This window comes from Battus philenor, unplaced genomic scaffold, assembly GCF_028537555.1.
Source record: "Battus philenor isolate CCGP_79_NKW_IND1 unplaced genomic scaffold, ilBatPhil1.0.hap1 SCAF_19, whole genome shotgun sequence".
Lineage (NCBI taxonomy): Eukaryota > Metazoa > Arthropoda > Insecta > Lepidoptera > Papilionidae > Battus > Battus philenor.
The window spans coordinates 12,740,867-12,812,955 of NW_027181681.1; the positions used below are offsets into that span (position 1 = coordinate 12,740,867).

At 33.1% G+C, this 72,089-nt stretch overlaps 1 protein-coding gene across 1 annotated transcript; it reads right to left on the reverse strand.

Moving 5' to 3' along the window:
* Positions 1 to 8,319: 8,319 nt before the first annotated feature.
* On the reverse strand, positions 8,320 to 32,148 carry LOC137921452 (zwei Ig domain protein zig-8-like). The gene is made up of 7 exons (XM_068764217.1): positions 32,047 to 32,148; positions 26,162 to 26,343; positions 18,881 to 18,997; positions 15,845 to 15,938; positions 15,002 to 15,129; positions 9,792 to 9,960; positions 8,320 to 8,638 (listed from the first exon to the last, which is right to left on the reverse strand). The coding sequence occupies exons 1-7, from the start codon at positions 32,096 to 32,098 to the stop codon at positions 8,538 to 8,540; spliced, it is 843 nt and encodes a 280-aa protein (XP_068620318.1). The 5' UTR covers positions 32,099 to 32,148; the 3' UTR covers positions 8,320 to 8,537.
* Positions 32,149 to 72,089: the final 39,941 nt, after the last annotated feature.

The following is a 72,089-nucleotide window of genomic DNA, read 5'->3' on the forward strand; positions in this document are numbered from 1 at the left end:
TCCATAAAATATATGTGCCTCTACACGCTTACATTGTTAACTTAAAACTAAGGCTCCATAGGTTTTTAATTAAATTATCAATAACATATCGGTGTAGATTGAAAGGATATAAAAGGCTTTAGTTTACGAAGACTGCATTGGGCAACAATGAGTCCATTCTACGCGTACTTAAGACCAAGGTTTCTATTATTTATTACACCTAGAAAAGACGGATGTAACCTAATACAAGTGATGGTGGTCACTCAGAAAGCTATGCTCGGAACTTTGTTGCGAGGATCAATAGTGATGACCAAGTGTCAAATGAAGCAGCGTTGATAGGCTATCCTAGTAAACGAACCGAAGGCATTAGGTGAACGTTGATGAAAGTCGCTGTTAAAATAAGACTGATCATCATGATGATGATCAGCATCATGGCGAATGGAAGTCTATATCTTAAAGTGGTGCGTCTACCAGCTAATATATGATGAACTGATAGTGATCAGAAGGTGTATTTTGATAAAATAAACACAGATATAGACTCGGAATCCGTTGTAATTTTTGGATATTTCAAAAGAAAACACTACTGATCGACCAAAATGGCGTGAGTACAGGCAAATAAATTCTATTGTCCCTTATTCGATGTCTCGTTTTGTTTTAAACAGAAATAGCTTTCCAATCTCATTACACGGTATGGAATGTTTATACCGACATTCACATTCGGTTCGATTGTAAAACAACCCTATTCTGAAATCTTAGGATACAGTACGCTAAAGTTTAAGACATGTATCCTATTTTTGAATAAATTTAAATTAATTTTATTAATAGATTATGAACTAGATTTTTGTTTTATAAAACAATATAAAACGAGTGATTTATATGAAATTTTTTAATGTATTATTATGACAAATACATAAAAAAGTTTAGCTCAAATGATGATAAATAAATAGAGCTTAGTGCACAGATTAAAGAAGAAAGAAAGGATTACAAGTAGCAAAATGTATTATAATAATGTACATAAAATATATGACAGGATTTTGATATACGTAATTGAGTAAAACAAATAAAAAAAATGAAAAAATCAATCAAAATAAAGACATTATATAGTATTCACACTCCGCAAAGTTGGCACTAACATTACAATACTTTTTAAAATTATTGTCACGAGTTATAATTTGAACGCTGATTTGAATTTGGAACCCGTCAATGATATGGTCGCTGCTATTGCATTTGAGTTGAAATTGTAGATTATAAATAGTGAATATCTTTTTTCTCACAATTAAGAAGGAACAAATACGCGGTAGTGTGGCATCTCACCTCCGCGTATACTTATTATAGTATAGCAAAAAGAGATAGAAATATTGTAAATAATGTGACGACAGATAAGTTATAATTCCACAAATTTTAAGCAGTGTTAAATATTGCAAAATGTATGTAATGTACATATATATTTAATACAAATATATACATGTATGTGTATTTACGTAAGTGTTCCTTCTTTTGATCCAATAGAAGCCTTTAGCAGTACAGTCACCTAGTACAGTTAATTAATTAAAGTAAGAATACGGAGCGAATGACTTTACGTCAAATGACAGCGCGGGGCAATCTACTTCTAGCGCCATCTATTGGCCATCCGAAGTAAGATCATTCACACATAGGTAAATCGTTTGTCAGAGATATCTCTCTTTTGCTTAAAATCTAGATCAGAGTTCCCCAAACTTTTTTGTGTCGTAGACCCCTTGCCATGTTTTTCCGTGTTGGATAGACCCCCTACTTACCTGATATTGATTTCCTGTAAATTTCTAACCGTAGTGAAGTTAGTTAGTTAACTTTAGTTGTACAAAATAACACTGACTCACTATAATTTTTGTGATATGCTATCTGTTCATATTTTTTAAAATATTTTCTTAGCACTTTCCTTTTCAAGATTCAGGAAACTAATAAACGTATTTGTCCCACATTCGTTTTTATAGAGTGACGAATTGAACAAGTCAGTGCAAGGTAGCGAAGCTCTAAGACTGCGACTCTCTGGTTTTTACAATCTCAAAATGTATTGCAACCACAAAGCAAATACCAACATCCTACAACTTACACAATTTTACAAACATATTAGTAAGTAAATAGGTACTATCAGTGTATGTGTTGAGATCCACTATCGTGGACCCCCATTTTCATTCCATGAACCCCCAAATTTTTTTTCGCTGACGTAGACCCCTTGCAGGTTGTCATAGACCCCTAGGGGTCGATGTAGACCACTTTGGGAATCACTGATCTAGATAGACACCAATTATCGTAGAGCACAAGTTGGTAACAGGTCTTTCTGCAAATAGAGTTTTGTAGCATTCGTAGCAATAATACTACGTAACTACGATGTACGTAGACATAGAGCTACGAAGTGCTACAGTCAGCTACGCGCTTTACATTTAGACGTCACGACTCGTAAATATATTAAATATTAATGTTACATATAAATATATACTATAGAGCTGTGTATGTGTCTATTAAGCATATTTTAATTATAATTTTGGTTATTATGCTTACAATACAAAACGATTTCGGTGAATATTTTTATGTTAGACAAACAGCGTAACTATCTCGGCAAATCCAAACGCTCCGGCGATTCAAGCGACAACCTCTCGCTCATTTTCGTGCCGGGAAGTTAAAATCAAATATATCGTTAAACTGAACAATTATTTCTTAACTATAAATTAGTTACAAAACATGTATTTAACCTTAAAGTTTCACAAATAAACGAAAAACACATTTGTAATGTCGATTTATTGTATTTGTTTGGTAATCATTATTAAAATTTTGTAACACATTTATTTACAATCAGCCTGTATAAATGTGATCACTCAGAAATATATTAAGTTATTTTAACTTTACAAAATACAATACTATAACTCCTGGTATTACAAAGGCTTCGCGGATTGACAATAAACAATCTTTATATTTAATATGTTTTAATTGGAAAATTCAATAAAATGTTTTTCTTACTATATTATAATGTTTTATTTGTAAAACAGTGATTTATATACTATGAATTAGTTGACAGAAAAGTCCTATAAATTCGCCACTTCAATGTTTTTACATCTGCAATAAATATATACACGCGTCAATAGATTAAAATTTGAATAAAGAAATATCTTATATCACTTGTAAACTTATAAGCTTTGTTCATTGATTTATGTACAAAAGTTTTTCGTGCCGGAGGGGTGTTGAATATTCCAGAACTGTCAAGCTGCCAAAAGAAATGCCGTTGGATTATTTAGTACTGCGGCAATGAAAATGTTTTTCAATAGGAAAATTTCTTTATAAGAAACATTGACCATCGAGCTTTGGTAGCTTAAATGTAAGAACAGAACTTACGAATTCAGGTTGCGACGACTACGGCTACTTCTGCTCATAAAAAAGCTTCCAGAGGATGTGATCTTCTGCGTACCATAATATCACACTGCATTCACTAATCTGTCTGCCAAGAGTGGCGATTATAATATATCCTCTCATAATTTTTTTTTATCATTTACTAGTCTATTATTTTTATTATTTATTATCTATTAAAGACCAACTAATCTGTTAGAAAGCGACAGTGTGGTCGAAAACGAAGCACGGTAAGCAAAACCTCTTTTGGCAAATTTTAAAATTAAGTAGAAAATTTTACAATAGTTTTTCGGATGGTTTTTGAAAGTTTTATTGAGAAATAAGTTTTTGAACTGTTACAGTATTAAATATAACTTAAAAGTATATATATATATATATATATATATATACATACTTAATTAAACTTCGAGAAACAAACCACTCGTAGAATCAAACTTGGATGAGTAGCGTTCAGGAAGCTCCGAAACTAAATCCGAGAAATTGTCACTTATCACAGGCTACATAAGAAGGCCCAGGAAAACACAAAATTTTTAAATCGATATTTGATATTTTCATTTTTTAAACGCTTTCTTGTCCGCCTTTGACTGCCAGCTCGAAAGCGACGATGCGGTCGAAGGTGCAGCATGCACTTAGTAAGTACCTGGTCACTCTGACCCTGTAAAGAAAAATAAGAAAGCCGGTATTATTCCATACTTGGAATCGCTTAGCATGTGTCCAAGGGGACTTCACTGTGTAAAGATTGTAGTGGATCGACCTTCTGTTCTATATATAACGGGGATGGTGGTACAAGGTTGTTGAGTTCCAAAGCGCATTCTCTGAAATTAATCCTGTAAAAAATTAACAGACTCGCCGGCGGTGTAAAGCTGAGAAGATTCTTAGAAACTAACTAATTATCACCTGCAAGTCGAACAGCATGCCGTTCTACTTAAGCGCTTCTAACTTGTATTTAGCTGTACCATCCCAAAGATGGCAGCTGTATTCTACACATATGGTTATATGCCGAAACACAATTACCACCGTTAATCTACTCTACACGTGTTTCACCTCTCCACGGGGCATCACTCTTGAGAATTGGCGGGCGGTGCACTTCATTGCACGACTACTGCTGCATAGCGGAAGTAGCTATATATTAGTCCCTTTCCTGATATTCATTTCATCAATATTGTTTCAGCTTACTGCTGGTCATAGGCTTCTATCACAGATTTTCACCAGGACACTTTAGAAGTGACTTACATCAAACGTATCCCGTCGATCTTTACAAGGTCGTTTGTCCCGTGGCCAATGCTATCAAATTAAAAGACAATATAAGGAACACAGATATTCGCCAAAAAACGTGAACTACAGGTGTATAGTTACGTAGGTTCGCTGATAGCAGGTGGCTGGGACCACGAGGTACCAGAGCGAGAGGAAGACCTAATGCCAGATGGGCTGACGAGATCGTGGCTACTGTAGGTCACGCTCAAAAAAATGAAATTTGGAGGAGGCTTTTTACCCCATATAAATTTAGTACAAAATTATCAAAATTATTATTTAAAATTACTTATTTTAAGTCATTTGTATGGAATGAAATAAAGCTTCATCATTATCCTTATCGTTATTATTATTATATTATTATTTTTGTCTTCATCGTTGTGGTCGTGGCCGTCGTCGTGGTCGTGGTCGTGGTCGTGGTAGTGGTCGTGGTCGAGGATGTGGACGTGGTCGTGGTCGTCGTCGTCGTCGTCGTCGTCGTCGTTGTTGTCGTTGTTGTTGTTGGCCCTTGTAGACCGAAGTCCTGCGCTGCACTTTTATTTTTAAAAATAGATTGTGTCTTTATTGGTCGAATTAAAAAAAAACTCTATAGGGGCAGTTCGTAGTGTACATTACTGGCTGTAAAGAGTATAAGGTTTTAATGAAATTAAATTTCCGAGCGTAATATTAATTTATTTACTTAAACAACAATTTACATACTATATATTTACATGCACAAACTTACATTTCAAATCTTAAACAACTTTGATCCGTTCGACAACACACTGATCTGTTACACTTATAATAACTTAAATTACTTATTCGTACTTTTTAAGTGATAACTTTCTCAGAACTCTTCAACGTTTACTTAAATCTATGTTATAATTTCGTGATCTAAAACTAAATTTTTTATATCAAATTATAAAAAAACCATTGCTAATTGTGAACCATTTTTTATTCAATAATCATAATTAATTATAATTAATAACTAGTTCGAAAATTGTGCAAATATTGTTAATTACGGGATTTAATTTTTACACGTAATTGAAAATTAATTATTCATTAATTTTTATATATCCTTCATGACGGGAACGTTCGGTTACGCATCTCTGTCAATGATTTAAATAATAATTACCTCGTGAATGTTTATTTCAAAGCTTTACAACAAATTGTCGAAGACACAAATAAACCATAGAATATATCGATAAACTAGGCAGTATCTTATATGATAAACCAAACAAAATATAGTTATTAACATTATGTCAACATATAGGTGACAGAGAACCATTGGAGAACAAAACCACCAGAGATTACCAGATTACCGGTCTTAAACAGCTGCATCCAGCTATTTGACCTGGAATATGTCATCAGTCCAGATTGCAGATAAGGATAGAGGAAAGTCACAACGCCTTACTAGTTAGTCAAAAGAGAGGAAGTAGGATCCTTCTGGAATACTGTAAGAGAATAATCGGAACAGAAAGAATAAATAATAAGAAGTAAGTTAATAGAAGAGAGATAAATATTCTGAACAAACTGAGAGACTCCGAAATATATATTGTGATATAGAAATGTATATTAGTAAAGCTTAAATAAATAAAAATAATTTAAAATAAAAATCAAAAATAAAAAAAATGATTTTTACAGTATTCTGGAGGTAAGCCAAAGGAAGAGAGAGGCGATGTGTTAAAAGGTAACAAGGTATGGAAAGTAAGAAAAGGACCAATATTTAGCCACTTCCGCACATGCAGTGGTAGTCGTGCAACAAATGCACCGCCCGCCAGCCCGCTGATAAATGCGTATGCGCATATACACAGAGTCTGTGTTTGGCACTAATCGGTGTAACATAACTCCTGAAGTTGCCCCGTGGTGGGGTGAAACACGTGTTGAGTAATTTGGCATACGCATTTATCAGCGGGCTGGCGGGCGGTGTATTTGAGAAGCGTGGAAATAAAAAAAAATGTGAAAAATTTATTAAAAATAATGTCACTGCTTGCATATGGTAGAAAAGCGAAAAAAAAAACATATATTTACCGCAGAAATTTCAGTTTTATTAGTTAAGTAATTTAGAAAAAAATATGATTTCTAACATATTACATATATGGGTTAGAAAATAAAAATAATAGGGTGGTGATATAGAGCCAGTAGTCGCGGCGTGGGAAAGCGCACCACTAGATAGACCAACAGTCGCGAGCAGTTGAAAGATATTGGATGCAAGTAGCACTGGACCGGTGGTGTCGATGTTATGACGCCTTTACCTTGCAGACAGCTTCTATTGGCTGATATTACAATTAATTAAGAAAAGGACCAATATTTAGCCACTTCCGCACATGCAGTGGTAGTCGTGCAACAAAGTGCACCGCCCGCCAGCCCGCTGATAAATGCGTATGCGGCAAACAATGCGAATCACACAACCGCCACCGCCAAATTACTCAACACGTGTTTCACCCCTCCACGGGGCATCTTCAGGAGTACTACACCGATTAGTGGAAAACACAGAGTGAGCCGTGAGTTTGCTCACTCTGTGTTTGGCACGCGGTGTACTTTGTTGCACGACTACCACTGCATGTGCGGAAGTGGCTAAATATTGGTCCTTTTCTTACTTAGGATTGACTTCCGCAAGGTAACGTCTGATTCCATTAAACATTAGATATTACAATTGTTTTATATGTGTTATCATTGTGTTATCTCACTAAATATATAGTGCTAAATGGAGGAATATTCTTTTTATTATTATTAACAAGAGTACAGAGTATTAAGAATTATTCAATGGTGTACACGGTACTCGACGTTCACGCGCTTACAGAAAGCGGACAGTTACACGAATGATTTGAATTAAGAGAAACGTTTTCCTTTTTTAAATTATAACTATAAATCATAATAGAATGTATAACAATTTCATTGTTCACATATATACAATTTTACACGAATTAATATATTTTAAAATGTATTAATATATAATAAAACGAATGTATATATAAATGCGCTGTAAAACGAATTGAAAATAATCAAATTTTCAGGATATCTGGTTATATATAAAAGGATTAAAGTAATGAATGTTCAGCTAATTTTTTGTTAAGTAATGCATGGTCCAACTTATACGAATATGAATAGTTTCAGATATATATATATATATATATATATATATATATACACACAAAACTTTTCAAAACTTTTTCCTGATAAATGAGCAACACATTCACTCTCAAGGGTTTATATCTGTGACAAATCATCCTGTATAATTCAACGGAGATTTTAAAAACATTGTAGGTATATGATTTTAAAATTTAAAATCACTTATTGTATAATATAACAAACTTATCGTATCATTGGTACAAATCGATTATTGACTTATGTTAAGTGAAAAAGAATTTATCTAATTTCCATTTTCGAAAATAAAGGCAATTTATTTATTAAATAACTAACTAATTTCACATTTATTAACCGAATATCATCAAATTTTTAAAATTAAATAAAATTTTTAAACTAAAAAATATGAAAGAATTTTTTTTAATTATTATAATTACAACTGGTTATATATTTTCAAGATGGCAGTAGCGTATCATCATCACCATTATCATTTTTGCCATAGAACTCTAGGCTCTACTAAAGATTTCCAATGTTTGAAACTCGCATATATATATATTTATATATATATATATCGTTAGATATCTTGAAGGCCTATGTCTTGCAGTGAAATGGTGATGAAAAATATATATACGTATACCAATTGACGAACACAATGATACAAAAACTAGAATCTAAATAATCTAGACTAATAGAAATTTATAGCCATAGCGTGTGGCTTGGACCAAAACGTATTGTTTCATATTGAAAATCGAACCAAGGGTATATGATTATCTATATTTTTTTAACTATAGATGCACCTAAACGATTTTAATAATTAAATATTTCACTTTGTGCTAATTACAATGATTACAATGACATATATACTAGCAACCCATAAGAGCAACAATTACGCTAAGAAGTGCAGCGGATAGTGGATACTGAAGCCGGAGCTGTCCGCCATGTTGCATTGCCGCTGGATGTTCTCCTATGAAACCAAAACGTATTACATATTAAACTATTTTATGTATCTATTTATTTATAATTTACTTACGTTATCTACAGACATAATGGTTCATCGATGTGACGAATTCAAATTGAACCATCGCCTTATATAGCGACATAAAAAATACTTATGTGAAATAAATTAATCTAATATAAACAATACAGAATTTTGAGTGTACAAAAATTGTTAAAAATTACATACTAAATTATATTAAATACTATATATTATTAAATACTAAAAGGAAGAGCGAGAGGACGATAATAGCGGGGGCTATTAAAAAAAAATAGCTACATATGAAAACGCTCCGCTTATGCCGTTTGTACCATACGCAAAAATAGCGTGGTAGGCAAATGCAAAGGACTCCCGACTTGACGCGCTTTTTTATGCTTGCTTGTTTATAATATCCAGTTTTTTGATTAAGTTGCTTTCCTTATTAATAATATTAATTCGCTTTAGATTCTCATAATTATCTAAATTAAATTCTATCACTTCTATTAAAGTTGCAACAGTTTAATTTGGTGGAGATACACTAATCTTATTCTATAAAGGAATTTCCTACTAATCAACCTAGGATTGAGAAAAGATAATCAGGTATAGAAAGAAAAATAAACTCATAATGCCTATATTTAGTTTCTGTAAATTTAAAATACATTCAGTTTCTGAGTGTAAACATAAATAATACATCTGTAAAACATATCTCAGACCACATTTTTTTTTAATTTAAAATCTAAAATTAAAAGTATATTACTAAATAAATCTAGTTATAGCATAAACATTTTAATAGAAATGCGTGGAACTTTGTTGACACATTTACATGGTTTATATTATTATTATGATTAAAATTACATAAACATATATATATATATATATATATATATATATATATATATATATATATTATACGTGTACGTATGTTTTAAATTGCTCATGCATATACTATATAATACTCTTAGTAGCTCTTCTGTAAATACGTTTTGAACTTTTACATGTATAAAATGGTTTGCGGTCTTTTAAATTCTTTTAAATTTTGGTTACGTAAACCTTTTCGTTGTTGTAAACCGCCTTATGAGTTTTCACTATAAGTCATTAAGTTTGAAAACTAAACATTGACAACTTAAGTTAGAATATAACTTACCGCTTAGCACATGAACGAGCACGGATCTCGGGTTTGCGTTCGCCGGTGCGCATGTGTACCTTCCGGAATCCGGAACCTTCGCCTTCTGAATGAGAAGGTGGGAGATGGTCGTCTCACCCTTCTCGGTGATGACCGACACCCCACCACGCGGGGAATCATAATTTATTTCCTGTTAAATACGATATATAAAAATAAATAAAATTAAGAAAAGGACCAATATTTAGCCACTTCCGCACATGCAGTGGTAGTCGTGCAATGAAATGCACCGCCCGCCAGCCCGCTGATAAATGCACATGCGGCAAACAATGCAACTCACACAACCGCCACCACCAAATCACTCAACACGTGTTTCACCCCTCCACGGGGTATCTTCAGGAACTATGTTACACCGATCAGTGCCAAACACAGAGTCAACTTTTTTCAAAACAAAAAATTTCAGAAAAAATCTTACAATGGTAATTTTTTATAATACATCTATAGTTTAACTGTGATGAAAAAGAGTATTTTATACATAAATCTTTTACTAAATCTTCGCTATGCTAATGCGCAGTGACATATATTATCTGTCGAGCTTTATAAACAATAAAAAACTAAATATGTTTTGGGATTCTTCCTAGTGCTAGTAGCTCTTGAAATTGTAACAACAAGGTGTCCAAAGTAGAAGTGTGTATATACATCAAGCTTCGCACGTATTTATACCGACCTAAATGAAAAGATTTATTTCTGTGGAATTCCCCTTTTCGATGCGCAGCTGACGACGACGAAGTTTTCCCCCTAATATGTCATTGTACATAATAGTAGTATATTTTTGATATATATACATTCTTGCCGTTTATATATCAATCCAAAATATTATTTATTTAAATATGCTGTTACAAACACTTGAATTGTCAATCAACATAAAATGTCGGCGTTGTTGTTCCTACAGGAAGCTACCGCCGACTCGGAAGGCAGTTCAGCTAAAAGCCGGCGAGAAACTCAACAGTTTTTTTGCTCCTCGACAATAACTAGATGCCTATGTGTGCATCGAGAACTTATAAAACACTTTTTAAATACATCAATACTTCTCTTTGCGTCGTGGTAACGTTCCAAAAAAACACGACGCAAATTGAAACGCCGCATAGTGAAATAAGATTTTCTATAGCAAACCATGTAAAGATCGAAGATAGGTTCCAGGGTTACGAAAATACTAATTTTAAAAAAGAAAATTGAACAAAGTAAACATTTAAGAAACAAAAATAAAATAACTCTGCCAATAAATAAATTGGAATAATATTTACCTTTTTTTACCAGAAACAACACGTAAAAATTTATATATTATAAATTTATTGCTCTTTTTTAAAAAAGCACAACACGCTACGTAATTGAAACTGACCTCTAAAATTAGCAAAACAAAGTGAAAATAAAACTGTATTCATATTGCGTTGATTTTTAGTTAGAAAGGGAATCTTATCGTTAGGAAGGGAAGGGGTTTAGATGGCATGGCGCAATTAGAAACAAAAGTGTTGCAATTTTTCAGAAAAAAAAAAGAAAATTAAAAAAAAAATTAAAGACTCGAACCTAAAACAACGCAACCTCGAAAATCTAACGACGCACAGTAAAAATTAGTACTAATTAAGCAGCGACGCAACTTTGAAAAAAACGCAAAACGAAACGAGGCAAAGCGAGGTATTGGTGTATATATTTTGCTGTAAATCACGAAAATATATATACTTAACTAATAATAAGTCTACATGATATTCTTTTTTTATTTTTTTACAAACTGTTATTCACTTTAAGTCGTGGTCTGTGGATCTCATTGCTGAATCGTTCTCACAGCGAAACTAGCATAGCCCTCTCTATTTCTCTCTGGGTCACCTTGAGCCTTTTTATGGGGCCCAACATAAGATTGACAATGTATAGAATCCTATTAAATCTACATAGGGTTCCAAACGCATCCTGAATTGCGAAGAATCAACAGCTGTATTATAACATATTTTTCCAAGTTTTGTTTAGACATTTTTTTTTTTAATTTACTATTATTGTACATAATTCAAAGATACAACACTAGAGTTTACTAAGTAAGGAGCCCTTTACAAACATACGGCACCTCTTCCTTTCTTACAGTATTAAACGAAATTCCTTCATATGTATAGTCAACTTTATAAAATAAGGGTGTGTATCAAATTATGACGAATTTTTTTCACTTTCACGTTCATTTACGTAACTTTATTAAAACAAAACGAATGTCATACAGCCTTTTCAATTTGTGAGCATTAAAAAAATTCTTTATTGTTAATAGCGTAAATGGTAAATGTGAAATATTAATATAATATTACTAGCCGATCCCGCAAACGTTGTTTTGCAAAAAAAAATTAAAGTTTTTAATTAACAAATGTAAGATAAGGGTTGATCGTAGAGGGGTGAAAATTTAGGTTTCTATGTATTTTTGTGTTGTATCATAATAAAATAAAAAACAAAAAAATTGTCTAAAAAATTAAAAATCAAATTTAGGGGTTGACCACCCTTATCACTTAGGGATATGGAAAATAGATAGTAGCCGATTCTCAGACATATGAATACGCATGTAAAATTTGGTAAAAATCGGTCAAGCCGATTCGGAGGAGTTCAAGTTCGAACACCGTGACAAGAGAATTTTATATATTAGATTTAATACAAGGACAGTGCGCGGAGAAAATGGCCGCCGGTGCCTTAAGATACGAAAGTGATACAGGCCGCTTCCAACTAGTGTGATGTCTATGCTCAGCTGTGGATTTTCTACTGCAGAAATTATATTTTTTTTAATTCAAAATTTTTTTAAGGCTTACTAAAAACTTTCATTTAGAAGAGCTACACTGGTAGAAATCAAACCTCCATTAAGTTACCTTTTATGGATCATATATATGTCCTACATTTGCTTATTATTTGATGAAAGTATTACATAAAGCGCTTCTCTCAAATATTTTTCCCTAGACGCCATAAAATTGGAGACAGTCGTTTCAGACGAAGCGACACAAACTGTATAAAATACACGGTGATTACGATGGTTGTTAGCAAAAAGATTTCAAGCTTTTGCACCAATTTATAATCATCCTGTATTTATTATTATATCTCCACCTGAACTTCTACTGCTTAATGACAGCCTTTTTATCTGAGATACAATTTTTCAAATTTATTTACTTATTATTTCATTTATTTTACATTTTAATCAATTCTCTTATTATTACCATTTTCCCTTTCATTATACTATTTTCCTTATTTGTTTATTTCAAAATTACATAACCGACAAGTGGGCGGTATTTATTAGTATTTTTTTCTTTCTTTACTTAGTGATAACATTAAATCATTTTACAATGACTTATATTTTCTATTGGAATGCAACAAGCTAATAACTTTAAAGAATACGATGTCTGCAGAGACATATAGTAAACAATAATTAAATTTTATGAAGTAGTAATTTTTCTATGTTATTTATGTGTTGTTTATTATTTCTGAAAACATTAATGTTTGCATATATGAGTTATATATTCTTGTTTGTGTGCAGTGGCAATCCTATATAATTAATGCACAAAGTGTGAATTACATAAGACCTGGGAATCAAACCCGAGCATACTATACTCTGTGTTTGGCACTAATCGATGTAACAACTCCTGAAGATGCCCCGAGGAGGGGTGAAACACGTGTTGAGTGATTTAACGGTGGTAGTTGTGTTTCGCATTGTTTACCGCATGCGCATTTATCAGCGGTCCGGCGATGCACTTTGTTGCACGACTACCACTGCATGTGCGGAAGTGGCTAAATATTGGTCCTTTTCTTACCGCGCATACTATACCAAAGTCCGGCTTAGCTAAGCTACCACTGCTCTTCAATTATAATTATGATGATTTAATTCACATTTAATATATCAAAGTGAATTTAATAATACCTTAAAATTATGAGCAAATGTTTCATTAAAATAAATAATCGTGATATTACAAAAGGTAAAGTTTTTCAAATTTCAAGTGAAATGAGCACTTGTGTATGCAGCTTACTTTGGCAACGATTCAAATCTATGCGACACGGTCGAGAATAAGGTTAGTTTTTGCTTTTCGTAGTTCCAATAATAAATTTTCGAATTTAGATTGGTTTTACCATAAGAAGGCATACATATAGCCAAGAAAGATGGCGGTAACTTAAATATTATTATTATTATTATTTAACAGTTTATGGTACACAATAAAAACACTAAAGTAACAATACAAATATAACTGACACAACAGGCACTACTTATTTCTAACCAGAAATTTCTTCCAGTAAGCCTACGGAAGGAGATTCATAAAAAGTAAGGCAGACACAACGTGCACAATAATTAAATTGAAATATTTACAATAGATACGACTTTTGACCATAATTACATACTTAACATGAACATAAATGTATACTTACATATTATATACTTACATAAATAAGCATAATAAATAATATATATACATAATATAAGCATAAATACATATATAACATATATAACTAAAAATATTATATATACGAGACAACTAGCGATAAATAGTGCAATATAATTTAATAGAACGAAAATTTCATAGCGACCACGAGGTCATAATCCTATGCGCAGTTTGCAAGAGGCGCTCAGCCAAATGTTTGATTGTTCGAAGACATGTAATACGACGACAAAAATACACCCTGCTTTAAAACAGCAGACTGAATTTTTTTTTCAAGTAATCAGCAATAATAATTCCACGTATTTATGTGTATATCGATATATCACTAATTGAAAACTAATTTTCTATATATCTACATTATATATGTTGAAGCACAATGACATTTGATGTCATTTGTGAAAATAAAGTGACGTTTACTTTATGACATTACTTTTGCGCCACCTAATAGAAGTATGTAATGAATAAGATCTTTAAACGTGACTATAAATTAATATATTTATCTGCACTTAACTTGTAAAGTTCAGTCATAGGTTCCAAATTTAAATTTGAAGACGCAAAAGAAAAAAAAATCAGTAATTGTTAAGTGGTAATAATTGTTATTTCGAAGACCAGTGGGTAGACCCAGGTATCGCTGGATCGATCGCGTCGTCAACCAATGGCAGACGATGGCGCAAGATAGAGGAAAGTGGAAGTTTCTCGTCTTCGGAGGAAGTCTTCGGAGGCCAAGACCCACTTTGGGTCACTGAGCCAGCGGAGTAATAGTAGTAGTAATTGTTAAGTGAATTATTTTTTTACCTGATCATTGTGAGTCCACCTGATTGCAGGAGGCGGTTCCGGTGAATGCTGAACGACGCAGGTCAGGTTGATGGTGCTACCCATGTTGATGAACAGTTCTGGTCCTCCGAGTATTGTAGTCAACGGTTCTAAATGACATTTCATATATTTATATTTTAACTAATAACAATTAATGTATATGGGCAGACATACTTTCTAATATCTTATGACGAATTTCAATCGCTTTTTTTGAAAATCAGGTAGTAATACAGTTTAAAGGTTACAACCTGAGAATGGCAATATAGAGTATGGATGAAGTAGAGGTCGCACGAAGTGTAATCTTAAAAACTAGACATTGTTAGAGCGTCGTTAAAATAGACTTAATAAAGGTGAGCATAAAAATTTCGGAAAAATTTAACGTAAATATGTATAAAAAAAAACAAAGAAAATGGCACTAATTTCTGTGAAATAAAAGCCCTAATAATAAAAAAAACAACTCACAAACAATTTTGAATATGTACATATATATATGTATATACATATATATATGTGTATATATATATATGTGTGAAGAAAAAATTAATAAATTAGTTGCAACGATAAGAGGCGTACTACTTCGTGTAGCATTTGAAATATAACAAATTATATATATATAAATATATATATATATATATATATATATATATATATATATATATATATATATATATATATATATATATATATATATATATACATATATACATATATATTTAAATTTAACTAAACCTTTTGATTTTTCATCTATTTATTTGCCAAAAACCTTTCTCGACTAGATATAGTAAAAGGAAATGTGTTTAAATATAGTATAAGTAGTATATTTACCTACGACTGAGAGGTACATGCGGTGGCCGATGGGGGGGGTCGTCCCCACTTGGCACTCGTAGACACCCGAGTCGCGGCGCTGTGGGAACCTTATCTGGACAGTAAACATTTTGCGTTCGTTAATAGTCTGTGGCCTATTTAGAAATCGTTCAGGTGCCAAACGTTGAAATCGAAAATTTATCGAACGATTTAGTTCAATTGGCACTACCACTCGTAAACTTTATAACGACTTCGAAATACTCATCACGAATTTTTATTTAAATTTCGAAATAGTTTTATATGAATTTAAAAAATATATATTATATTTTTATTTGTGTTATATATAAACATTTGTTTAAAATCTACACATATTTAAACTTCACAGATAATAAATATTTGCGGTATATTTATTTTTATTCTGTGATTAGATAGCAGAATATTTTGAGTTGATTAAAAGTTTATCGCTTTTAAAACAACATACGTTTTGTTTTATTAAATCAAAGATAATATTATGTGTGCACTTAATAAAAATAAATTCGAGATAAATCGGGTGGTAAGGGTATTAGGGATGTCGTCAAGTTCATTTTTCGTTTCAGCATAGATATTTTATGTTATTTTATGTTATGTTTCTATATTAAAATATCTATGGGAGATAATATATATAGATAGATAATAGATATAATATATGGGACATAATCGCCACGCTTGGCAGGCGGGTTGGCGATCACAGTGTGGTATACGCATACATATATATATATATATATATATATATATATATATATATATATATGACCCAGGAATCGAACCCGCGACATACGATCGCAAGTTACAATCCTTACTGCTTGGCTACTATCGCTTAAGTTCAATTCAAGTTCATTGTTTAAGTTAAACCTAACGGTGATAAGAATAAGGAAGAGAACCTGACAGATATGTATTATAAGTATATTTTCTATATACATATGTATGTATGTGTGTATATATGTATGTTTTGTACGCGCTAACTAACCGTTATTTATGCATCTACTGTTTTCATACTATGACGGCATGGAAGAAATTGCCTTGTGTCATGGCCCCAGCTCCCCTTCCCCGCTGTTGGAGGCTTTTTGTACCCCTAACTTATTTATGGGTTAGGGTCTTGCGCTATTCTTCCATGCATCTTAAGATCTTTCATTCTTTTCTTGCATTCTACATATCATCTATTCATTGCATTTTCCCTTTTTTCCGATGCCTTACATCCATCACCTCGTTTTACCTCGTGTGATAAGATCTTCTATTGTGTTCTATATTTTCATTTTATCTTTATATATCTAAAATAATTTAGTATAAGTGTTTAGTACAAGTTTAAAAACGAAAATATAATTAGTTTAGAAACCTAAATACGAGTACTTTCAATATAGGTATAAAAGTTGATGAAACAACATTAAAATATCTAAAAACTCCGTATAAGTATCACAATTATGATTTTACCTAGATATAAAAAGTAAAATTAACTTTAAATAACTTAATATCGTTCATGTATAAAATTTTATTTTATATTAACTTATCATTAACTTAGTTTTTAGTTTATCTAACATAACCCGCATAACAGAGGCTTTCTATCTTAGTTATAACATACGAAAGGTTTCTGTGAAACTTTAAAAGTTCATGTACAGAAATCTAATATTCTTAAACGAAACATTATCCTATCCAATATCGATTTTGGTAAAGACATTCTCCTGTGTGACCTAGTTGAAAACACATAGGCCTTCGTCGAAGATATATATGTAGATATATACCATAATAGCCACACTTCACAGGTGAGCTAGCTATCCTGCTGTATTTATAAACAAGTACTGTATTTATAAACAAACTTTTTGTTCGTTTGTCAATCTGTTTACATGTATTGTTAGTAAGTAATATTTCATTTAAATCTTCTAGTTGTGTTTTTAATAGAGAAATAAATTAATGTATAGAAGTAATATCTTTAAATAGATGTATTTGCAGCTCATTTGTTAAATAAAACGTAGATGGTACGCCTATTTACAATCACATGTATAAAGTGATCACTGTTAAATATATTACATATAGATTTATAATTTAATTTCAATAAATCATGCTAATTACTCTGGCAGTACATCGTCTGCTCTTAGGGTGGTGAGTGATACTGTTAATAGAAACAAAACAGTATAGATAAGTAGGTACCAAATAAACTGCACATAAAATAACTAGTCAATTAATAATAGGAAAAATAGAATAAGAAGAGTGTAGTAATGTGTTAAGAAAGCACAACCCAAAGAAAACTGTGATAAAAAAATAGTCAATAATAAAATAAAGAATAAAAAAAATATACCTAGCCACCTAAGAGTAATAAGATGATGAAAGGAAGGCGATGAAAGCAAGAAGGAATGAAAGAACAAAATGAATGATATTGTGATGGAAATAAGGTAAGAATTAAAGAAATTAAGAAGAATGACAGTAAGTGAAGAATAAAGATGAAAGATCAGAAAAACTTATTTGTAAACAAAGACCCTGATCCCAACTAATTAGGGGTACGAGAGGCCTCCAATAGCGGGGGTCATAAAAAAAAGTACAGCGCCTGCAGCGATAAAAATAATATATTTTTTTAACATATTTATTTCTTTATTATCATTCGATTACTTATTATTTCTAAAACTGTTGATTTTCGTATACAGCTTGTCCTATATTTATGTAAGAAAGTAACGTATATATTCACCCATTTAAAGCTGTCAGACCTATAATCAATCATCCTGTAGATAACCGATTAGTGCAATCTTATATGACCTAGTTATGTCTGCATGTATATGTGTTAATATATTTACAATATTATTTACATTTGTATATCTGTACAGTTAATGTGATTGTGTAAATGTAAACATATCTGAAACAAAACATTTGCAACGTCTTTTTTAAAGGAAAAGAGCGGAAATGTCTTGCTTGTGTATCTTACAAAAGCGTTTCTTTGCGAAAAGAGTTGAAAAGGTGCTCCATTTAGAGAAACTTTCTATGTCGCAACGTTGGGTATGTAATCAAAGAATTGCGAGGGATATATAAAATTACCTTCAGTATCCAGTCTTCTGTGTGAGGGTTGTGGACACTGATAAACCTTTGGTCTGAAGTATAAGTCATTCTTCCAGACGTAAGCAAATGAATATCTCGATGCCGGATCCATGACACCTGTAGAAATATAAAAATATATTTTTAACAGATCCTTCAATAAATATTTAATATTAAAAATATTGACAAACACACAAAAAATATAAAAAATAAAACATACTAGAAACGCCAAAATTTCAAGTTAAGAAATCCTTAGTAAGAAAAGGACCAATATTTAGCCACTTCCGCACATGCAGTGGTAGTCGTGCAATAAAGTGCACCGCCCGCCAGCCCGCTGTTAAATGCGTATGCGGCAAACAATGCGAATCACACACCCACCACCGTTAAATCACTCAACACGTGTTACACCCCTCCACGGGGCATCTTCAGGGGTAATGTTACACCGATTAGTGTTCACTCTGTGTTTGGCACTGATTCCATTAAATATTTAAAAAATCCTTCACGGGTCTAAGTGTATATACAGGGTGTTATATAGAAGTGTATAGATATCTTGCAGATGGATAGTTAGTTTATACAAATATTTTTTAAATATGGACACCATTGGCATCATATATATTAGTTTTATAATTATAATGAATAAACTGTGTTCCTGAAAAATCCTTTTTTTATTTGTTAAATTAAAAAGCATAATAATATATCTGTTTTCACAATTCTTCATAATCAAATGAAAGAGAAAAATATAAAAATGTTTTCGAAATAATTTTGTAAGGACGCAATGAAATTTATTAAATTTAATAATACTTTTCAGTTTCTTTTGGTTAGAACACGATTGTTTTTGTTAATAGAAAAATTAAATCACTTTGTTTCTATTATGGGTTTAGTATTTTAAAAAGTAATATATTGCAATCTTATAATGTGTTTTTATTAAGTAATACAATAAACCGAATTTTTCAGTATAATTAATAAACTAAAATATATCACACCATGGTGCCCATGCTAAAAGTTTTGTGTAGACTATATCTAACTGCGTTATATTTACACTTGTGCGTAATGCTACATTTGTCACCTAAATTTATGAGTGAAATTACGCAATGATATAAAAACTTAAGTGCGACAACGACATAATAAGCATCGGTCGAATAAAATTCAGCACACTCTTCTAGATAACACCCTGTATAACAAAGTTCTATAAGATATATTAAACCTAATTTGTATTTATCTTATTTCTAAATTACAAATTATATTTTTAAATAAATCTTATAGATTTCAAGAGTTTTGATTCATTTTAATAGTTGATATAATAATTTTTACACTAACCATTGTTATATTTCATTTCTAAAGAGCAACTATCGTGTTTCTGGCCGGCACTTCTCAAAAATAGGTAATTTAAACCGTTTTCAACTTACTCTACCACATTATATATTGATATTTTTGTAGAACATTAAAAGATGTTTTGAATTTTTCTTAAAGGTACGTTCTGATTACTCTAGTAGGGGCGAATATTAAAACTAGGTAAGTCTAACTTTAACCCTTAATTAGGCGCATGGGGTCAGGGCCACTTGAAATTCAAAAAATATTGGCTTACAGTCTTCAGAGCATACTAACGCTCTTTCTAGCTTCCTCACTCCCCTCGGGGTACGCAAATTAGTCGCATCTAGAACATTAACTCTTGCACACACATCGCTGTCCTTTAGAGAGCTGACCCCATGCGCCCAGTTACGTTCCATTTTTTGGCGAAGGTAAGTTTTTACTTTTGTGATTTTTTTTGTGTTCATATTAGTATATTGTTTACTATTTATCTTTGTATGTGTGTATTTTGATACGGTATGATTTCTTTATGTATTTTCGAGTTTTTTTCTATGGTTTTTCTTTTTTTTGAATTGAAATGCCTAACGACAAACAAGTATTGCAATGGCTGGATGAAGTGCTTGATGAAGAGCAAGATATCGCTGGATCAGATTCGCAAGACGAAACTTTAAACGATGCTGTCATTGATAGTGCTCATAATTCAGAAAGCAAAATTGAGGAGTCTGAACATATCCAAGACATCCTTGTATCAACGGAAGATAATTATTTTTTATCTCGACATACTCAGAGAAATGGCCCGAAAGTGAAATGGTGTAAAGAACCACCATCGAACGCAGTAAGGACCCGAGCACAAAATATTATTTTACATTTACCTGGAGTATAAACATATCTAGCATCAACGCATTTGTCATACAAAAAGCGAATACTGGGAAGACTATGACATATACACGGATTTTCTTGAAGAAAATAGCTGCGGCACTTGTGGAAGACCACCAAAAACGTAGTATACAACTACGTGCTGTACCAGCGAAAACAAAAAAGCGACTCTGTGAAGTTTATAATGTGAACAAGGTGGTTTATCAATCGACAGCTAAGCGCGGGCGCTGTTCATCATGTCCTCGAAAGGACGACAAAAAAAGTGCCAACAAAATGTTTCAAGTGTCGTAAATTTATTTGTCAGCAACACTCAAGGATTTACTGCGTCGAATGCAGAACAGAAGATTCCGCTGATCAGGCTGAATAAACTTTATTTTTTAAGTTGATCTCGGCTATGCTAAAAAAATTAGTTTAAAGAGAGGTTTACTGTTTGTGTTTTTTTTGTAATATTTTTAATGTCATAGTAAGTATTTGTTTCTTAAAGTTAAGTATATTAAGAACTTTATTAATTACTATAGAAATCCATTAAGTTTTATTCCTTTTTGATACCCTTTTCCCATTGTTTTTTTGGGGTCATTTAAGACCCCATGCGCCTAATTGTGTGATTTTCTTAATGCGCCTAATTAAGGGTTAAGAAAGATTGCAACTCAATTGATCAATGTTCAGGAAGCTATTCATCTTCTTGTCCAATATCTCTCAGTGTCTAAATACATCGGTCTCAACAATCTATGTTAGATGTTACGGACTGCTAGCGTTGCGCTGAGCGTACGGGGAATCCCATCTCGCGTTTCGAGAGATACGTTGAAATAGCGATCTCTCCCACCAGCGCGCAGACCCCGTATCTCGTAACATAGTTCTTCTTTTTTCAGCCGATGGATGCCCAGTGGAAGGTATAGACCTCCCCGGTACTAATGGTCGTCACTTACGAACCTTTATACCCCAAAGTCCGTCAGTTGCACGAGTGATTAGATTTATAATAATAATAATAAAGCCCTTTATTCCGAAATTAGTATTTACAAAATAATCTATTGCTATACATTTTAAAACTAAATTTATTTTTAAAGTATGTCTCTAATTTCAGTGTGCCTGTTGGCATAGGCCTCCTCCAAAAACTTCCATTGACTTCTGTCGTTTGCAACCCAGATTAGATTTAGTAGATATTTTAGTGCCAGACGAGCAATTCTTTAGGCTACATCTGTGATCTTGGTTCTTCTGCGGATCATCAAACATGGCCCTTTTCATTGCTCTCTGGATCTTGAGTCTTTTTATGAGACTTGTCGTAAGGGACCACGGCTGAACCATATATCATCATCGGCAACACACATTAGTAAACGACCTTCGTCTTAAAATACTGCGGTATTTTGAACCAAAAAAATATATCCGAGCATAGGTAATTTCGATTAACTAGATTTAGTTTGTATGTAAACCATTTTTAATAGTTAGTTGTTGTATAAATTAGTGTCTCTCTGCAGTCCACTAAATGTTAAAGTGAAAGCGCCTCTGTGGAATACGGGTGGAGACGCAATATTACTACTAAGCCACTACCAGGTAAATTGCAAGATATTGTAAAGGATAAAAGGAAAGAATAAAAGAAATTGAGAAGATTGAAAGTGAGTGTAGAATAAAGATAAAACCCTGAATAAAAATTATTTGTAAATAAAGCCCCTGTCTCAAACAAAATAGGGGTACGAGAGGCTCCTAATAGCGGGGGCAAAAAAAAAGCCAATACCAGAACCAAAATCAGGGTTAAGATTTCTCTACGGGTTTAAATAAAGAATGAAGTGTTCCATAGATGAACGAAAGGAATAGCACTGCCAACTGTCAATTCAACGTGGTTTCCTCTACCACGGCTCTCTCTACAGGCTTAATATGACACAGAATAGATAGCCTTAAGTTGTAGTTGTAAAGATATGTAGTTGTAATGATGGTCTGACAAGTACAACGAAGGACATCCACCCGCAAAATGTAAATACAGTTTTTTTGTTAAGGCCATCTGTCGTTGGGTGGTCCTATCGGTACATAGAAGACATGTTTGCGAGGAATTTTTTCCAGAAACCGTCTCGTTCTATCTTCTTTGCTTCGTCAATTTAAACCAGACACCTTTCTAGCTTCCTGCCGTGATATGTTTGGACACAGTGCTGAGGAGCTACTGCAGGCTCCATAGAAGATTTAGGATCCTCCAATGGTAACGATGATCGAGGGTTTTATATGGCAGAGTATTCCTTGTCCATCTTGAAGATCCCTCCTCACTCCATAACAAAAACCAATACACTGATTTGAACCACACTTTCACGGGGCACGGGGGTTTCCCCAAGTACCTGCATAAGTTCAGATTCAGGAATTACTCTTGCATCTGTTTTCCGAGTGTGTACCAGACCAAAAAAAAAAGAACAAGAATAATGAAAATATATAAGTGTGATAAATTTGTGATAGTGAGAAAATATTATATATAATAATTAAGAATAAATAAATTGTTAAACAAATAATAAACGTAATGTGTATATAAATAAAAACAAAAAAATATTACGTAAATAAAGATCATGTTCACCCATGATATGGGTTGAACGAGAGATGCCAAAGACGTGACCAAAAAAAACGAATCTGGTCCAATTGTAAATAAATGGTGTATATAACTAAAATTATAATGATGATGCTATAACATTTATTTTAAATCAAATGAACAACATTAACTGGAAAATCTGTGTCATAAAACCAATATATGCAATGTTCATAAAGCATAAAAACTTATATAAACAAAATAAGTAAAACGTATATTAAAACGAACCAAATTTCCACGAATAATTCCTAGTGGAACATAGCAATATTTGCACATTGGAATATTGTTAATTTCGTCATATTTATGTGATGATTTTTTTATACTGGCCACTTGTGTTTGACTACCAAGTCGCCTGATGAAAAGCGACGATGTCGTCCAAGATGAAGCAAAATTAGTTGGTTTCTATTGACTCTGACTCTGAAAAAACCTGGGTTATAAATCTCTGGAAATAAGGTTGCTAATAGATCTTTTCATAGGCTGTACGGATCAGAAGCGTTGAATCTAAACGCGTGGTGGGTCGACTTATTACTCGTCTTATAGAAAAATGGAGATAGTGGGACAAGGTCGCAGCACATTTCTCAAAATGGGTCCTGTTAAAAAATATGTCGGTGCTCAAGGCTGAGAAGTTTCTTAGAAACTGACTCATTATCATTTATGTATATATATATATATATATATATATATATATATATATATATATACATACATATATATATTTATATTTACATATATAATTTGTAATACTTCAAATGCTACGCGAAGTAGTATGCCTCTTATCATTGCAACTAAATTATTAATTATTTCTTCATGTATATATATATATTTATTTTCACAATTGTTTGTTGAGTTGTTCTCTTTTTTATTATTAGAGAGTTTTTTCACAGAAATTAGCGCCATTTTCTTTGTTTTTTTTTTTTTTAAATATATATTTTTGTTTTTTAATAAATATATATATAAATTTGGTAAAATTTTAATATCCAGCTATTTTTAATTTTGGCAATAGTGTGAAACTAATGAAGATTTTTTTAATTAAAAAAATACAACATAAAGAATTCAACTCAACTTTGTAAACGAAAATTTTACATACAAAAGCAAATACTTATAAATGTAAAACTGTGTACAGTTATATATCGACATTTCAACCTTAGGAGCCAACTGCAAGGCCATTAAAGATATCTTTAGGGGACATATAATGACCACGCTTGGTAGGCGTGTTGGCGATTGCAGTGTTATATACAGAACACGCTGCCGCCTATCCTATAGAAACTTGTTCATGAAACAATCCTATATAACTAAAGCACAAAGTGTTCATTAGACATAAGACCCCTCTGAGAATCGAATCGGCGACCAGCTATCGCAAGCAGCTATATAAGAATGATAAATTTTATTTAGCTCAGAGAAAGATAAAACAAACTTATCTATATTTCTTGTAAATACAAAAGTCAAAAGTACAAATCTTCGATAGTACGTGTTTGAGATATCCAACCAAACGATAAAATACAACATTATCCCTCACATAATAAATATGATTTTGTCTTATGAATTATTAATACCATTCCAGACACCTACGATGGGTTCTCACGTTTTCATATTCAAATCGTGTTTACCTTGAACTTGTGTATAATCGTCTAAGTTTGATTTGTTTCGTATAAAGGTGAAGGTTCTATAGCTTTGGATCAATCCAACGATTCGTCTTGTATATACAAGAAACTTGGACTTAGATTATATATTGTTTTTGGGCAGCACATAACCAGTCATCATTACATGATGGGAGATATATCTTCTTTCTTCTTTCAGCCGATGGACGACCACTATAGAGCATAGGCCTCCACCAAAGACCGCCACTACGACCGGCCCAGCGATGCTTGTATCTATGTTGATCCCGCGACCAAGACTATGTCTCTGGTCTACCTATTGAGAGACCTGTATACCCACGCTGCATCTACCAGCTGGTGGCCGCCACTCGAGAACCTTTCGGCCCCAACTGCCACCGGTGGCACGAGCGATATGCCCGAGTTACTGCTACTTCAGATGAGCAATTCCTAGACCTAAGTCATATAGACGAATGAAAATAATCGACATAGTAAATTAGAATGTTGAAATGCCTACTGCAGGCCATATAGCGCACAATATGGCCGGAGTGGCAGCCACGACTTGACAAGCGCAGCGGAGAAAGTCCACCTACAAGATGGACAGATAAAGTTTTCGGAAAACGCTGGATAAAGACCACTTCAACCCCGGTTTTATTAAAAATCTATTGCAGAGGACTATATCATGCACATGGAGTTATATATTTTAATTTAATCAAAAACTATCATAATGGAGGCATAAATATAGCTTAAAAATTTCAAGAAAAGAGTGGATAGGTTTCTTCTGGGCAAGCATGTACCATTGACGATCTCGTCATCATTCAAGATTAGACGAGACAGAGGTCAAATGTTTCTTCTGATGTGCTACAATTACATCTATAAAATATCCTCACCATCAATAGCTATATTCTAAGTTAAACAGAATAATACCATTTATATATTAAAAAAGCTTACCGTCCTGTTCCCAAGGTCATGGACTCTGCAATTCAACTGCGCAGTCTTCCCCACGAGAGCGGTGACATTTCTCGAATAAGCCACATCGAAATGAGGACCTCTTTGCGCCAGACCCAACTCCAGGTCAGGGTACTCTGCTTCAGCGAGGTTTGCAACTAATCCATTTGCATTATCAGTACAGCCTGTAACAAATAAGGTTTAATTTTATTAACATTTGTCTTGCCTACTATAGTAGTGGCAGGTGCTACGCTCGAAGTTGTGGACAAATATATGTAACTGGGACCAACCGTTTCTATTCGTAACCCAAACTTCGAAAAAAAGACCATGGGTGCTTTCCGAAACAATGCTTCTCAGGGAAGAATAAATATGTATTAAATGGAATCAGGCGTTACATCGCGGAAGTCCATCCTAAGTAAGAAAAGGACCAATATTTAGCCACTTCCGCACATGCAGTGGTAGTCGTGCAATGAAATGCAACGCCCGCCAGCCCGCTGATAAATGCGCATGCGGCAAACAATGCGAATCACACAACCGCCACCACCAAATCACTCAACACGTGTTTCACCCCTCCACGGGGCATCTTCAGGAGCTATGTTACACCGATTAGTGACTCTGTGTTTGGCACTAATCACTCATAATATCAAGTCGATATCTATTACTAACAATGTAATTTGTTTTTTAATAAATAATTTAGATAATTTATATATTGTTAAAGAAATAATATATTTTTCAAGTATAATTTATACGCAAACTATACACGAACGCTTTTAAATCAAATCGAAAATTCAAATTATATAGTCTATTATCAAGATCATCAAAAATATTTCTGCTCAGATTTTCCTTTCATAATAATGTTTTAAAAATTCTATAGCCTTCGCTTAGATCTCGCGTGCCTTGTGTACCATCCAACTAAGTAGTTACGATATAAAATTTAACGATATTTTCAGGACCCCTTTTGCATTCACTGTTCTTTTTTAAAAGGCACTTAGACCATTTGAACAATAATTTAATTTTGTACTATTATACAGAATGAATGGCAATAGATGTAAACATATTAAATATAAGATGACCACATGGTAAAAACTGGCTTACGCCTACCAGAATTCCCAAAAGGGAGAGGGCGTCCAAAAGCTACGTGGTGGTCTAATATCAGAAAGGAACTGGAAACCCTTCAACTTGATGCAGAGACAACCCAGGATAGAGTGGCCTGGCGCAAATTGATAAGGAGACCCGACCCCAAATAAAGGGAAATAGGAAGGAAAAAGAAGAAGAAGAAGAAGATGTAAATATATTAAAGGGGTAAATACATATGTAAAGAGTTTATTCACCGTCAATAAACATATAGTACAGCCTATCAAAAAACATTTACATAGAAAAATAGATATTTTTCATTTGATTTACTATATATTTATTTAAATATTGTTTACAATTTGTCCCTATACACTTTATATTGCCAGAATTTAATGGCTTGTCGCATTCCAAAAGATACAAGAAATAAACGTAACATATATTAGAGCGATCACTTTATACGGGATGATTAGAAATAGATCTAAAAGCTTAATTGTTTACTTACAAATGAACTATTATATATTTAAAGTTTTTACATGTATAACCAATCAAACTTTATAGAGTAGTGCTTCCCAACGTGGGACCCTGGCTCAACAGAGGGAATTTGATTGTTAAGGGGTGATCCAAAAGTGGAATTAACACGTGTTTAATTCTATCGCTTTAATATAAAACAATATATTATGCAAGAGAGGAGTAAATGTTTTAAAAAGGCTAAGTTGCAATGCACATACAAGGTTGAAAAATACTGGTATTAATTATTCTTGTAAAATAAATAAATCATATAATAGGCTATATTGCTCGATACATCTTTGTTAAAATTGAATACTTACAAATTATAAATATATATAACCTTCATTAAAATTAGATATAGTAAAGAATAGCAAGCGACACATAGTTGATTCAACTTGCCTTCTGAAAAATGCCTACTGTTTACAGTGTATTCAATTCGGTTCTAATAGGTGGTGCAAAAGTAATGTCATAATTTGAAATGACATCCATTTTGTAACAAATTAAAAAAAGCTTTGTTGTAGTAAAGAACTTATTTGAAACTATAAGATTGATATCAATTAGAAAAAAAATATATCGCTCAAGTGTCGATTTCTCAAGTTGACGCATAATTGCGCTGGTTTTACGGAATTTTGAATTTCTGCTCGAAAAACATTTGGCGCAAAATTAGAGATACCTTATTCAATGTTAGCTTTCATGGCTTTTAAGGTGTATAATTAGTTGTGGCAAACGCGAAGTTTTAAAAATCTATACGCTTAATTATTAGAACACATGAAACACCTGGTTCTAACACACAACAAACTCATAATTTGTAACAATAATTCTACGTTTTTGAGTTTTTAATCACTACATTACTTAATAAAAAAATAATTTTCTATATATATTCATGTTAAATTTCAAAGTATAGTAATATTTGGTGCTGTTTATGTAAATAAAGGAGAGATTAGACAATGACATTACTTTTGCGCCACCTATTAGATATATTGTCAATGTTTTTTACTAGTCTACTTTTGGAGCAACTTCGTATTTTTTGTTACAAAGTATCTTAATATTACGATATAGTACGACGTATGGCTTCATTCGCACAATATTTACCGAGACCTTTATAAAATAATTCGAGTCACGCATCCGAGATATAGCATTTTGCCCGGGTTATGTGAGACGCCATAAATAATTGTCACCCTACAAAATGGACCAAGTTTAATATTAAACATTGCGGCGTTCGCTAAGCGGCTACTTTTGTCTACTCGGAGTATTATGGAAGCTATTCAAGGCAAAGGCAGGCATTGTGAGCCGTCTGAGTTACGGGCTCAATATATCCGACTATTATACCATCCGACTCCATACTTTCGCTTTCTCCATTTGTACAAATGAATCTCCGCTAAGTGTGACAAAGTTCTACTACGTAATATCGGAACTTATTCTGTGGTCGTTCGATTTAAGGCCTTATGATTCTTGTTTATTCGTCAATATTTGACTCAAATAAAGACTAAATGTTGAATGAAACTTGCTGATATTTTTAAAAAAAATTATACATATAACACCTTATAAAAACACACGCCTACTAAAAAACATAAGCCAATTATATATATGGTGGATTATATACACAATGATTAAAAAATAGGGGACGTCCATAATATATTTACAAGGCACCATGAAAAAATGCCTGTAAAAATTTTCGACTGCAAAAAGTATGTATTTCAATTGTAATAAACGGAATAATTTTTTTTATTAAAATACACCAAAATATTATTGAAATGCAGGAAGGAAATTGACGGAAAAGATATATCATTCATTAAAGCGAATATTTAAAATGACAAGAATCTTTGGCAATGATATAGCTTGATTATTTTGGCATTTAGTCTATGTCTGATAAAGTTAAAAGATGTGTTTTTTTAGAATTTTTTCCTGCTTCACCTACACAACTATAACACCATGCGAAGCAGAGTAGAATAAAGAATATAATAGATTAAAAAAAAAATATTTGTTGCCAGTCAATAAAGGTTCTGTTAAAAGGTTCAATATTAAAAAAATGAACTTTATCTTTGTATCTTTTTTAATCGCCACGCTTGGCAAACTGGTTGGCTATCGGCGTGATACTATGGTATGCAGAGAACACTGCTACCCATCCTCTTGAAGCTTGTTCATAAACAATGGCAATCCTATATAATTAATGCACAAAGTGTGAATTTTATAAAAGTGTATATCGTGAATCGAAATCGCGCACTATTATAGCAAATCAGTACTCTGCCGATGGACATATATAGCATTTATTCATATATACTAATTATAAATAATTTTAAATACAAACATAAAATTAATTTGGCTTGGTTAGCACTTGAATGAGAGAATAAAGACATCGAGAAGGAACAAAATAATTAAATTTTGTTTTAATAGGAGCAATTGTTAATGTTTTTATCAAATCAGCGATTCGAGTCAGTGGTAGCTAACTATATATAATGTTAAAATAACAGACAATTCAAAAGTGCATTTTAAAAGACAAGACGAATTGAGTTTACTAAAAAGAACAAAATGAAAACATGATACAGACAGTAAATAAGTCTGTGATAAGCAAAGTTATGCAGGAGAGTCTGAAAGAAATGTAAAGAATGAAGAAAATAAAATAAAAATCAAAAATGTAAAATCATTTACCATTGATACAAAGTCTATCCCACATGAAGAATTGAACTAGAGATCCAAAAAACGTGAGACGTAAATGAAAAAAAAATATGAGAAGCCAAAGATACGCTCTACATTCAGGTTTAGGTAGAATATGTAACATGTATTCATTTATCCAACTTAATACTCTAGCTTTCTTCAGTTGCAGAAATAAAGCTCCACTGCAGTGAGATATAATTCTTCATTCGGTCGTTCTATTCGAAGCTCGAAATTATTGAGTACATACAATACAATTTAAACCATAATATAAATATATAAACCATAATCTTTGATCCCTGTTTAGTAATGTTTTTCATTAGTTTTTTCATTGTTTGACTATAAATCATTATATGTTCTCAGTGAGGTACTTATAAGGCAGCAATTGTAACTAATTTTATATTTCTAAGCTTCTAAGTTTGTACTTTCTTACTGCCTCTTGTTACTGTTTATCTCCAATAAAGTAAATAAGTAAGTCCCTTGTGAATGTCTTTTATATAAATAGATCTTTTACTTGACTTTCAATTGTTGCAAATTGTGGTTTTTATTACATACATTACAAACATACATTTACAAAACGAACGGTTTTTAACAGCTTGTATTTAATATCTTCCAAATGACATTGACAAGGTCGGGTACACCTTGTAGATAAAAACTCAATACAAATTCATCGCATTTACTAGAAATCATTAAAAATCGGATTTAAGCTCTACCACTATACTAACATTAAGTTAGAATAAAAAGTTATCTTAAGTTATCTTAAAGTTATATTAGTATTATATTAGGAGGACCTGAAATGACGTTTCTGTTGACATATTTCACAGAAAACCGATTGATTTTTACCACTCCGGAATTGATTTTGTATACTAGATGGCAAAAGGTTGTTTATAACATAGGTGAATATATTGTTGATTAAAAATAAAGACTTGTTAAAAATATAGTCGTGTGAATTTAACTTAAGAAATGACATTACTTTCCGGTCCCCCTAATATATAAAAATTAATGTAATTATTTTATTTCACAGATGATTTGTTCAGAATGCTATATTTATGTACTGACCTCGTGAAACAAAACATTTATTTTTCACTTACTACTTAAAACACAACACCTCTTTTTATTTATCTCGTGAAACACAACAAACCAAAATAAAAATGATAGCTTTATTTAAGTTACAGTTTAAATCGCAGCGGAACCTTTTTTTGTAGGAAAATCCTACGTGGGATATTTCTCCGCTGCGAGGACTGCTGAAAGACTCCTACTGTCTAAAATCCCGGTCAATTTCGACGCCTTTTAGTAAAACTACGGGAATGTCTTCGAATACTACCGTGTTTTTTCGGCCTTGTACCTCAACTCCATAGAAAAGAGCTGCAGTCTTACGTCTCCCTCTTAGTATTGTATTTTGACTGTTGGAATGGAAAGATTCTCGAGTGGGTACTACGATTAGGTAGACATGTTAGTTGGTAGACTCTCCATTAGGTAGACTGACTAAATGGTCAAGGTTGCAGGAAGTTTCTGGCAGTGGCTTTTACCTTCTAGTTACGTAACGATAGTGTTCTACCAGTGTTTTTTTATTTCATTTATTTCTAAAAATGTAATTTGAATTGTTAAGTAGTAAGTTATTTGAACTTATAATTATTAACACTTCATGAACTTGCCTGTGTTAGTCACTAGGGCGAGTACCCCAATCGCTCCGAACAAGAGGGACATGATCACGCTTGAGTCACGGGAGCGTTCATAACATCCCTTTACCGCGCCAATTCACCCTTTACCCCACCATCTGTAACAAAAATAAACTTTATTGGTACAGTATTAAAGGCTATTTTACAATAACCTAGTTTGACGAAGAGTACTTATTTTCTTTTTTATATGAACACGATGGATATAGAAACATATCTGTTATAATACAGGTTGTAAAATTTCACAAGCGTTAAGCCGAGTAAAGGCTGTATGAATTTGTGAGAAAAATTAACCTAACCTATCGTAAAATCTCTGTGTTTGGTACTAATCGGTGTAACATAACTCCTGAAGATGCCCCGTGGAGGGGTGAAACACGTGTTGAGTGATTTGGTGGTGGCAGTTGTGTGATTCGCATTGTTTGCCGCATACGCATTTATCAGCGGGCTGGCGGGCGGTGCATTTCATTGCACGACTACCACTGCATGTGCGGAAGTGGCTAAATATTGGTCCTTTTCTTACTTAAAATTTAATTTTCATTTATGAAGTGAGTTATAAAATTATATTTAATCGTTTCAGTCTATAAATGTCCGCTGCAAGGCATAATCGACCCCTAAAAACATAGAGACAGAGATACCATAATCGTCACGCTTGGAGAAGCAATATTGTATCATGTTACGCAGAGAGAGAGAGAATGCTATCAATATTTTAACTGTAAAAATCAGTTCTCAGACGCCCAAGATGTAGGATATAGGATATATAAAGATTTTTGGAATAAAAGCTTCAATTAATTTTTCTTTCTTTTATTTCTTAAACTATTGGTGTTGTCTGTTGCTTGTCAGATCAAAGTATAATTTTAAATGTAATTTACTCTACCAGACAGTTTGTGCCTGGAATATATAGTTTTGTCATAAATATTGTTACAATAAGATTTTTTTATACATATAATTTATTACTGTTATTTAGTGTTAGTTTAATACATTAATATAAAATTAACATATATATATATATATATATATATATATATATATATATATATATATATATATATATATACATATATAAAAACTTATTTGAAGTGGTCTCTATAGGCTGCAATACAGTCCTTTAAACGTGGAGGCCAGGTATCAACAGCAGCACGCACTCTTTAGATGGAATAATTCTTAATTTTTACTAAATAAATAAGTGCATACTTATCACGATACTTATGACTTTTCTGAAATATTCCAAGGTCTGACGGTTTCTCTAGTTCCATTAAGAAGACGACATCGCTCTCCCCTATTCTCATCTGATACCGAAACTGACATTCAACTCGTAACGCGCTCTGGGCGTGATAGCTGATGATCTGGTGCGCCACGGTCTGATCCACCGCAGGGTCACAGGTGCACGAGGGATTCTCCTTGAGTTTAAACCTACTCGAGAGATTCCCCGTGCCCCGTGAACATCTGACTCAGAACCCTGTCCAGTTCTAACTAGAAAAGCACGCGGTGGGATGAGACGGCGTTCGGAAAAAACAACTGCGTCACCGATGCCGTCGTACCTTCCAAATTTCTCACAATCCGTCGCTGAACGAATCGTAAAACTTAGCTGCCGGTCTAACACCGGTGCGATACGCGATATGCACGGTAAGAAGTCAGTCTCGCGCCGGCGCGAGATGCCTTCTAATTAAATTTTATGAGTCAGTAAGACGCCGGCATCGTGTGAAATAAAATGCTTATATGTCTGCACTGCTTGAACTTTCTTACTCCATTGGCAAACTATTGGTTGTAAGTCACCAATTATATTTTTTTATATTTTTATAAGTACGAGAAAGGGTCCGCCACGTGCCAAAAAACACAAGACCCGGCACTGATGGAGAGAATTCCTTCCATAGAGCCGATCTCGCGCGGGTGCGTAATATTTTTGGTTTCTTATTTTTTTATTCTAATTACATTACTTATGAAAATGGTACTTAAAAAATTACATTTGAATCGTTTTTATAAAAATACACAACAACAAAATTAAGTTGGCTTCTATCTGGCTGGTCGTCGGATCTCTATTACTTTTTTTCGCCTATGAATAGCCCTCTTTAGGGCTCCTTGAGTGATTATAAACTTGACAATAAGGACCTCAAAGAACTTAAGATGAATTAATTTCGACCCTCAAAATTTTTTTTTAATATTTTTCTTCAAACGAATGTAAAGCTATGATAATATTAAAACTACATTTACATAATAAAGGTTCGTATTTATATATTTCAAAAACTCCTTTTAAACAATAGAAGCGAGACGAACTGTAGTGTCGGCTCTTTGTTTGATTAAAAATATATATAAGAGAGCTTTACGCAATCTTTTTATTCTTACATACCGTTTAGGATTACTTCTTGTGAATGATCTATTTCGTATTTCGAATTTATCGCTTCGATTTGAAGTTCTTTGAAGAAATATTTCTTCGACGAATAATTGTTTTTCTACATATTTATCATATATATATATATATATATATATATATATATATATATATATATATATATATATATATATATATTCTTTTTAATATTAGCATTTATATTCTACAGTCATTTCTGGCAACACGCACTGGTCACAAGGTATTAATAATTTTATCTATCCACATTAAAAACAGTTTTTAGTTCTAATTGTTTTGAAATTTATTATATCATTTTTATAAATACATTACCTACCATAGCTGGCTTTTTTTAAATTTATATTACTATTATACAGAATGATTGGTTGATAGATGTTAAATTATTTAAAGGAGTGAACGTTTAAACTTGTTTGGAGATCCGCAAGGTAACGCCTGATTCCTTTAAATATGTAATTAGTTTGCTTTTTATAAACCACATTCTGTCAGTAGACGAGTGTAGAGTACTGTAGGAAGGTAATAGGAGAGATCATTTAAAGGAACAAGTGTATAAGATTATTTAAACTGAATACTTATATCTGTGATAAATGTGAAGAAAATAGGTAAGTAAAAATTAAATTATAAATCAATTTAAATGTAAAGATACAACATACAAAGAAATAAAAATAAATAGAAATAAAAAATGTAGTATTTTGGTTGGTAAAGCGACGAAAGTGAAGCGATGAAGGAAAGGATTGGAAGACTTTTTATTGGTGAGCAATAAAAGATAAATAAATAAAAAAAAAACCAACAATTTGATGAAAACAAATTGATTATGTAAAAATTGTCCCTGTGTACCCGAGGCAAAGAAAGTACGAAAAGTCTCCAAAAACAGGTACCAGTAAAAAAACAGTTGACGAAAAAAAACTGTGTATATGCATATATATACATATAAAACAGCTATAGTTTATATATAGCTAGCTTTATATATTAGTCTTAGATTTGATTATTGTATATCAGTACATAAATCAACTATTGACTGTTAGATTTGACTATATATATATATGATTAAATGTACACATAGTAATCGAAATTCACATTTAAATTACCAACCAATTATTTGATATTTAATAGTTTTCATATAATTATGAAACACGACCTTATTAATAAGGGATTATATTAACAATATTAGATCTATGTCGGGGCTTAACCCTTATTAAGTCGAACATTTGTGAAGGATTTCTCAAGAGACGCTCTGTAGAATATATTTTAATACAGGGTGTATATTAAAATTAACAGTTATAAAAGTTTTAAAGGAGGTAAAACATAACTTATCTGTACAAAACTTAAAAACTTTTAAATGTATTTAAATCAATTATTGCTATATAAAGTGGTATTTCTAAAATATGTTACATAATTTTTTTTTTCATTATATGCGATGTGACATCTTCTGGCAGTATTTATACCGCATGAACAGATGATAAAAAATTATATAAAATTTAAAATTGTATGGAAGTAAAAAAATAAAAACATATTCTTAGTTTAGAAAGTTTTTTTTTTTTTAAAAACACGCCTAAATTTGTCGTGGGCTCTTATCATAGCTTTAAGTTGAATGACATCATTGTGAGTAAGTTCAAGTTGATACTTCTTCTCATTTATGAGCTCTTGTCTGTGTGGTCGTGGTCATGCACCGGTTCCGATGCCCCGCTACCCTCGCTATACCTCCCCATGCAGCTCGATGTTTGTCAGATGCATTCATTTACTGAATTATCAGTGACAGTTTTGATGATATCTGTCTGTCTCTTTGGAGAGCGTCCACCAGATCGCTTGCCTTCCACTTCCTATTTACTTATTTATTTACTTTATTGTAGATAGACAGTAAGAAAGTACAGACTTAGAAGCTTAGAAGTATAAAATTAGTTACAGTTGTTACCTTATAACTATCTCACTGAGAACATATAAGGATTTATAGTCAAAAAATGAAAAAACAAATAAGAATAAAAACATTACTAAAGAGGGATCAAAGACTATGGTTTATATATTTATATTATGTTTGTTTATATATTTATATTATGGTTTAAATTGCATTGTATGTACTCAATAATTTCAAACGAAATTGTTTTTAAAAGATAAAATTGTTTTTTTAAAAGATAACTCTTCTTGCACCAACAAACGTTTTCTTGGGTCCTCATAACGTGTGATATGTCCAAAAAACTTGAGGATCTCTCTTTTATGTTGAGTTCTTTGAGGTACGCATCCGTCTTGAACACCACATCTTCAAAGCGTCAATTTCCCCTCGATCTAGAATCCGCATCACCCAGGACTCGGTTTCATATAAAAAACCTTGTATTTTCTATCAAATTGGATTCTTCTATCATTCTTCAATTCTTCTTACAATGTACTCGTGTACATTATAAAAAGAAGAAAATACAGTAATACCCCGCTTTACGCGAGGGATACGTTCCAAAAAAATCGCGTTAACTGAAATTCGCGTATAACGAGGTTTATGATTAAATATAGTCAAAAATTATTACAAAAAAATACAAATCATTTTAATCAATCAATTTAATTCTAGGAACACTTTATGCAACACATACTCTTATTTTTTACGGAAAAATACATCTATTGTCTTTTGGGTAACGTTTTGTTTACGTTCTTGTAAAATACGTTCATAACATCCAACACTGTTTTTAATTGTTTGACAGATGGTCAAGACACCATAGAGAAGTTGATGACTACATTATATTTATATGCACTCTTTCGCGTAATTCAGAATCGCGAAATTTGCAATTCGCGTTACAGTGAAACCGCGTATAACGGGGTCGCGTAAAGCGGGGTATTACTGTAGTTATTTTTTTAATTAGTAACATTTCAATTGTTTTTTTTTTTTTTTTTTGAAAATTAGTGATATGCAAAAAATAATTACGCCTTGTACGATGTTTAGTAATCTGTCCCGTATAGGGCTTTGAACGGATTAACAAATAGAACATTAGTGTTTGTTCACTTATATGGGTTTTTATTGACAACAACAAAGTGAAGACTAAATAAACGCTATCCAATGATTTCATTATCATCATAGTATCAGCGGACGTGTGATCACTCGAGATATTTATATTTTTTTTATGGCCCCCGCTATTGGAAGCCTCTCGTACCCCTATTTTGTTTGGTACAGGGACTTTATTTACAAATAATTTTTTCAGGGTTTTATCTTTATTCTACACTCACTTTCATTCATCTCAATATCTTTTATTCTTTCCTATCTAGGATAAATATTTATTTCGCTGGACCCACGTAACGATATAAATGCTTTTCTCAAGAAAGAATGCAAAAGGAGAGTGGAACTAGACGTCCATAACATTTGGACAAGGAAGACTGTTACTACCATAATCAACGCTAAATCTCAGGTCATATCAAATAACCTGATACCATATTGATATTTTATTAACATTACATCCATCTTAAAATTAGTAGTCGAAAGAGCCCAACCAATTGCACAGATACCCCTATCCTAGATAACGTAACATAGTATTCTAGAAACTTATCAAAACAGGCCTTTATCCTCATTCTAAATGATTAACTTCAATGAGGAAAGTAATTTTGCAAATAGTTGGAGTCAATGGAATAACAGAGTAATATCACATCCATAGTTAATTTCAGATCTGTCGAAGCATTAGTAAGAAAAGGACTAATATATAGCTACTTCCGCTATGCAGCAGTAGTCGTGCAATGAAGTGTACCGCCCGCCAGCTCGTAAATGCGCGTGCGATAAACAATGCGAAACACAACTACCAACGTAAATCTACTCTACACGTGTTTCACCCCTCCACGGGGGGTCCTCAGATGTAAGACCGACCAGTGCCAAACATTGAGTCTCCTCTTTGTAACTCATTGTTTACCGTTCTAATTTCGAATACATTTTATAATTATTTTTTTTAATATCTGTCTCTACAATTTTTTTACTCTCAGACGTTGTTCCATTGCCTCATTCCAACTTTATACAGGATGATTGATAATAGGTGAAAAAGCTTTAAAAAGCTTTAAAAATCATCTTCACAAATAAGCAATGTAATTACTTTTTTAAAACTTTTTACACTTATAACAAACTTTCACGATTTTTAAACAGAATAAAAGGCGTGGACATTTTCTACCAACCATCTTTGAGTGGCGTAGATAAAAAAATGTAAAAGGCTATAACAATAGATTTATAAATATTTACGCGTAATTGAATAAATAAATAGTTGATATTTAATTATATTACTTTCAGTGTATTTAAGGGTTGATACGATATGATATAATATAAAACTTTATTTGTAAAGAGCAACTGTTGAGTATTTCGTAGGCTCTTAGCTGAACTGCCTTCCAACGGTAGCTTCCTGTAGGGACAACAATGTCGTCATTTATATCTAACATATAAAATTCTCGTGTCACGGTGTTCGAACTTGAACTCCTCCGAAACGGCTTGACTGATTTTTACCAAATTTTACATGCGTATTCAGTATGTCTGAGAATCGGCTACTACCTTTTTTCTATACCCCTAAGTGATAAGGGTGGTCCACCCCTAAATTTGATTTTTAATTTTTTAGAAAATTTTTTTGGTTTTTATTTTATTATGATACAGCATACAAAAATATATACAAATCTAAATTTTCACTCTTCTACGATCAACCCTTATCTTACATTTGTTATTTAAAAACTTTAATTTTTTTTGCAAAACAACGTTTGCGGGATCAGCTAGTATATATATATATATATATATATATATATATATATATATGTGTGTGTATATTTAACCTTTACAAGGTCATCTGTACACCTTGTATATATATAGTAACCGGCTCTACTCTATACAATTCAATAGACTAGATATCTACACAGTGAATCTATGTAATCCTGTAAGCTTTCGTATCTATAATTAATTTGTATAATTGCCTGAGATTTTACGACAGAGAGAGTTATTGCATACGTAACGTGTTCCGTATAAAGCGGTTGTTGTTTTAGGACGATATAATTGGCCGCTATACGTGCGAAGTCGCGTCGAAATCCGAAGCTTTTGCCGGTTGAAAGCCACAAAAATATTTGTTGATAAATTATTTTTAGCATCTTATTTCTCCTAGCGTTCTTATCTTTAATTCTGAGGGTAGTACTACTAGTATCTATTTTTAACTTTTAACTATAGTTTAATCAAATAAAAATCAAAATATTCCTTTTTTGAATAGGCTATTACAAGCACTTTAGAACATAAAATGTCGGCATTGTTGTCCCTACAGGAAGCTACCGTCGGAAGGCAGTTCAGCTAAGAGCCGGAGAGAAATTAAACAGATGCTTTTTACCAATATAGTTTTATATTATATCGTATTGTATGAACTCTTAAATACAATGAAAGCAATATAATTAAAAATTAAATATTTATTTATTAAATTACGCGTAAATATTTGAATATCTATTGTTAAAGCATTTTAAATTCTTTATCTACGCCACTCAAAGATGATTGATAGAAAATGTCTACGTTTTATTCTGTTTAAAAATGGTGAAAGTTTGTTATAAGTGTAAAAAGTTTTAAATAAGTAATTACATGGCTTATTTATCAGGATGATATATTAAACCTTTTACACCTATTTTCAATCACTTGTACAAAATTGGAATGAGACAGTGGAACAACGTCTGACAGTAAAAAATTGTAGAGACAGATATTAAAAAATTAATAATTATAATATGTATTCGAAATTTGAAAACTCTTTTTCTTAAGATGTTATCATTGAGTTATATATTATTGCGGAAATAATTATTTTTGAAAAGGGTTCCTTATCATCCCATAAACACTCACTGCAAAGCGTCTCCCAAATATATCTATAGGGGCACATATCATAATGGCCACGCTTGGCAGATGAGTTAGCAATCGCAGTATATTTTGGTACAAAGAAGACGCTATTGCTCATCCTTTGTTAAACTTTTTGTGAGAGTGTCAACCCTATATTATTAATTCACAAAGTGTGAATTATAAGAGTAAGAAAAGGACCAATATATAGCTTCGCACATGCAGTGGTAGTCGTGCAACAAAGTGCACCGCCCGCCAGCCCGCTGTTAAAGGCGTATGCGGCAAACAATGCGAATCACACAACCGCCACCGCAAAAATACTCAACACGTGTTTCACCCCTCCACGGAGCATCTTCAGAAGTTATGTCATACCGATTATTGTCAAATTCAGAGTGAGCTCAGTCCGTTGCCGCTTGTTATTTATAGGCCACCTTCTCCCCCACTACTACTCAAAGTTACGTGACCGATGACGTGGGCTATTTTTATTATACCCTCTCTTACGCGTGAGTTATATTTGCGATTTCACGTAACAGACGAGAACCCCGACCGAGTTTCCTAGCAAACTTGTAATAATAGAGAGGGGAAACATTGACTTCCGCAAGGTATCGCCTGATTCCATTAAATATGAATTACATACCATCACGGGAATAGAACCCGCGACCTACGATCGCAAATATCAGTCCACCACCGCTCGATTGGTCTCAGGCTTTACTTTGCGGAAGTCCATCCTAAGTAAGAAAAGGACTAATATACTACTTCTGCTATGTAGCAGTAGTCGTGCAATAAAGTGCACCGCCCGCCCGCCCGCTAATAAATGCGCGTGCGGTAAACAATGAGTGACAAAGAAGAGACTATGTGTGGCACTGGTCGGTCTAACATCTGAGGATGCCCCGTGGAGGGGTGAAACACGTGTAGAGTAGATTAACGGTGGTAGTTGTGTTTCGCATTAATATTAATATTAATATTTGGCTCCGTATCCCTTCTGTATCGTCATCTATACCCGCCAACAAAACAGTTATAACCACTTAGTTTTTATTTATCTATCCGCAATAATCATTTATGATTTATCATATCTTATTATGTGTCTATCTTATAACATCTTCGTCCATTGGAATGTATAGCTGCCTCCTCTGAAGATTCAAACCATGTCCTTGGTACACCCTGCCTATCCATGCTCATCTACCTTCGTAATTACCTCTAGAAATCTTTTCAGCGCTTCTAATTTAATGGAAATAGAAAAAGTAAAATCTTCAATAGCTATAATTCAACAGCCTATGTTGAAATGTAACGAATTGTGGGTGTACAATCTGAATAATTAGTTTTTGGGCCCGAGTTCGCGTCACAAAGCGGTTTCGTAAAAAAATAAACAGACCTCCTCGTTATAGCGTATTGTTTGCAACGTTTTTTTTATTCGTTATACAAAAATTGAGATTAAATTTTGTATAGGCTTTTATAATATTTGAAACGAAAATACGATCTAAGCATTGAAAGAGATAAAGGTCTATTTTTCTTATTTTGTATAGTAGTAATGGAATAGGCGTTTGTCTTCCATTTCACCTGATGGAAAATGTAGATTAAGACGAATGTGTCACACGCCTTTCCAAAAGAAACCTGTTCACTCTACTCTTAAAGGCTCCAGAGTTCAACTCATCAGAAAAAATAGACCCCAGACAGATCGCTCCAAATCTTGGCGACTCTCACCAAAAACGAACTGTCAAACCGTTTAGTTCGACTCTTGGGTATGTCAACTTTTAAAAAACTCTTAAAAAAAGTGTTTTATTCTTTCGAAGAATACTATACTGATGTTAATATGTGGAACTAAATGTTGTCGATGCTCACTCAAGAAGCTAATAATTGTTGTGGACTCTTTATAAAACTATATTTGTAAAGAGCAACTGTCGAGTTTCTTGACACTTCATAGCTGAACTGCCTTCCGAGTCGGTGGTAGCTTCTTATAGGATTTACATTACAAACAACTTGCATTTATTGACGACTCCAACTTGCTACATAAAATATTTAATAGAATCAGGCGTTATTTTGCGAAAGTCCATCCTAAGTAAGAAAAGGACCAATATTTAGCCACTTTCGCACATGCAGTGGTAGTCGTGCAACAAAGTGCACCGCCCGCCAGCCCGCTGATAAATGTGAATGCGGCAAACAATGCGAACTACACAACTGCCACCGTTAAATCACTCAACACGTGTTTCACCCCTCCACGGGGCATCTTCAGGAGTTATGTTACACCGATTAGTGACTCTGTGTTTGGCACGACTGTTACTGCATGTGCGGAAGTGGCTAAATAGTGGTCCTTTTTCTTACTTGCTACATACAACTTAGAAGATCCCATGTTTAACACTATCCATCTTGAATTTCTATTATTACTATGGTTGCATCTGTAACTATATGAGTGAAGAATTAAACAAGGCTTGTATGTTATGTTATAGCAGAAATAGACAGTAACCCATTTTAGTTCTGTTCTATATACGTTCTCATTCGAGTGCGAATACGTACCGCGTTCTTTTTTGTATTCAATACAATAAAAATGCAAAAATTGTAAGATTTCAGCCAAAATTAAGAAGTAGACTTGTGAGTCAATCTATACGTTCATTTGTATATAGCACATGAACAAAGAGCAACGTTATAAATAAAATAAATTTAAAATTCAATGATGAAGTCATGACACTTGGAATTTAGAAGTCGTCTAAAGAAGAGAGAGGAATCAAAGATCCTGATTAATAGTTCCATTCAGGTCTTAGGATATATTTACTTATCAAATTGCTCCTGTCTGTGGATCTCTCGCACTTGGCCTGTCTTGGATAGACAGGGACTCTTTTACAAAAAAAATACAGATTTTATTTTTTGCGTTGTCATTGTTTTTCCTTCCCAATGTCATGTATTAATTCATATTTTATTCTTCACAATTTATTTCATTTTTTCCTAATCATTTCATTAATTACCTCACTTTCGTCGCCTTTTCACCAGATTTCTTTATTTTTATTTGTTTGTTCATTTTGATTTATTCTTACTTTAATATTCCTTAATAATTTAACTTATACTTTCGTATTTTCTTTACATTCATCACAGACTTAAGTATTTATCTTGTCTATTCTTATACGTGTTTTTGGACTCTTTCTTTGTTTTTGGTCTCTCTTGTGACCCTTTTTTAGTACTCTAGAAAGGACCCGCTACTCTCTTCGTTGTACATCAGTAATGCGATGTTACTTTGTTCTATCCCTTATTGCAATTGAAACTGGAAATCCGTTCAAAAATCTCAGCGCGCCAAATATGGGACAGCTGATTATCAGGGATGCCATGGTCAACCGCAGAGTCACAGGTTCAAGAAGGACTCTCCAAGTCTAAGGGCATTGTAAGACTAAAAGAAATACTTATAAAAAGAAATGAGAAAAAGGTTGTATTTTTTAGAAACATGCTGAGCGAGATTCGGGATCATTTATCTAGAGTTCCGTCCACGTATGCCGCACGTCGGAAAACCTTTATTGTTTGCGATTTTTCAAAACTAAAATGTATTTGGGTCCTTATTTTTCGTTGCGGAAAATTTATGCCGCAGCGGTCGTCATTTTTCATATCGCGTTACTTATGAGTGGTTTCGTTTGAGTGATGCTCGCGGGTCGCCATTTTTGTTCTTTTGAGAAATACTTTCGAATCATTTTATTTCTGTTGCTGAATGAACACACTTATTTGATGTCTATCATATTAAACATGTGACATATACCACTGAACAAAGGCTTTATGGATTTCTTACTGGACCTAAAACAGCTTGTACCCAGTGTCTGTGACCTTAGCTAGGTTGTGTATCCATCTTGTACGTGGATATCCTACGCAAATCTTACGGGTCCGTGATCTTTCCAAAACCTTAAGGTCCAAAAAAGAGTCCTATGTGACCTGCCATTTCAATTATGTCTCTGGGCAACATCAGCTGCTTTTATTTTTACGAATCACACTTTCTATCTAAATTCAATACAAATTGTTAACATGTAATTTCAGAAGTTGTCAATAGATGGAGCTGGCAGTCGATTGTACCTCGCTATGGATTGGCATGAGCGATCACATAAAAGGATTCCACTTGGTGTAATTGGCAACTAAAGTACTCTCCCGGGTCGAATTAAATAACAAGACATAGACGATAGTCGACGAGATTCCTTTTATGTTATGGTGCACTTTTAACACGTCAACTGGCACGGCATTTTAAGAAATCTGGCATAAAATGACAATTTGATTTAATAACATTTTATAATAAAAAACTTTTATTCTAGTATCATCAAACTACTTAAAAATTATCTTGTCGATTTTTTTTAATAGTTTTTATAATTAAATTTTTTGCCAGCATTTATTTTTTGTTCTTTACCTAGTTGCCTATAGATACACAAAAATTTCAATTAAACACAGGACGACATAATTTTTTAAATGATAAGAATCTTTAGCAGTGATGTCGTCTGATTATTTTGATTACATTTAGGCTATGTGTATAAATCTATGTATATAAATCTGCGTTAAATTTTATTAAAACATATATGGTTGTGGAGTTTCTTCCGGTTTTTTCTCCACAACTATAACACCTTGCGAAGCAAAGAAGATTCAAAAACAAAATAGATTAAAATTATATTAAGAGTTCGGTTAAAAGTTCCAATGTTATATTGATACAATCTTATATAATTCACACTTTACGCATTAATTACGAAAGAATGCCGCAAGTAAGAAATAAGTTTCCAGAAGACAGACAGCAGTGCCTTCTGCGTTCTACAATACCACACTTTTTGTGGCCCCCTCTATTGTGGTTCTCTCGTTCCCCTATCTTTGGGAAGGACAGGTTCGTTTTTTCAGTCTTTTTTATTTTCATTCTCTACTTTCATTCTTCACATAATCTATCGTTCCATTCATTCTATCCACAATTCATTCTATCTTTCTTTCGTTCTAATTCTCCTTCATACATCGCCTTCTTATCTCTCTATTATACAATTTTGAATATTTTTTTAATTATTACTACACTGCGATCGCACAACCCACCTATCAAGTGTGGCGATTATAGTGTATATATATTAATACCTAAATACCTTGGAGAAGGCCTATATCCTGCAATAAAAGTCTGAATGCTGAAACGACAATTATACTTGACGAAAGAATAGCTTACATGAAATAGCGACATATCCTCATCTCGCTCCGACCCTTGACTCTACATTTCACTTGACGTAAACAAATGTAGTCTAGTGTTTTATGATCCTTCAATGTTTTTAGTTAAATAAGTACAGTCCTTTGTCTTTGTGAACTAAAGTTCATTGTAACATAAGTTAAAGTTACTTTAGTTATTCAGCAAAAGGTTTTTAACATCTTATTTAAATGGCATCCGTTTTTGTGAGCTCCTTGCTTCCTCTATCGTCTTTGGAGTAAGAACCCTCTATCATCAGGTAAATATTTTTATTCTTTATTTTAATTTTATTTATTATTCTCGTTTCATCTTCTTCTCAATATCTTATATCCTTTTCTATTATCATTTAAAATCTCTTTTTTTTTCTTTTTCTTTCATATTTTCTTCCGTACAATTCCTTTCTTCTCTCGATCGCACATCATCACAGTTCATTTGACTTGTACATAACTTTTATTAACATTGCATTTTAATTTCTAATAATAATTTTATTTCCAGAATAACTTTTTTATATCCTAAAATATTAACCTTATTTATGTACAAGTTTTTTTGTTCCAACTCTTTAACTCTTTGTTTTTAGGTTTTTAACATTGGCTTGTACAATCACTAACATCTCCTGAGGATGCCCCGTGGAGGGGTGAAACACGTGTAGAGTGAATTAACGGTGGTAGATGTGTTTCGCATTGTTTACCACACGCGCATTTATCAGCGGGCTGGCGGGCGGTGCACTTTATTGCACGACTACTGCTACATAGCAGAAGTAGATATATATTAGTCCCTTTCTTAGTTGTACAGTTAAATACTATCTATTTTACACGTGGTCATCAAAAAAAGATTAAGAAAAAACAGATTAAAACTAAGAAGAATTATTAAAAGATGAACAATTTATTAGACTCGGCTAACGACTTTCAAATACGTTACTTTCACCATTACCACCATGTAAGGTGATAGACGTCTACTTCAAGATACAGTCCTTCAAAGATCACCTCGATGATCTGTCCGCAACCAACTTCCTTCGACCATCTTATCGTTACTTCACCTAATAGGGCACCTCTGAGGTCGCGACTTGAGAGCTTCTGGGACCCCACAGCCATCTGTTACACGTGCAATATCCTTCGTCCTCTTTCATTTCACACGAGCAATTCTTCAAGCTACATCTATGCCTTTAATACATCAGCGGATCACCTCATTTTTTAGCATAGCTTCCATTGCTCTTTCGGTGATATAAAGTCATCTTATAAGGCCCGCCGTAATCGTTTCAGATTCGTAAATCATCACCGGAAACGCACACTGGTCAAAGATTTTTATAATAAGGCCGGCCGTAAGCAAATCCGTATCAGATTCGTAAATCATCACCGGAAACGCATACTGGTCAAAGAGATTTTTCTTATAAGGCCCAACGTAAGCGACTACGTATCAGATTCGTAAATCATCACCGGAAACACATACTGGTCGAAGAGATTTTTCTTATAAGGCCCGCCGTAAGCGACTACGTATCAGATTCGTAAATCATCACCGGAAACACACACTGGTCAGAGAGATTTTTGTTACGAAACCCGCCGTAAGCGACTACGTATCAGATTCGTAAATCATCACCGGAAACGCACACTGGTCAAAGAGATTTTTCTTAAAAGGCCCGTCGTAAGCGACTACGTATCAGATTTGTAAATCATCACTGGAAACACACACGGATCAAAGAGATTTTTCTTATAAGGCCCGCCGTAAGCGACTACGTATCAGATTCGTATATCATCACCGGTAACGCACACTAGTCAAAGAGATGTTTCTTATAAGGCCCGCCGTAAGCGACTACGTATCAGATTCTTAAATCATCACCGTAAACGCACACTGGTCAAAGAGATATGTACACTTCAGTATTCAATATTCAACAAAAACTACCTATTTTGAAGAAAATGATTAAGATCTATCTGTTAATTCATTTCTTTTCTTTGTCTATTTCTTTATTCTTTCTGAGGCAAGTGCGATCCAAAACAGTTTGATGTTTTTTTAATTATTGTATTATATTATAAAATGTAATATACCTTATATATTATAAATATTTACGTTATATACATATGTATGTATGTTTAAGTATTTACATATTTACATATATATATGTTTATATGTACGTTTGTTTATAAATACGTATGTTTTGTACACATACACCTTACATTTTCCATACTATGGTTGTCTGTAAGAGATTGCCTTGTGTGATAAGACCGCCCATTATACTCTTTTATATATTCGTGAAACTGTTTAAACGTATCCTAAAGTGTACATTAAAGAATATTAAAGAAATAAATAAAAACAGAGACAATTACTTAGCACGTCATTAAGCTACAAATATAACTTCTAATTGGCAATTATATTTAACGCCTTATTACGACATCTGGCGGGAAACTTGCAGGTGCTGGCAATTTGAGTGATATTTCGACGTAGACATTGTAATTAAAAGTCTGAAGGGCAATGGTAGCTGGAACTAATTGTTTGATGCGTGCGAAATCATACCTTATGCTGTCAACTAATATTTTAAAGCTGTTATTTCTGTGATGTGAAATTATCTTTTTTATTTGTATGGTCATCATTATAAGGTGTCCACCGCTGGTCATAATATAGAAGCCTTGATCCACGGTAAGGTTGTGTTTTTAACCAGGTCTTAAGTCTTTCACTTTATCGCCAATCCGGTGGACTGAATGCTTTCGTTTATCACCCATCCCTGATTCAATATCACAGAAAAATCCTCATTTATATGTCTGTCTATGATGAGGTATGAACAAAAATTTTTCCGTTACAGTAGGTTTTTTTAAATATATTTTTATTATTTATATATATATATTTATAAATATATTGTGGTATATTTACTTATAAATATACTATGTAATAGCCATTAATATATATATACAAGGTGTTTTTTGTGAATATTTTCCTATTCAATTTGATATTACTTTTTTATTTCATTTTTCGTGTCGTATGTTATATTAACTAGTTTCATCTACCTTTATTAATTTATCCCTGGAACGCCCAACAGTTAAATGACAGAGAATGCTTTCGACATTAATTTCACCGATATAAAAAATATATAAAAAGTTTTTTAAAATAAAAAAGTAAATAGATGTTACAATAAGAAATTGTATAGTTTTTATTAAATCTATTTGGAATGGATTATAGCTGTATCGGTTTATAATTATGGCATTTAAAACCCATGAATTTTATGTGAAAATTTAAATTATTATATTTACGTATATATTAAAAAGGAGAAAGGCATATGCAAGTTAGTTTCCGACTCAAAACCATATCAAACAAACTAGGTCGAATTATTATTTCTAATACAAAAAAAGCATAGCTCGCGTTTTTTTTACTTCATTCCGCCTAACATACTACACACAACATACTACTAACAAGTAGTGGATAGATATTTGATTTTAAAATTTACACAAAATGAAATTTATACTTCAACTTTATATTCGGCTACTTTTTTATGGTATTTTTTTTTATTGATGGATATCATATTTAACTATTCAAGACAAAGATAAATACAAAAACAAAGTATAAAAAAAGTAATAAATGCCATAAAAAGGATGACAAAGAGCCCTATTCGTAGGCAACTAGAATAATGATCGTTTCTGTAACGATATAAGTTTATAATACAAGGGTTCCAAAAGTTCTGATCTGAGAACAGCCCATAGCTTTTTAGTAGGTTTTTATTGATAATCGCTTTCAACTATATATATATATATATATATATATATATATATATATATATATATATATATATATATATATATATATATATATATATATATAATTAGTTTTTTTATTAACAACGCCCTATCACCAGGGTGACGGTTATGTTCAGGAGAATTTTTGCTCCGACTATAAAATAGGTAGTATCAAAAAACTACCACATTACAAATCTTTTTGACAGGACGAAGTCTGTCAGATCAGCTAGTATATATATATATATATATAATTAGTTTTTTTTATTAACAACGCCCTATCACCAGGGTGACGGTTATGTTCAGGAGAATTTTTGCTCCGACTATAAAATAGGTAGTAACAAAAAACTACCACATTACAAATCTTTTTGACAGGACGTAGTCTGCCGGGTCAGCTAATATATATATAGTATATATAGTAGATTTGATCAATATAAAAAAAAACTTTATTGAATCAACATATTGAAAGACACACATATAAATATAAAAACAATAGTTTTCTTAGAGGTGTACCAGCGTTTCGACTCAATGCTTCTCTTTCGCACATCCTGGGTATATCTGCCGGTTTCTTTATTTCCTGAAAATTGTAACCTAGGTCTCTTTATGTCAGAGTGAAAAGAAACCTACTGAATCATACTTTATCTTCAACGAAATGCTTTGCGTCAGGCAACTTGATCAATCTCAAGACACTATTCCGCAATAACTGTTGTTTTAAAAATAATTTGTCTATGTGTTATCTGTGCAATTTTTTGTTTTATCTTCAACGAAATCTTCGCTTTGCTTCAAGCAACTTGATCAATCTCAAGACACTATTCCGCAATAACTGTTGTTTTAAAAATAATTTGTTTATGTGTTATCTGTGCAATTTTTTGTTTTATCTTCAACGAAATCTTCGCTTTGCATCAGGCAACTTGATCAATCTCAAGACACTATTCCGCAATAACTGTTGTTTTAAAAATAATTTCTTTATGTGTTATCTGTGCAATTTTTTGTTTTATCTTCAACGAATTCTTCGCTTTGCATTAGGCAATTTGATCAAACTCAGACAAGATACTATTCCGCAATAACTGTTGTTTTAAAAATAATTTGTTTATGTGTTATCTGTGCAATTTTTTTTTTATCTTCAACGAAATCTTCGCTTTGCATCGGGAAACTTGATCAATCTCAAGACACTATTCCGCAATAACTGTTGTTTTAAAAATAATTTGTCTATGTGTTATCTGTGCAGTTTTTTGTCAACTTATATAACATCAATCAAAATCGAATATAGCCGTTATGTACGAAACATTTTTATCTCTATCCCGGATAACATCGAGCGCTGCGTGTCCGGGACGTTTATAAGCGAATCCAGGGCTTATAACCGTGGTCGTTAGCGATGATATATTAGATTCACACCCTTTGTCCGCCGCACACCGAACACGACGGAATTCGATGTGGCAAGCTGTGTAACGATTTGTGTGTCTCTTTGTGGCATTGTGTATTATCGAAATTGGCACGGAAAAGTTGATGTCATTAATGCGTTCAGTAAAGTCGTAAATGCGTCATCCGAATGGGATATCGCGTAATATCAAAACCAATTTCTTGCGATGTCAATTTAATCTTTTATCTTTGACAAGGCAATTGTTTTCAAGATATTCCATGAGTTTCATATTTAGCACACGTTTCTTTTTTTATATGTGGCCCCCGTTATTGGGAGCCTCTCACACCCCTATCTTGTGTGGGACAGGAAATTTTGTTATAATTTATTTAGTTTTTCACATCTTATTTTATTTTCTTTCTCTTCACGTATACTTCTTATGATCTTTCGCTCAGTTTTCTTACACATTTCTCCTTTCATTCCCTTTCGCTCTGTGACCTTTCATTCCTCCCTCGTTACACATTACATTTTATATCTTTATTTATATTTGTTTACTTTATTATCATACTTTAGCACACGTTTCACCGTTAACCACAGAATGGAAGTTACCGAAATAGTCCGATCCTTATTTATATTTACACCCTAAGTAGGCGTACTTACTCTGGTGAGAATATCTCGAAACCGTGAAGCACTCACACCTAAGACAATAAATAAGTTCTCATTAGCCAAGGCTAAAGTAAAGGCAGTTCCAAGGACTTTCACTATCCACGAGGATCAAGGTCAAAAGAGCGAGGCGATCATCGATATCCGTCGACCAACAGACAACCTCGGGCTGTATAACAGTGTCCATCATGCAGCAGCAATATCACGTCACACACGTGCGCGTATTGCACGGACGAGACTCAAGATGCGATCGCAAGATACATCGATGTGGCGAATACGGCAACCGCACAGATACTGGCGCACAACCTGATGATAGCACGAAGTAGGGACGAGAAACTTGTCGCACGAAACGTAATGTAAAAACTAGACATTGTTAGGGCCTCTTTAAAAACAAGACACCAATGTTTTGTCGACTTTAACTTAGTTTTAAATAAATTATGATTTAAGTATGCAAATATATTAAGTGACTTAGTAAACATTGTAACATACAAATATGTTAGCATAAAAAAATCGTAAATATTAAACGTAAATGTAATAACAAAGGCGCGGACGCTAATGTCTGTGTAACATAAATCCTAAAAGCAAAAAAAAACTTAATCAGTTAACATAGCTAAGTAATCTAAGCTCATATTTAAGTAAGAGTAAAGACGGAACGGGAGCGTCTTCGTATCTTTTGAAGTGATGTTACACTCGAATGGTACTAGAGTTTCAAGTGAAAAGATACTTCAGTTGTAAGAATCTTGGTAAGTTCTTGTCAACCAAGGGCTCTGTGTCTTCAAAATGATGCCACTAGTTGTCTAATCAAAGATCAAATTTTATAAATAATTATTTTGTCAACGCCTTGTTGACTGAAGCAAGAATCAGATTGTAAATTTAAAATATTTTTTAATCAAATATGCTGTTACAGGAACTTTCGAATTGTCAATCAACATAAAATGTCGGTGTTGTGGTTCGTACAGGAAGCTACCATCAGATTTAAAGGAAGTTCTGAAAAGAGCCGGCGAGAAACTCAGCAGTTGCTCGTTAGAAATATAGTTTTATAAAGAGTGCCGGACAATAATATACACTCCGGTTTATGGTTTACACACATCCCAAGCTTCCAGCATATGTTCTACGGAGCATGTGGTTTGCCTATCGACATTCTGTGTTTGGCACTAATCCGTGTAACATAACTCCTGAAGATGCTCCGTGGAGGGGTGAAACACGTGTTGAGTGATTTGGCGGTGGCGGTTGTGTTATTCGCACTGTTTGCCGCATACGCATTTATCAGCGGGCTGGAGGGCGGTGCACTTTGTTGCACGACTACCACTGCATGTGTGGAAGTGGCTAAATATTGGTCCTTTTCTTACTTAGGATGGACTTCCGCAAGGTAACGCCTGATTCCATTAAATAATTATTTTTCTTATTTCTGCTTCAATCTTCACAAGGAAATTCTCAACACAACCCTCTCCATTAAAAATAAAGAGACTGTGAGGGAATGACACCAGATTTTTTTTTTAATAATTATCCACATATCATCGTCAAATAAACCCAATGAGAGACCACATTTTAATAATTGTATTAAATACTTCTTTCTGTTAAAATTATTATAAAGAATATTGTAGAGGCAACATTAAGTCAGATTTAGTCATTCGATCATTAAATTATTTATTCAAATAGTCATATATCTATTTAGTCGTTTATTCATTTGGTCGTATAGTCATTCAGTCGTATAGACATTTAGTCAATTAGTCAATTAAAACTTTAGTTATTTAACTAGTTGTCTGACTGCTAATACCAAGTTTACTTATATCACTTTTATTGTTGAACAAATAAGTGCAAACAAGTACTACAGGTCATGTACAATTCAGATTACAGCTATACACCTATCCCCCGATTTACACGGTAGATACGTTCCTGAGAAAACCGTGTAAATCGAAAAACTTGCAGGAATGCATAATTTTTCTATTTAACAGTTGTGGTTTTGTTCAATATTTTTTGGTGTACACAGAAATAAAAATAAAATGCATTGACAAGTTAAAATATTTAATATATTACGGAAACAATGTTTTTTTTTTATTTAATTACAATATACATTAAACAGAAGATCAAAAAATAAAACCGAAGATGTTTTATTATCCTATATCACTGTCAGAAATTACTCTTATTCTTTTTTTTCGGAATCGAAGGTTTGAATTCACTTTCATCACTCCAAGTTATTTGTGCCGATTCGATGTTTGAAGCAGAGAAGTAGTAATAGAAATATTTACATTATGAGAGATGGTAAAAAAATCCGCTTATTGAAACAAAAAAAAAACTTATTTGGAAAACCGTGTAAAAGCGAAAACGTGTAAACCAAGTACCGTGTAAATCGGGAGATAGGTGTATTATTTACCTTGCAGCAATAATTAAATACATCTCCTTAAAAGATGACACCATAGCTTGTTCGAGATTGAACCTTTAACAAGATCTTATAAAACTTACAATTGCATTCACAATTCAGCTGTTTTGCATGTAATTATTTATTGCATTAATTTAATTCAGTTCTATTACATATACCTTTAACTTTATGTTTATTTTTATTGTGTACATATTTAGGATTGCATTTTAAACACACTTTGGATTTTTGCTGTTTTATATACCCTATATGAAATATTTCATTAATCTCTTTGTACTTTTGTTACAGTTTTTTATACATCGCAGTTATCTGTACAAGATTTTACACTGGGGTGTAACATCTTCTGATGGAAGGTCTTTATTGCCTATTTAACGATAAAAATCGGGTTTAGCTGCCATTATTGCCGTCACAGATAAGATAAAACCGGTTAACGCAAAAAGGTTCTTTAAGATATTACATTTATAACATCTTAGAAAATTATATCTTTATTTTTACTGGTATTATGTTTTTCTACAGGTCAAAGGCGTCATTTAACAAGTTACAGATTAAGTGGTAAATGTAAATGTGTTGGTAAAGGTGTTCTATTGCAAATGCCGCAAACACTTACAAATATATATGAAGGTATATTAATATTACTGTGTTTAAGTATATATATAACATAATAATACTATATTAAAACATTATTATCAGTAAGGCTTTACCAAAAGATTTGTCACCTGAACTATGTTACCGATCTACCTAGGACACCTACCCACGCCACATCTGGCGCATCCAGCTTGTCGTTGCTACTTAAAACAATTCGGCCACAAAGGATTTATAAGAGAAATTATTAGATATCTAATAGATTCAGGCACTGCCTTGCGGAAGTGCATCCTTACTAAGAAAGGGAGTATATATAGCTACTTCCACTATGCAACAGTAGTCGTGCAATTAAGTGCACCGCCAGATAAATGCGCATGCGGTAAACAATGAGTGATAAAAAAGAGATTTGGTGTTTGGCACTGGTCGGTCTAAAATCTGAGGACGCCCCGTGGAGGGGTGAAACACGTGTTGAGTAGATTAACGGTGGTAGTTGTGTTTCGCATTGTTTTGTTGTTAATTCAGATCAGTGTTCAGACGGTGCTTACTACTTATACTTGTTAAAATAATCGACGATTCAATATTTTGATTGAAAAAAGATATTTTGAATTCGAATTTGAATTAGATATTGGGACTCTGTACGGTTTATTACATACCTTACAAAAAGGGAAGCATTTTGAAAAGCAGGTCAAAGACATCTGCGGAGAGGACTCGTCAAATCTACGACCAAAGATTTATAGTAAAAGTCCAGCTGTATATTTATTATAATAAAACAGTATATTTATAATAATTTCCATGTATTTTTTTTTCAAAATATTCTCTATATATTTGTAAATACGATAATTAAATGTAATTTTAATATACATTATTTATTTTTAGTTATATTATTTTTCCAGTGAATTTTCTACAACAGTTTTTTGTATTGTATAAATATTGAATAATTCTTTACATCGAATGAGATAAAATTTATGAACCCTAGACTCTATTGTTAGAATTTTAACAATACTTTTAAGTGTTTTTTCGTTTTAATAAAAAAGAGAATTGAGTTGAAATATGCTTATATAAACTATGATCTAAGTTTTAATTAATGACTGAGGACTCGTACAGCGTGTATTTAGGAATATTTGAATTTCGAATAAGTCACCATCTTCATCACCGTCATCGTCATCACCGCCATCATCATCGTCGTCGCCGTCGTCATCATCACCGTCGTCGTCACCATCATCACTGTCATCATCATCGTCGCCGCCGTCGTCGTCATCATCGTCACCGTCATCGTCACCACCGTCATCGTAATCATCATCACCGCCATCATCATCGTCGTCGCTGCCGTCGTCTTCACCACCGTCGTCGTCATCATCATCGCCACCACTACCATCATCGTTGTCATCGTCACAGTCATCATCATCATCATAACCGTCATCTTCATCATCCTCATCATCACCGTCATCGTCATCATCACCAAAATCACTGTAGTCATAATCACCATCGTCGTCATCACCGTCATCACCGTCTCGTCATCGTCACCGTCATCATCATCATCGCCGTCATCATCATCATTGTCATCATCATGCAGGTTGTGATGATGACCAGTCTTGCACTACTAGCGACTTTCTTCTACCTTAACTTTGTCGTCGGGTCACATAGTAGGCGACGTACCCTCACAGCGTCTCTTAGCTCGTGGTTGTCACGCAAGAACCATTCGATCCCAACAGCCATCGCTTGCTTTAGCGATATGCCCAGCCCCTTGCCATTTCAGACGAGCAATTCTTCGAGCTACTCGATTTTTTTTTTGAACTTTGAACCTTCTCATAAAGCCCACTGTAAGCCACCACAAAAATTATTATTTTAAATTTATGTGGGTGGCGTATGTTCAGTAGCGAACGACTTAATAATATAATAATACAATACTCGCTACTCTCTAAGACGAACAATACTTGCATTAAAAAGATACCAAGAACACCGTCCTATTATACTTTGAATGAGAGACCGACAGATTTCGTCCTACCACATATATATATATATATATATATATATATATATATATATATCACAGCGTGCAAACATAATGTAACGTTTATTCCTTGTGTAGGATAGTTATATGACATAACTTGACAGATATGAACTGAAAACAACACTCGTGAATATAAGTTTATTGGGTATGCCAGACAATTTTTAATAGGTCTCGCGGTAAGAAAATAAACAAAGAAACACATGCGTTCGCCGCCGTGCTCGAGCTCTCACTAGGACGATTGATGTTTGCGAGCACCGACGTCACCAAAATTCGCCGCCTGCGCATACGGCTCTGCACTTTGTACCCGACCTCGTTCATGGCAACTCCGCTAGATGACGTAGAGTAACACGATTACCACACTTGCAATCATAGCCAATACAAAATCTGTTACAAGAAAATATTTCCAAAGCTGTTTTTATTATCATATATTCACGAATTACTTGGTTTCTGATTACATTTTTTATGTCTCCTTTTTTTTGACGGCCTCCTGTACTTCTTTTTACAAAAAAAAAACATAAATCTTATTGTATTCGTTCTCATCTATTCTTCTTGTCGATGTCATCAAGTCATTCATCTTTTATTTTAAAAACGCTCTTTTATTCCTCTCATTCATCACCTCACTTTCGCTTTCCCACCGGAATACTTTTTACATTTTTTTTCTGTTTTGCTTTATTCTTTCATTTACATTTCTTTTTCATTTAATTTCTTCTTAACTATTTTCTTTACGTGTATCACAGATTTAAGTATTTATTTTGACTCGTCTTATATAAGTAAGAAAAGGGGCAATATTTAATCACTTCTGCACATGCAGTGGTAGTCGTGCAATAAAATGCACCGCCCGCAACACAGAGTACAGGACTCTGGCATGGCACTAATCGGTGTAACATAACGGCTGAAGATGCCGTGGAGGGGTGAAACACGTGTTGAGCAATTTAACGGTAGCAGTTGTATAATTCGCATTGTTTGCCGCATGCGCATTTACCAGCTGGCTGGCGGGCGGTGCACTTTGTTGTACGACTACCACTGCATGTGCGGAAATGACTAAATATTGGTCCTTTTCTTACTTAGGATGGAATTCCGCAAAATAACGCTATTAAATAAATCGTCTTATATACTTGTTTTTTTTTTACTATCTATTCCTTTTAATAGTCTCTCCTATGACCCTACTGCAGTGCTCTAGAAAGATGACGCGATGTTCCTTTCTTCAATTCCTTGTAACCGTAACTGGTAATCCGTTTTTAGCATTAAATACGAGAAAGCCTGTGATCAGGTGGTTTAGTTACAGTAGGATTAAAAACATCAATGAAGTGTAATTATTTTCAGCTATAATTGCAAAACTGCAGATGGACAAATGCACAAACTGTTCGCTTCATTAAAATTTCTCAATGCAGATTGCATGCACTCAGACCGATGAAGAATATGGAGAAAAAAAATTGGAACGTTTCATATTTTCGGCGTGTAGAAATGAGTTCACGATAATTTAAAGTTTCAATCTCGTGTTATTACTAAGACTATAGAAAGTATATTTTTAATTTTACACGAAAACACTACGTATATAACATTGCCTGATAAAATTCTGATATACAGACCACGTACGAACAGTATTTTTTAAAGTCACGTATTTGAGGCCACTTTTTCAACACCTATCACTGATAGACAGGATCATTATTTACATAATCATTTTTCATCATTAGTCCTTGTCAATGTCTTTCATTATTTTCTCTAACTTCCTTCTCAATATCTTTGACTCCATATATCCCTACCATCCTTCGTCTTTTTCTCCAGAATTCTACAAATTTGTTTATTATATTTTTATCATTAGTTTAACAATTTACTTAATCTTAATTCTTGTTTATTTTCTTACTATCTATATATATCACGGCAATATATAAAATTCATTGTATAGACAGTGGCGACATCTATCGAAAATTATCTAATAGATTCAGGCGTTACCTTGCGGAAGTCTATCCTAAATAAGAAAGGGACTAATATATAGCTACTTCCGCTATGCAGCAGTAGTCGTGCAATGAAGTGCACCGCCCGCCATCCCTCTGATCTGAGAATGCGCGTGCGGTAAACAATGCGAAACAACTACAACCGTTAATCAACTCTACACGTGTTTTACTCCTCGACGGGGCATCCTCAGATGTTACACCGACCAGTGCCAAACACCGAGTGAGTTGTTGAGTGAGTTTGAGCTACTACTGTTGTATATCGGAAGAAGCTAAATGTTAGTCCCTTTCTTAGTATCGAAAATTAGTCGTATCAACTTAGAAACATTTATGGACTCTTGCGCAATAACTTTGATAAAAATCATTACGTCATCAAATGCATAGGTTACGATTCTATGAAGGACATACAGACAAACATTAACGAAAATATATATGTTTATAAAAGCAATTAACTTATTAATATAATATCTTTCTTTTTTCTTCTTTCTTTTCTTATTTCTTTCTTCTTCTATTTATATAATTCAGTTACATGCCCACTAATTATCTCTGCACCGCCTAAGTTGGCTGGTATAGAATGCCTAAAGCCATTGAGTCTTTACAAAGTTTGTAAAAAGGGTGAATAAATAAATAAATAAATATGATTGATCATCCAACTTTATTCGGTAAAGAAACCCTATCACCGTTTTGCCACGAACATTCGGCTTATACTACGAGATATATGATATTCAAAGTTTATTGAGAGTTTGAAAACCGAGCATTATCAGGGGTAAAAGAAACGTTGAATATATAATAGACTCTAAGACGATGTTAGATGTTTGAATAATATTACTACATTGAATAAAATTTTATCTATCTTTATTGTAAGATTAGATATATCAACAGACTACGACATATCAAAATATATCATCCTGTGTACTTTATATAATTATTTATTTATTTTTTATTGTAGCTCTTGCATCTATAATTATGTTCATTATATTTAAGATTTCTTTTTTTTAAATGTACCTATATATAGTTAAGGTAAACACTAATTTAATGATTCACTATAATGTTTTACGAAACAACCTGTATATACAGGATGATTGTTGATAGATGCAAACGCTTTATAAAGTGTATGTATAGTTCATTAGCTTTCAAATGATTTTAAAAATAATAAATAGCGTAACGATATGTTAAAAATAAGTTGTTCGTTCATAACTGCGTTCTTTTTTTTCTTTTCTGCCGATAGACGCTCACGTTCAATAATCTCCTGTTACCTATGTATTACTATGGCATCGGTTCTCCTGGGGTGAAGGAGAAGGTGATATCAATGTTAGGTCGCCATTTGAGAACCTTTCGACTCCAACAGCCCATTTAAATGAATTATTAGTCATACAATCTATCTCAGCAGATTTTATATATCAGACGTTATCGGCTTGCCGAATTCCAATAGGCAAAACTAATTCATTGACAAATACGTCGCAAGAAGGAGGAATAGTTTATATTGCAATATACGTATCGTATTATAATTTTTAATTAAACCATGTTATTCACGAAAGACGATAAAATAGCTACGCAAATAACGTACATTGCCTACGTCGTAGCAAAAGCTACGGTTAAACGCTACGGTTAACAACGGTCTACGGTTCTTGACGTCTAATTTGCGTTTTGCGAAGCTATTAGAGATATGTTTTACCCGGAATACCGTACAAGTTCTTTGAGTATATTTCCTTTCGGCGAAAAGAACCTCCTGTGCTTTATAAAAGAGCTCTACTAACCATCGTATGTACTTTATTGTTGTCTGTGTGTATGTGTATAAATCTAATACACATGCAAACAAATTCACAGTGTACATGTATTTCTTTGTTACAAAACTAACCGGGGTTCGGAAAGTAATGTCGCTTTCTTAAGTTAAATTCACACTAGTACATTTTTAACAAGTTTTTATTTCTAATAAACAATATATTCACCTTCGTTATCAAAAACCTTTTGCTAACTAGCATACAAATCAATTTCGGAGTGGTAAAAATCAATCAGGTTTCTGTAAAATATGTAGACATAAACGATATTATTTTCCAATCCCCCTAATACAAATATATATATATATATATATATATATATGTGTGTATATATATATATATTCTGTAATCGTGCACTTTGTTGCACGACTACCACTGCATGTGCGGAAGTGGCTAAATATTGGTCCTTTTCTTACTTAGGATGGACTTCCGCAAGGTAACGCCTGATTCCATTAAATGTCTATATTTATGCTAAGCTCTTAGAAATGAATAACGAATTCATACAATCCGTATGAGCGCAGAAATCAACGGACCAAGGATCGTAATATGAATAATTAACATTTTATTTTTTCTCCGCAACAAATCCCCTACCATTGTGCTTGCCGAAACGAAAAAAGTGAAACCTTTTATTGTAATAACACCATTCGCAACTCGAACTCACTCCGGCGTGAAGCAATATCGTTAGCACGGTAATGTATTGTTTCATAAATACGATACAATGTTTTATTTTGTTTTGTGTTTTTTTTTATTCTAAACATTACAACCCGGGGTTGGTGGTATGGGGTTCCCGGTGGAAGTTTTTTTTAATTTGTTTCACCTAAACGAGCGTTTCATATCGCGATATGTAACGTTGTAGAGATGTTATTAATTTGTTTTGTTTACATTGTGTGTCTGTGCATGAATTTTTAAAATCATAAAACTTTGTTTCGTATTAAAATTCCTTTAATATTGCATATCATGTTTGATATATATGACGAAAGCTCATATTGTGTATAGGGATATAGGCAAGTAACCAAACTTTATTTAATTGTAATAGTAATTTTGATTTTGAAACTGTACTTTGTTAGCTTTGATTTCGATTTAAATTTTATTTTATAAATCCATTATCATTTAAATAACGATTTTTAATAGACTTATTTAATTGTTATATATCTCTGTATAAAATATATTTTTTAGTTGTTAAAATGCTGCATACTATTTTTTTTTATTTATTGATTTAACAAGCTCTGCCCGCGACTGCGTCCACGTGGAATATAACAAAAACTAACAAACTTACTCAGTTTTTATATTTTAAGAATTTTCCTTAAATAAAAGCAACTAAAGATTTCCTATTATTACATCAGCTACCAACCTGTGTAAGTCTCATGAAAATCGGTATATCCATTTCAGAGATTAGCCGGAATAAGCAGACAAAGACAATTTAAAAAATATATATTTTCGGTATATTGTATCGTATTATATGTATTGTATCATAAGCATCTAGTAGAAGGCGGTAATTTTAATATTACAAACATACACTCTAATTTTTTTTATATAGATATATAGATGTACGAATAGAGCAATGGTAGCCCAGTGGTAGAGTACTGAGATTTGCGATCACATGTCGCGGGTTTGATTCCCAGTATACAATCTAACATAATTCTCACTTAGTACGTTAATTATATAGAATTGCCAAAGCTCGTAAACAAAGTTTCCAGAGGATAGGCAGCAGCGTCCTTTGCGTATATATCACACTGTGATCGACAACTCGTGACGAGAGTGACGATTATGGTATATCCTATAAATTAATGACTATATGATTTTTTCTATGGCCCTCGCTATTGGGGGCCTCTCGTACCCCTGTTTTGTTTGGGACAGTGACTTTATTTACAAATATTTTTTTATGGTTTTATCTTTATTCTACACTCACTTTCATTCTTCTCAATTTCTTTTATTCTTTCCTTTTATCCTTCACAATATCTTGCTGACTATATGATTATATATCCCACTCCAAAAGGTGGACGGGAGGCTTTTAGGGTCGGCGTAAAAGGCCGGATGCAAACCAACCGGCATGCAGACAAATACAACCGATACTATTTTAGTAGATAGAAAAGAGATAAATATTGTGAACAAACTGACAATAGGATTGTAATATAGAAATGTATAATATTAAAAGATAATAAAATAATGGATACAAAATAACACCTAAAAATTACCGCGGCTAATGTTCGTAAATCTGATGCGGAACGAACGGATTGCAGATAATGATAGAGGAAAGTCACATCGCCTCACTAGTTAGCCAAGAGGAATGTAGTCTGATCTTTCTGGAATACTGTAAGAGGATAATCATAAGGATAACAATAAGTATTAAGAAGTAAGTTAATAGAAGAGAGATAAATATTGTGAAAAAACTGACAGATATAGATGTAATGTAGAAATATATACTATCATAGTAAAGTTTAAATAAACAAAAAAAATGTAAAATAAAGATCAATACTAAAGAAATATTTTTTTAGTATTCTGGAGAGAAGGCGAAGGAAGAGATGCGACGTATGAATGGTAACAAGGTATATAAAGGAATGGAAGAGAATGAAAAGGACAAAAGAAGAATGAATGAAAGATCTTAAGAAATACGTAGTAAATAAAAAAAATCGAAAAATCATTATTAAGTAAGAAAAGGTCCAATATTTAGCCACTTCCGCACATGCATATGCGGCATGTGCATGTGCGGAAGTGGCTAAATATTGGTCCTTTTCTTACTTAGGATGGACTTCCGCAAGGTAACGCCTGATTCCATTAAATATTTGAAATCATTATTAAACAATATTCCTGTTTACATATGAGAAGGGAGTACGAGAGGGAGTTTCCAATGGGGAGCATTAATTAAAAAAAGGTATTATTTAATGTACTTTTTTATAATAAATCCTGTGGCTAAAATGGAAGAAATGAACACAACCAAGGAAGTCCGTTCAAGGTGGTATAAACGCTGCTTTCATCAGATCTAATATATCATATTTTTGTTCAGGTCTTAGTTTACTAAGATTTTAACATTTATTAAATATAATTATAGAATTATTACGCGACAAACAACATTTTATAATAGTTCAGTAATAAATGAGCGAAGTAATCGCAGTTTATAACAGTTCACAACCGTTGCCCAACGCTGGGCACGCGTCCAAATATTTGCGCCCGAGACGCGTTCCGAGTAAACGTAATTATCTATTTTCTTAATAAACACCAATTGGATTTCCCTCGACCACGTTGCTCGCGTCAATGCTCGAGTGGAAATTGTCTCTGAATAAATACGACGGTCTTGTGACGTTGGACGTTTTCCATCGCTGAATAGATACGAGATACCCTGACACTGATTGAAGGTAAACGGCGATGTATACTGTACATTAAATGTATTGGATTTCTGAATACATATTGAAAACGAGTGAATATTACAATATACAGGATGATTTGTTATAATCTTTAAAGGGGTGAATGTTTTGCTCATTTGTTAGCAAAAATCTTAAAAGCTTTCACATCTATTTTCAATCACCATATATGTAGTGATAACTATGAAATATGTGACATTATTTTTTTTTAATGTAAATGCAACTCTCCAATTATTTCTGGCAACATAAATTCTGCAGGGACCAAAAATAACTAATGATTCATTTTAATATGTGGCCATTCGAATTTTAAAAACCTTTTTTTATTTATCATTTCGTTATTCACTATTTCTGAACTTTTTGATTTTATATAGAATAGAAAATGAATAATACATTCTTCAATTTAAAACTTTTACACTTATAATAAATCATCAATCATCCTGTACATTGTAACCTTTAGTTTTAAATATGTATTCAGAAATCCAACATATTTAATATACATTATACATGGGCATACACCTTCAATCAGTTTCAGGAGATATATATTCAGCGATGAAAAAACAATCATTCTGTATATTAAGAAAAAAATGTAAAAATAAATTTATTATTAATAAAAAATTTACGCACTTGAATTACAAATATCTATAATTAAGGTTACATTTTTGAAATTACTACGGAATTATTTATTTATGTATATATCAACACTTTATTGTACAAAAAACAGACAATAATAATATACATAAGATATGAAATGTAGAAAAAAAATAATTTTAAATAAAAACTAAACAATTTATATAGAGATACAACAGGCGGTGTTATTGCTCGATACGATTTGTATCTTCTACACAATAAAAAAAAACTTAAAAGTAATTTTGAAACATGAAGTTGAAAAACCATTTGAATACAATATTTTCAATCCTTGATATAAAATGAAAAGGCATCTAAACCGCAAGTTACTGTTGCCTTTTTATTAAAAGGCTTCTATGCACTGGCCTATACGTATTTAGTGCAGATTTAATATTAAAAAATAAATTAAAACGTTCAACCATGAAAACATAGAATAAAAACCCACAGTCTAGAACAGAGAGTCCCAAAGTGGTCTTTATCGACCCCTAGGGGTCTATGACAACCTGCAAGGGGTCTACGTCAGCGAAAAAAAATTTGGGGGTCCATGAAATGAAAATGGGGGCCCACGATAGTGGATCTCAACACATACACTGATAGTACCTATTTACTTACATCATACTGTCTTATAATATCAAAACAATTACATTATTTATAAAAGTACCTATGAAGTAAAAAAATTATTATATATGTATATAAAATTGTGTAAGTTGTAGGATGTTGGTATTCGCTTTGTGGTTTTTTACGTATATTTTACATAGCAGATACAAAATTTTATTTTGAGTAGTTTTAATTTAAATTCAATTAATAGATGTATAAATTAACATGTGTTTTTACTTTAAGTTTTTAACACTAAACTTCACTACAGTTAGAAATTTACAGGAAATCAATATCAAGTAAGTAGGGGGTCTACCCAACACGGAAAAACATGGCAAGGGGTCTACGACACAAAAAAGTTTGGAGAACTCTGGTCTAGAATATTTATATCTGATAATACAGTTAGTGAATTAATGGCTTCAACTATAGTATAAAGGATGTTTTTTAAAGTGATCATAAAGAAGGATTTTAGAAGCTTCGTAAGAGATTATACAGGGGTTCAATATATAATATATACACATATGTACATCGGTGGACTAATGACATAGTCCGGAAAACGGATAAGTTAAGAATCACTCACAATGCTGTCCTTCCCCCAGAGGGGAGAGTATCTGGTGTCCATCCAGAAAATTCTCCCCTCCATACAAAAAAAAAGTCATGGATAGTCGCAAGACGCGGGTAGCGTACGACTGATGCTGCTACTTCTAACAGCTACGACTGCGATTTCTGATTGGATCATGCAGCGAAATGAGCATAGGCCTCTCCATTGTTCTCTGGGTGTCCTTTCGCCTTGTTTATATATATACATAAATATATACATAAATGTGTATTTATGTATGTATGTATATATGTATGTATTTTAAATTAAATTTTCTGCGCCATCGTCTTCCGAAGAACTTAGTAATAAGGTTGCGTGTCACTTTTTTGGTGGTCTTCCCGCGGTGTCTCATATATATATATATCCGTTACAGTTTGAAACGGAAACTTCGGGAACATATGAGTCAGAAATTAGTAGAATCTTCACAACAGTAGTTATTATTATTTATATTTATCTGCGCGAAATAAATGTTTTATATTATATGTACTCGTATATATTATTTATGTATTGTATATAAATTTTTATATAAGGTATATATGTAGTATTGCTTTTGTATTATTAGTAGATATGTTCTATTTTATTACAGTTTAAGCACCTACCTAGATTATTTTCCCTCTGCCCTAAGGTAGACTGGTAAAGAACGCATATGGCGTTAAGTCCGCCATTGCACATTTTTTTGTAAATTAAAAATACATATATATATATGTATATCACAACTAAGTTTTGAAATGAAAACGCCTGTTTTGAATTAAGTGTGGAGTTTAATTTCCGAGCACGCCCAAAAGACAATGAGATTGAAGTTTGAATAATTAAAACTTTGAAGCGATAAATAATAAATTTGTAGCGTCCCCTTTGACATTCGATTTTATGGCTCTTTGTCGTTTCATATACCTCTCGTTTGAGATTCATTTGAGCAGATGATTTTATTGAGTGCGGAAATATATTTCATATTCAATATATACAGATATACGTTTTTATTACAACACTGTAAGCTGGTGCTCGCTTATTGTATTTAAAAAAATACTAAATGTTTTTAAACATATTTCGGTAAATGCCAACTGCACATGAATATACCTAGATCTCTAAGTACTAGTATCTCAACCGTTATAGAGTATAAAATATTTAGAAAGGCATCAAATCATCCTATATACAGGAAGTATAAACAACGATAACTTTGCCTGATTTACTTTTTTCAATTCAGTTTTCTTATCTAACAGAAACTTCTAGAACATGTATAAGAAGATGACGTAATATATTAATATTTAATGGAATCAGGCGTTACCTTGCGTAAGGCCATACTAAGTAAGAAAAAGACCAATATTTAGCCACTTCTGCACATGCAGTGGTAGTCGTGCAACAAAGTGCACCGCCCGCCAGCCCGCTGATAAATGCGTATGCGGCAAACAATGCGAATTACACAACTGCCACTGTTAATTCACTCAACACGTGTTTCACCCCTCCACGGGGCATCTTCAGGAGTTATGTTACACCGGTTAGTGCCAAACACAGAGTGAGCTCAATCCGTAACAGCGTCAATAACAAAGCGGCGACGGTGCACTTTGTTGCACGACTACCACTGCATGTGCAGAAGTGGCTAAATATCGGTTCTTTTCTTACATATTAATATTTTTTATAAAGTGTGATAGATACAAACTGTAATAAATTACTGAGCATGTGTTATTGCGTTTTTTTTTCTTTTTACGGCCTTCCCTTTTGAGGACCTCTGTATCTCCCCTACCATGATATAGGAACTATTACTATTGTCATGCTCCTCTTCTATCCTTTCGAATATCTCCCACTCATTTCTCTTTTTCTCCTTTCACAATATCCTCCTTCTCTTACCTTTCCTTTCGTACATCGCCTTACTTCCATCGCCTTCTCTACAGGTTTCTATATTTACATTTCCTTTTATTTTTGTTGGTTCATGATATTAATCTGTAATTAATGTAATGAAATTTATTATTTTGTCTCATTTATTAAACTCGTAACATCCAGACAAAAAAAACTTAAAGCTTGGGCAGTTTATTCTGATAATACCAGCTGTATTATTTTATAAAATCTCATTACATTGTTATATGATTCCTCTAGTGAATATATGATTTTTTCCATTAATATATATTCATATTTATATTAAACTAGCTGATCTAGCAAACGTTGTTTTGCAATAAAATTAAAGTTTTTAATTAACAAATAAAAAATATAGGTTGATTGTAGAGGGGTGAAAATTAAGGGTTGTATGTATTTTTGTATTTTGTATCATAATAAAATTAAAACCAAAAAAGTTATCTTAAAAAATAAGAAATAAATTTAGGGGTGGACCACCCTTATCACTTAGGGGTATAAAAATAGATAGTAGCCGATTCTCAGATCTACTAAACACGCAAATAAAATTTGGTAAATATCGGTCAAGCCGTTTCGGAGGAGTACGGTAACTAACATTGTGACATGGAAATTTTATATATTAGATATTAATAATAGATTTATCCATGCTAAAAATACAACATGATTGTCACTGAATAAAGATAAATATGTTAATAGTTACACTTTTAGATATGGAATAAGTTTTTAGAACGGATTGAGAATTTAAAAATGAATTCAAAGGATCGTCTTAAATTACATTTAACCCTTTCAGGACCATAAGGTTACGGTACCTTATTTAATCAATTTAGCTAAATGTAATGAATTAATAGGCATCCTAAAATCATAATTTATACTAAAAATTCAAAAAAGTTTTACATTTTTTTTTGAAATTTATGGGACAAATATGTCCCTATGGTCGCTAAGGGTTACTTTCTACTTAAACATCTAAATTTTGGTTTACTTGTTGGTAAGTCTGTTTTGTTGTAAATAATGTACATTTGTTACTTAGTGTACTTTTTTTACTTGTTTATGAATAATATAAATATAATAGGGCAAGTTATTTGTGATACTCGGCAAAACAATTCCTGTTGTTAGATGATTGGTTGATGATTAGATGGATTGTTTTTTTGAGACGTTGAAGGTTCAGGTGATTCTTGCCGTTGAAGAGTCGTTGTTTCTTCAACCTCGACATCAAATACCCCTTGGTCATCATCCTGTACTAGAAGTCTTTGGTCTTCGTCATCAAGCACTAAGTTATCTTCCTCATCGCTATTGTCACCCACAAAAATTTGAAGAATTTTATTTTTTCGAAGTTCATAAACTCCACGTCCCTTACGAAACATATTCTGAGAAAAATATGAATAAGAAAATGATAGCATTTTGGTATATCACCAGGCCAAAAGTTAAGAAATCCCGTAAAAAGTATCCCTTTACGCCGACAGGGACATCCGTGTCCCATAATCTTTATAACGATTTATGACAGAATATAACATAAATACATTACTACTGAATATTTAGAATAACAATTTACTTACCAGGTAATGATAATTTGACACTGTAAAAACTTGAGAAGCGCTTTTACAATATCAATTATTTATTCCAAACAGCAGATCATTAGCGCCAAAAGAACTCTAACGTTCCGATGACGATAAACAATAAACGGTGTTAGTTATCTTATATTGCCAGTAAAAAATAATAAAAAGGTACTTTCCGAAATATTAAAAAAAAATAATAATTTACAATGGTTACGTAAATATTTAAATAATCGATGATTTTTGCTTGGGACACCGGCGTCCCCGTGGTCGTGAAAGGGTTAACCAACTCCTTTACCTGGAAAGGATTCCAAGGTTAAGGTGAAGACTTATGCATTTTAAGAATGTCTTTCTAAACCAGCTGTGTTGGTCATAGCTCCCTAGCGTCATTCTCAGTTTCTCTACAACGCGAAGTTGCGTAATTTTTTTTATTCAAGATCTAGACTGTACAGATGGCTGCTGGGACTTCACAGATCTAGAGTGGAGGCCATGTCTGGTCGACAGAAGACGCTAGATGAGGGCCATTAGAGGAATCTCATTATAAGTATCTGGGAAAGGTTTATTCAGTAGTGAAAGCCTTATGGCTGAACTAATAATGATAATGACTGCTTAGTGAGTTTTACATCTTTTGCATATAAAGGATGTTCTGAAATGTAAATCTATGAGGGCGTTTGTCCAGCTGTGGACATTTTAAGGCCGTAATAATGGTCTAGATCAGTGATTCCAAAAGTGGTCTACATCGACCCCTAGGGGTCTATGACAACCTGCAAGGGGTCTGCGTCAACGGAAAAAATTTTGGGGGGTCCATGAAATGAAAATGGGGGTCCACGATAGTGAATCTCAACACATACACTGATAATATCTATTTACTTACATCATACTATCTTATAATATCAAAACATTTACATTATTTATAAAAGTACTTATTAAGTAAAAAAAATATGTTGTTGATAATACTTATGTTATTTTATTTATAGTTTATTAAATGTTACGTATATTTTACATAACAGATACCAAATTTTATTTCGAGTAGTTTTAATTTAAATTCAATTAATAAATGTATGAATTAACATGTGTTTTTACGTTAAGTTTTTAACACTAAACTTCACTACAGTTAGAAATTTACAGGAAATCAATATCTGGTAAGTAGGGGGTCTACTAAACACGGAAAAACATGGCAAGGGGTCTACGACACAAAAAGTTTGGAGAACTCTGATCTAGATCAAAGGAATGTAAATATTTCTGAATGACAAAAAAATCGTGACGAAATACGAGAGAAATTTTAATATGAAACGGAAGCAAGAAAACACTGTTCGCGGTCTAATTAATTGGTTTGTAATCGCTGCCGGTCGAGTGGAGAATAACTAATGGTTGGCTAATGTTTTCGTAGCGTGACGTCATTAGCTTGCCATTGTAATGATTTATGAGGTCCAACCGACTCGACGACAGGTCCTTGTAAAGACCTCAAAATATCTTTATAAAACAAAAAAAGCAAAGTGTATAATGTTTTTAGATATAAAAGATTTAAAAGGGATAACGTATAGCTCATCTCCTGTCGATTAATGTATGGCACAATGTTTGAAGACGAAGATCTTTGACCAATTTGTTTCTAAATATGATTAATTTCTATATATACAGGAAATACCCTTCTCTGACCTATTTCTAATTTGTAGTGCTGTCCACAAAGCTTCCAACCGTTAGGTTGTACCAATAGGTACATCGAGAGCATGGCCCTATTTATGATAGGTATTGCTTCCACCATCTCCGAAAGCACTACCTGATTCTCCAAGGAAGTGATGTACTTGTAGTTGTAAGACACACTGACTTCCCGTAGAACCTAGATCGTATTAACGATTCAATCCTCACTTAGGACGCTTGGTATAATGGCTCCTATATTATCCGATTATGATACCAGAGTTGTTGGTACACTCACTTCTCGATTCTCCCATGTTATCCGATTATGATACCAGAATTGTTGGTACAGTCACTTTTCGGTTCTCCCATGTTATCCGATTGTGATACCAGAATTATTTGTACACTCACTTCTCGATTCTTCCAAATTAACCGATTATGATACCAGAGTTGTTAGTACACTCACTTCTCGATTCTACCATGTTATCCGATTATGATACCAGAGTTGTTGGTACACTCACTTCTCGATTCTACCATGTTATCCGATTATGATACCAGAGTTGTTGGTACACTCACTTCTCGATTCTACCATGTTATCCGATTATGATACCAGAGTTGTTGGTACACTCACTTCTCGATTCTACCATGTTATCCGATTATGATACCAGAGTTGTTGGTACACTCACTTCTCGATTCTCCCATGTTATCCGATTATGATACCAGAGTTGTTGGTACACTCATTTCTCGATTCTCCCATGTTATCCGATTATGATACCAGAGTTGTTGGTACACTCACTTCTCGATTCTCCCATGTTATCCGATTATGATACCAGAGTTGTTGGTACACTCACTTCTCGATTCCCATCACGTATCTAGCCTGAATTACACCCGGCTGCGGTAGGTTTTATCTAGTATATACTTCTAGTTGAACAGGCAAGTAACTGAAGTAACTTGCCGGTAAACTTCATCTAAGACAAGTGACATAACCACTCACTATATCCATTATTGCCCCAGACCAGGCTGACTAACGAATAAAAATACCAGTACGAATCGGACACCAATGATCATTACCTACTTGTTTAATGGAATCAGGCGTTACCTTGCTGAAGTCCATCCTAAGTAAGAAAAGGACCGATATTTAGCCACTTCCGTACAAGCAGTGGTAGTCGTGCAACAAAGTGCACCGCCCGCCACCCGCTGGTAAATGCGTATGCGGCAAACAATGCGAATCACACAACCGCCACCGCCAAATTACTTAACACGTGTTTCACCCCTCCACGGGGCATCTTCAGGAGTTATGTTACACCGATTAGTGCCAAACACAGAGTCTCTGTGCAGTCTCGGTGCACTTTGTTGCACGACTACCACTGCATGTGCGGAAGTGGCTAAATATTGGTCCTTTTCTTACCTTACTTTCTTGTCCCCCTAATTCTATAGTGCAAATAACCGGAGTTATATTGTCAGTTACAAACCAACTGAAGCTTTTTCAGTGAGTAAATATATAAAGACAGTTAAGCGACTAGATCTCTTTTGTTCAGTTGGATAGACAGCAATATCGAGCTTTCAAGATGACAGGCATATTATAGCACACTGCCAACGAACCCAAACCAATTGTATACGAATAATCTCGCTTAGAGATGCGACTTGCATTCGAAATTTAAATGATTTATTTAAATAATTAGCAACCTACAGTATTCCCTTTTGTAAGTAGATATAACATTCACAAGTCACAAGTTTAGCTTTTAGACGTTTACATATACTTTAATATCGTCAATTATTTTAACATCAAGTAATCTACCACTGGCAAACGCTTATCTGTTGAAAAGCCAGCCAGAAACTCAACAGTTGCTTTTTTAAATAAAATTTAACAATTTTTGATATGTACATTATAATACAATCATGCAAATAGGTCAACTAACCAAGTTCACATTTCGATCAAGTAAAAACTCTTGAATGCTGTGATAAGATTTATTTAATAATATACTTTTTATTTTAGATTTAAAACTAAGGTAGATCTAAAATATCTTGTGGTACTTTATTATAATTGGGTCAACCTATACCTACGATGGATTT

Bases quoted from the DNA above. Each gene is read 5' to 3' on its own strand.
- LOC137921452 (XM_068764217.1), bottom strand. From the start codon at position 32,098: ATGTCCCTCTTGTTCGGAGCGATTGGGGTACTCGCCCTAGTGACTAAC. The intron at 15,130-15,844 runs GTAAATATACTA...AATGTCATTTAG, and splicing joins CATGTACCTCTCAGTCGTAG to AACCGTTGACTACAATACTC. The intron at 9,961-15,001 runs GTAAAAAAATAA...CGTATTTAACAG, and splicing joins GGTGGACTCACAATGATCAG to GAAATAAATTATGATTCCCC.